Below are 72,089 nucleotides of genomic sequence, written 5' to 3'. Positions count from 1 at the left end.
AGGAGTTCCTCCTGACTGTAAAGGCATTGTGAGGAAAAGAAGTGAGTAGGACATGGAACACTGACTGAAAGAGAAAAGGGGTGTGGTTCTAAGTGTGAGATTGATGGTGACACTTCTGTGAACACCAGTTCCTGCCCAGCTTGACCCAGGTGTTCCTTGAGGGGAGGGAAAAAAATGCAAACTATTCACACTTGGAGTGCTGGGATCTAACTGTGACAACTGAAAGTCTTGTTCTGTATCTACAAAAGGTGAGTTGCAGAGGAGGTGAGGGCTCTCCCAGCCTCCTCTCATGGACTCTGCTTTCAGAGGAGGTGAGGGCTCTCTGGGCCTCCTCTCATGGACTCTGCTTTCACTTGAGCTCTCAAGTTGCTGCTGGAAGTGGCAATAGACCAGTTCACAAACAAAGAGACACCACAGTCTGGTAATGTTGCAACAGTTTGCACTTGAGGTTGATACTGCTATAACCCCAAACTCAACATATGGATTAGAAAACAATCAGAACCTTAAAAAATGTTATTTTAATCTATATATTTTTTCACATTGATGTCAGAGTTTTTAATCAACAGTCTAACATGCTACCAGAACATATCACTTTCTCCTAGGATTAAATTTGGACTTGTGAAACCTGATAGTACACACATAAAGTACATATTACAAATGGATGTTTTTAACAAAGAAAGCTGAAATACTCCTACTATGTTAAATATTAACAGAGGGAGTTAAAATACTCTATGAAGGATGTAGGTACCTTGCATACAGCAAGCATGAGAAAGAAGCATGCCGGTATCCATTATGAAGTAAAGGGGCTAGAAATTGAGAACATAGCCATTTGAATCCTTAGGAGCTTTAGGTTTTCGGATTTGGTGTGCAAACATTTTGGGAGGAGTCTCACCACTTTCTGGAGCTGGATGTTTGTATAGACTTTACATATAAGGATTTTTAGCGTGCCTTGAACATAAGGACACAAGGGAAACAAAGATTGCTTTGCTCCTTGGCGACTGTTAGTTTTGCTGACACTCCACTATAGCATAGATATTTTTTTTAGCAGTCTTATTAGAACCAATTCAACTTTAGTTTGAGTTTAGGGGTGTAGTCACATTCATTATAGGTGACTAGAGGAAAAACATCATTTTCAATAATGGTATTAAGACATCAGTGCATACCATGGGCTATAACAATAACTGCTGGATGCCTGAGTGACACCTGCTCAGCTCTGCTTTAAGAACCTCTCAGGAGTTAGTTCATATAACCCATTCCACAAGTCATGATAACAGGTATGATTATTATTTCTCTACATAAAGGAATTCAGAGACAGAGAAATGGAGTAACCTGCCCAGAGCTATACAATTAAGAAGTAGCCAAACTTCAAAGAGGTTAATTTTTATGTGTACCAGCATGCATTAAAATTAATCAAAATATTCCTTCAAAAGTAGTTGGGACCTTGTTCGATTTGATTTCCCCGGGAAACAACATATGAAATTATTTTATTCATTATTGCAGATAATTAACATGGTGTTCTATTAAAGAAAACTGGTGGTGGATGGTTTTTCAAAAAGTTCATCCCCAGAGCTGAGGTGTAGCTTGTTGCTAGAGCACTCATTGAGTATACACCAGTCCCTGAGTTCAATCCCAGCACAACTTAAATCAGATATGATAGCACCTGCCTGTCATCTCACAAGGCAGAGGCACGTACCAGGAGCTCAAGGTCGTCCTCCAACTACATAACAAGTTAGAGCTACATGAAACCTTGAAGAAAGAAAGGAAGGAAGGAAGCAAGGGAGGGAGGGAGGGAGGAGGGGAGAAATATTCACTCTCAATGGAAATCAGTGATTTCTAAACATTTTGGGAAATGACCATCAATAGATTGACATGACATCTCAATACTTCCTTATATGTGTGATTAAAATGCATAGAATTTGTTCACTGCAAACAAATCGTCCTTCCCTTCACCTCATTGGGTCTGCCTTAGTGCCGCTGGCTGCCATGGAGGCATGGGTAAATATTTCCTTTGCCAGCCTGCCCTTTCTTTCTCTCTGGATATTGTGTCTGAACTTACATTTTATCATGGCTGTTTTCTCAGCAAAGAGATGCTTTTCCTGGAGTTCTCAAATGTCCTGAGTTTTTTCCCCCTTTTTCATTGAATATCATCTAAGGATAAATAGCAACATCTAGGGATAAAAAGAGTTGTGAACATGATATTTATTATTGGGAAAGAAAGTGTGCCGTTGGAATCTCCCAAACCTGCCTCAAGTATGAGATGATAGAAGGAAGGTTTTAATAGGGGACATTTAATAAAAGAAATATTAATTAGAAATGGGAGGAGTGTAGGAAATTTGGTTAATGTCTTCGTCCTCATTTAAAACACACCAAGTCCAAAGATTGCTCCTGTGACTATTGTTCAAGAATGAAAAAAAAAAAATGAAGGAGGTAGTTTTAACAATTGCTATTGTCGGTAGATAGAATTTTAAAAATATTTTTGCCTCAATAATAACCTAAGAAGTGAAGTAGGGGACTGCATTAGCTATACTGACTTATGTCAATATATAGGGGGGCAATTATGCCCTTGACATCTTTTTTTAGTGGCTACATATCTACACCCTAGAAATTCATATCCTTGACCATTTTGATAATGACCATCCCATTGGATCTAGAATGCCAAAATAAACTCTGGGGAGGGCTGTTAGATGTCTTACACTGCCAAGATGACCTTTCAGGCTTCCAGAATCTCTAAAAGACAAACGTAAAACCACAAGGCACAATAGGAATAATTTTGGTACTGGTCACAGCATACATTTCAAACTTGGTTTTTGCATCCTTACAAAGATATTGCCAGCCACGATACCAGTAATACAAGAAGAAATATGTGTCCCATTTTTATCACAGTAAAAACAATTGTATAAAAGCACACAAGTTAAAATATGTGCTCTTGCTGATGCAAACAAAAAAAAATTCCCAGTAAGCTTCCTTCCTCTTAGAAATCACTTAAGAGAAAATTATTTTTTTGTTCTATACTAGGTATTAGTAACTTCAGGTTACATTTTTGCTAGGATGAACCCAGACAGCTGGGAGAGTTTTCTTTTTAAAAGCACACAAATATTTTGAATGTTTCTTAGGTACACTGAAGAGTTTGTCTCCTAGAGGGGGAAAAAAAGGAGTCTTTTCTCCCTCTTGGAGTTAAATAATGGTAGTAATTCCAGCAAAAGACCTTATGAACTACATTCCAAAGCCACACAGAGGAGCATCTGTGGGAAAAAGAACCATTCTTTTCTGTCTATGCCTTCTCCACCCCAAGCCTGCTATTGCAAGAGAAAGAGAAGAAAAAAAGAAGTCGATGCTATGTATCCTTGTCCCCACCACTTCACCCCCCCCCCCCAGTTCAAAAAATGCTGATCCAGCTACAGACTCGAAATGAATTCTCTGCTAGCACTTCGAGGATACAGGGTAAATAACTGTTGAATGCCCTGTGGTTGTTAATTCTACAAACTGAAGCCTCTGGAGAGGTATTTAAAATATTTGGCGGTTGCAGGTAGAGAAAGGTTTGTTGCCAGTAGTTGTTCATTGAAATCTCTTACAGGATTTTTTTTTTCTTTTAGCCTAGTCTGTGATGCAGAACCCGCTGTGCTAAATTATGAACCAAAGGCTTTGGGGTGGGAACAGTCAATCAGAATACCTGGGGTAGTGTGTAATGTGCACGCTCTTGTCAGCATGAGCAGGCTGCCCCTGAACACAGTCCCCCAGCAGGTTAAATAAATATGATACTATAGACAAACCGACAGGATCACGCGGGCATCAATCAGCTGTTGATAAAATACAATCTTCTTTAATACACGCTGGGAAAGTTATTTAACGGTTACAAAACCTATATCCATTTCTTGTCCTTTTTTTTCTAAGCCTTCGAAAGTGTAACTCTTTTATAGGGGCAAGGCGAAAAACGGCGAGGGTGGGGGTGCATTTAATGGCCCCCAAGACACACTGAGGCTTAGCTCGATTGAGTAGGAGGAATGGACGGGCCGTAGGATCGTGACCTGCAAACCACACCTGAAGCAGTGGCCCCGTCCTGGATACAGGGTTAGCTTGTTGAAGCAATCCCTGCCTGGAAACCCCTGGTGCGAATTCCATTTTTATTTCCCTTCCTTTGGTCCCCGAAGGTTTGGGTACCTGGAGACTAAATGAGGGAACGGTAGCAGCGCTACTCTGGATTGATTCCCAGGGTGAAGAAAAACTGGGTAGGAAACGATTTAAAGCGGGAGAGGATAGCTGGAATAGAAGTGTCCCCAGCCGAGCCGGTGGTAAGAGGGAGGTGGCGGTGGTGACTAACTCGGCAGTCAGTGGCGGTGAAATGGGAGGGCTCGCGATCCAAGGGCGAGCATGCTGCGCTTGTGAGCTGAGCTTCTTGTCTTTAAAAAAAAAAAAAAAAAAAAATCTTTACAACGAGAAAGCGCCCCTCTTTCGCCCCTTGCAAAGAGGCAAAGATGAAAGGGGAAGACTACGCTCCGATCCTGAGCTCCCTCAACCTTCCTCTCCAGCCAGGCATCTCCAGCACCGCGCGGCAGCGCCAGCCGTGCCCCGGGTGTTGCACCGCACCCTGCACGGTCCAGGTAGCGCAGGCGGTGGAGCTCGGGACACCATCGGCCCTCAGAAGCGGGAAGGCCCTTGTTCAATGCTGACAGCCGAGCTCCTAACAAGTGAAGATTAATGTCCCATCTAAAAACTAAGGTCTCCTAAGTGCTGTCCGTACAACATAAATACAGGGAGCAGGCAGACGCGTCGCCTGCCACTCAAATCTGGATCGTTCCCAGCCTGGAGAAATAACTCGCAGCACAAGGTGTTGATGGCCACGTTTGCCTGCGTGTGGACCTCCCTGGCGGCGACCCTGGCTCCCCAAAAGACCGGGTCTGCTCCTCCACGCCCCGTAAGAAGTGCTGCGACTCCCTCAGTCTACACGCACCACCCTCCCTAGTGGTTTCTGGAATATTCCAGACTGGAAAAAAGGCTGAGCTGGTGGCTCCGAGGCCTAAACTCTGATAGCTCACCCAGCGGATGGTACAGGCTGGGAGCGGAGGGGATGGGAGCCCTTGGGTCAGTTTACGACCCAAGTACTGCTCCGGGACTCTGGAGGTGATGGCAGCTGTCACCCTAAAGAGCTTAGGGCGGGTTCTGAGACGGGTCCCGCAGGCTAGGAATGGGGCTGGGCTGGGGCTTGGGGGAGGGGTCCATGGATCTAGTTAAGAGTGAGAGCTTGGCTTTCCCAGTACCTCTTCCAACCTCAGAAAGCCGCTTGGGGTTCGTTAACACGCGCGTTTGGAGTTCTCCCCTCCCCCAGGTCCAGGGAGCGTTGACTTGAGGCGGCACCGGAACCACTGCCACCTTTTTGGAAACCTGGCGCTCTCCAGAGCTCCGTGCCCGAAACTGACACCGCAAGCACTCTCCGGGGGCCTGTTGGGCAGATGGAGTGGCAGGGCCAGGCGGGGCCTGTTGGCGAGACACCGGGACATTTGTCATGGGTGACCCTGCGCCTCCGCTTCTGAGCCCACTCCGGCGTAGGGAGACCAGCACTAATGTAATAAAGCGAGAGCGACAAGAGGAAAGGCCTCTCTCGCCCCGGGGCCGCCACATGCTCACTCCGTTTTACTGTCAGGGCTGGTGGAGGCTGTGGCTTCATTTCATATTCCATTAATATTTACAGCAGCTATTGAATTTCCCATTACAAAGTTCACCATACACAGTGCTAATATGAAATTTTAATAGTATTGTGCACATTATGAAAAGTCCCACCATTAAAAGGGGAGGGGGAGGATCGCAGGGAGAAGTTACCCTGAGAAGTTACTTGCCACTGAACGCTTGAAATGCTCCCAAGGAAGGCAGGGGGGGATGGGGGTGGGGGGGTCGTACTCATTTGCAACTATTATCATAAAGATGCGAAGCAGTGGGTTTGTTATCAATATTGAAATCAAAAGAGAGGGAGGAAGTGGAATGTAAAAAAGTAGGCTGGCTAAATTGAGTTTTCCAAGTTGTGTGTGCTGGGCTTTGCCCTCACTTCGAGGAAATGATTCTGTTCTTCTGCTGTGTAGGAAGTTACGTGAGGAACAAGCCAGAAGCTTTCCAGGTTGGCTCGGGTTCTAACTGCCACAGTCCTTGGTAGTCCCTGGGGGCTGTGCAAGGGCAGGTGTGTGGCTACTGAGAAAGCCCTGCCTTCCTCAAATCATGTCCCCGTCCTGCCAGCCCCCAAGGTCCTCAAGATTCCAAAACTGCCATCTTATCTTGTCTGTGACTCCAAGGGAACCACCTTCCCGAAAAATCGTGGATATAACCTATTTTTCTGTGGGGTGTTCAACTTTTCCGGGTTGATACCCTGGGGGAGAGGGGTATCTTAGGAGCTGCATTGGGCTGGTGAATGGCTTCCTATGCTCCAACCTAGGGGAAGGCCAATAGTAAACTTAGCGGGAAACGGAGTGGAGACACACTGGAAATGAGGCCGCCCAAGAAGGAAAGTGAGGCAGAAAGTGGGGAACCCAGAGCCTGCAGCCAGGTTAGGATTCGCTCTTCCGCCTTTCAAGGGCTGCTCCATGGAGCCCAAGTGTCAGCTCCAATCTATAGCTCACCTTCTGGCACCCAGGACCAGGTGGCAGAGTATACCCCTCTGCTGGAGAGCTCTGAACAAAGGCAAATAGATAAACCCCTAAAGGCAACCCCCCCACGTCCCTCCCTTTGTGAAGAAGACCAAGACCCTCCTACCCCTGGTACCCAGTGTTGTCAACTCATTGGGATGTATCCTGTCAGCCTTCCCTGTGAACTCTAAGAATATTCAACTTCCTACAACACTCATTCCCCCAACTTTCTTTCTTTTAAAACCATCCTACAGAGTGGGCAAATTGAATGGAAGGAAAGTTTTTTTTCTCTTCTTCTTTTTCTTTTTTGGTTGGGGGTGGGGGTGGGGTAAACTGTGATTGCTCTAGTATGCACCAAGCTTCCTCATTCTATCCACCCACCCTCACACCATCCCTTCTCACACTCCTCCGGGTGTGAATTAACGGCAGCACTTTGAACACCACTGCAGTGTCTTAATAGGCTTCTATTTCTGCAAAGAGAGGGCGATTTCTGAATCTTCAGGTTACCGTACAGCTAAAGGAAAATGACGGTGACAGAAGGTAGGGGTGGGTGACAATTCCTCAGGATGATCTGCTATAGACACCACCACCACCACCACCACCGCCCCGTTTTTAAAAATATTACTGTTATTACTATCCCTCATATCCTTGTGAGTTGTGCGTGTGTGTTAAAGCCCCTAAATGTGTCGCACTTTGTCACATCCTCTGTGTGTGTTTTTAGAGAACATTTGAATGAAAGGCTCGATGCCAGGTATTGGTGACACAGGGGGTGGAATTTTCAGCCGTTCCACAAAGAGTTGGCCGCCTCTATTTGCATAAGGTCAGAGTGGGGCTTGTGATAGAACTTCACCAGCATCTCTGTCTCTTAGCAACACTCTTGCACTCTTGGTCCCTGCATTAAATTGACTGGTCCCTTCCTTTTCTTCCTTTCATTGGGAAGCTTACAATAAAATGTCACCCTTCCAACCTGTGCCTGTCACCCAGTAGGTCATCTGTATCTCCCCCACACACACATTTCCCTCCCTCCCCTTCCCCTCTCCTCCTCCTCCCCTTTCTCCAAAGCTCCAATTAGAGACCGAGAGGATTCACTGGGTGAAATCCCAAAACTGTTCCATTTTATGGTGTTAATTAATATTAATACCACTTCTCCCTTTGTTATTAATTTTAAAAATCCCTCATAAACAGGCAAGATAAGGAGTAAATTGCCAGCACCTGCCGAACAATGGGTCTGGAGAGGGGCAATAAGGCAGATGGAGATGGAGGGAACAGGGTTTAGGTTAGTCTCTTCACCTATTCGGTTGATGAGGGGTTCAGTACAGCATAAAAACCCTGGAAGTGCTTGGATTGTGCCAGGCAGTCCTCTTGGCTCTAGGATGGGGACCAGTGACAGGATCCAGATGCTGATAGGTAGTGTTAATGGAGGGTCACGTCTGGACAATAGTATCCATCACTTGCCTCCTGGCTCTTCTGTCAGATGGAGTCATTTCTGACTACTCCATCACTCAGATTTAGGGTAGATTCAATTATTACCTTCGCCTTGGCAACAGGATATACAAATTGGTACCCAAAGGACTAAACAGTAATGGTGATAGTTGTTATTAGTAGTTCTTATTATTAGCTTACAGTACATCCCTTTCTTGTTAATTTTGAAAGAACATCTTAGATATTTGATGAATCCTTTCCTATTTGGTTCCATCAGCAGCTGCCCAGAAACACAACCCCACAGGATAATGGTTGCTCAATTAGTATACAGCACACACACACACACACACACACACACACACACACACACACACACACAAACTTTTGCCTGAAAGCCTGAATGATTTCTGCTGATTTTTATCATTTTATCAGTTGTGCAAATTAAATACTTTCTGAATTCTCCAGTTTGGCAAACTTCTGAGTTAGGAAATGTCTATGGATCATGCTTTATAGTACACAAACAATGTTTCTCACCATTTGAGAAGCACCTGTAACTGAATGAAAGTAGAATGATCTACTTTATGAAATACTTTGTATCTGAAATGGAAAAAAAAGGTACGAAGAGCCCTTGATATGGTTTTTGTTTATAAAGTTAAGATTTGTTTAAGTAAACAGAGTTTTAAAATACTAAGAAACTCTGTCTGAAGACACTGGGAGTCACAGTGAAGAGGCTGAACTTTCTTTGAATTCATCTCTTTCCCTTAAACATAGAAATTGACACACACCCTCTTCTTAAAGGAACAGTTAGTTTTCTGAAACATATTACTCTTCTATTTGAGTGTCGGAAAATGGAAGATATACACCCTTCTTTCCCTGGAATTTTTACAGCCTCTTCCCTCTGTTTTCTCCTCTCCTCTTTGTGGCTTCCATACCCTGTAATTCTTATAACTCATTCCCAGATAAATGCACAGGTAATGGGGTCTGAGCAATGCACCCAGGGTTAAAAGTCAACCAGCTCCTTTTTAATAATTCACATGCCATGTTTCTTCCACGATGTCGTTTGCTAAGGAAGATAGACAGCAGTGAGGGTAGCCACTTGAGAGAAGGCAGGAAAACTGCAACAACAAATGGCCCCCAACTCTTTTACCAAGGGAAGTGAAACAGCCTAAAGCTTTCCTAGAGCAACTAGTGTTCCTTTGCTGGCCATTTTTTCAGGACTTCAGCAAGGTGCTTGAAAAGTTTGCAAAGGGGGATCCTGGGACTTTTCCCATTCTCATTGATTTAAATTCACAAATTTACCCCCACTTTCTTGCTTCCATCGTACATTTCCCAATGGCTATTTCTGCTCATCTTCTTCCCACAGTAAGACCATCTCAGTCAGCGCCATTTCACTTACAATGTTGGGTCCTACTTTGACTTTCTGAAAGTTCCTTTCTTCATGGTGGTACTGCTTGTTTCAGAGGCACAGCTGTCAACAGTTTCCACTGACTTTGACTCCCCCACACACACAACCCCACCACCTATTCCTTTTCTTTCTAGAAGGATCTGGGGGAAATCTTAAGATGTATGCTTCTTTCTTTAAACAGTTTGCCCTTTCCAGGAAGAGAGAGGACATAGTGCATCCATCGTACAAGGACAGAGTGAAGAAAATGAAAAATCAAAGAACTTTAAAGTACACTCGAGTTTTATTCTGGAGTATAAATTGAAATAAGGTTCCATGTTGAAATAGAGAAGAAGAAATATGAAGATTGAGCTGCACCTTTACTTTTCCCAGACATACACAAGGTCGGTCGGTCGGGGAGTACAATCCCCAACCTGGCTCGCATTGCTCTGTGGCCCCTATTATCCTCAAAGATATTTAAGGGTACACATTTACACAGACCATGCCAAGGAGGGTCATTTCGTTTACAATGACCCTCTCCCAGCCATTTCAAAACCAAAATGTTGAAGAAATTATTTTGGACAGGGTTTTTAAATTATTTCATATGCTACTTAATCAATGAGAAGAAACACACCCTTTTACAAAGCCTTGCCCATCAGTAGTAAGCAGATAGCCTTTTGAAGAACAAGCATTCTACATTTGTTTAGTTCTGAAGGATTTCTAACTAAATAAAACAAGGGAAGAGAAATGGAGTTTTCTCTTCATGGTCCAGTTATTGCTGGTTGTATATCATGACAGAAGAAGAAACAGCACCCATTACATTCATCTTACAACTTCCTTGTTAGGAAAAGTTCTCTTCTGTGGTGTGTTTTCCCCAGCCCTCTTTGTTTTTTGTGGCAATTTAATTTTAATATCCATTTTTGCAGCTGTGATTCGGCACACAATGGATACCCAGGGCATTGTTTCGGGCTCAGTTCTAACCACGTGAACTTTCTTCGACTTTTGTCAGACACTGGAGATGGAAATCTGTTTGTACTCTGATACAAGTGGTTAGAGAAATGTAACAGAGTTCCAGGGAGAGAACGGATAATTAGTATTTACCAAAATCAGAAACACTTTGACAGAAAGAAAAAACAGGAAGTTCTGAGAAGAAGAAAAAAAATCATAAAAGTTGGGTGGAGTTGAGAAAACAAAGTTAAAAGGCACTGTTTTGTTGCTCAGGGGAGGTGACCTGGCAAAATGTGTCCGAGATCTGATCTCTTTGAAACCATAAACTTTTAAAACCTTGGATTCTTACAATTTCTCCAATTAAACAAGAACCCAGAAGCCTCAGTTATGTTTTGTTTTGTTATCAAGCAGGACACAGGAAGCGGGGAAACATTTGAGCCATAAGCTATGAATTTGCAACATATCTCTCTCTCTGCCTTGATTTTGGAATTAGACAAGATTGCTCACGTTTTACTTGCATAAACTTTTTTTTTAAGGAAGGGGAAGGAGGACTGCAGTTTCTTTTTAATGGTTCGCACAGTGCCCTGAGTATTAGTGTCAAAAATCTTTCTAATTTGGGGGTTGGGTAGAGCTGAACCCTTCAAGCAAATGAGTTGGAGGTGGGAAGGGCACTGCCAGCTTTGACAACTACCAACTCTGCCTTTCTTGGCAGGGATTCTGAAAATGAAGTTGGGATAAACATATATCACTCTTTGTATTACAAGGTTCCTCAGAAGTCCCTTGAGCCTTCTCCAGCGCTCTCCAACTGAGCTGGCATCCTCAAGCCAACCTGAATCCTACAAGGTCCACATCCAGTTGGGGTGCTTATGTTGGGGCGAGGGGGGGGCTCACTCCACAGTGCACTTTAGGGCAGAGCAAGTTCTACAGGTCTGGACAGTTTCTACGCCCGCTAGCTCTGTCTTTTCATGGGAGATAGGTTATTAAAAGCTCCTACAGAACTGCTGGGAAGGGGGAGAAGGACAGGCTCCCCGCTCTGAGACATCACTTCCCCGAAAGACCCTGGGCAGCTAAGACTGATGCCACTTTACTAAGCAGCAAACCCAGAAGAAAAAAGCAGAAAATGCCTCTTCCTTGGTGTCTTTTTCCCCCCTCTTGTGCTAACTTCGTGAGAAGAGGGGAACTCGGAGGAAGGAGGGGGGAAAATAACTCGAATGAAGTCTAGGAGAAGTTTGCAAAAGGCTGATTGTAGGAAGACGGCTTCTCACAGACGACCAGGAAGAAACCAGCTCCGGAGAGCGAAGCGTCCATTCCCGCCTGCGAATGAAAAACACACAAAGTTGCAAATTTGGGGAGAGGGGTAGGGCCACGTTTTTCTGGGGGAATCAGCTCCAGCCAGGGCTACTGAGAGGGTGCTGCGGCAGGCCATGGACTCTGAGCATTTGCTGCAGGGCCATCAAAGGTCCGGGATGCGTTCTGTTCCCCGGCAGCGGGTAGTGTCGCCTTGCGGCTCCCACCCCGCCCAGCCCGCAGCCGCGACCTCGAGTTCTGCTCACACCTATCATTTGGAGCCATCTTCGCTCAGTCTTCCAAACATTCCGAGGGTTTTTGATTCCTCTCGCCGCTCCTTCTTATTGAGTTCTCCGCGGTCTCCCTGCAACTTGTCATAGCCTGTAATAAAATGCCCTTTCTGTCGGGAGTTAAAGTCCAGAGGGCAGCGGTTCTATTTGCGGCTGACAGCCGCCGCGGCCTCGCTTTTGTCTGTCTGGGGGTTTAACTCCTGCGGGGCTGGCTACAGAGAAATAGCGGCTCCACAGCCCCAAGCACTCTAAGAGGCCTCAGGTAGGGGACTAGCATCCCTAGGAGCTCTGTTGTAAGAAAGTTCTGCACCTGTGAGGCTGCAGACTTCCTTCTGTTGAGAAGCAGTCCTCAGATAAAGGACCCTTTTCTCCTCTTTGGACGGAATGGGCTTGTGGAAGAGAAACAGTGTGGGGCAGGGAAGGAAGGAAAGCAAGATGTTAAGATGACTCCTAGGTCAAAAATCCCAGGAGCTTTCACCTGGGTTAGTTACCAAACTGGTTCATCTATTTCCTCAGCTAGCGAAACTGCCCTAAAATTATTTCCATATCCCTGGGAACAAAACAGCAAGACCCAGGCACTGGTTTTCTGGCTCATTGGGTGCCTGAAAAGAATGTGGTCAAGTGCTCTAAGTCTCACCTGCTTGGGAAGTGTCCAGCCTGAAAGCTTGCATGCCCAGCTGGCACATACAAGATACTTGGTGTGACCCTGGGGCTGTCTTCTGGATTCACAGTGGCCTGGCCACCACTAATCTGATGTATTTAGGAAACCAAGCCACTTCTTACCTGGCCAACCCCAAGTCACTCTAGACTACTCTAAGTAGGGGTGTTGGTGGATGCCAGTCTCTCAGACATGGTGTATGTGTCTTCAACACTTGCTGAGTTTAGGGAGTGGCGAGGTGGGATATCACCTGGTTGGGGGTGGGGGAGACCTGGAAGTTCAGGTCAGTGAGGGTAGCTCAGACTGGGAAAGGGGAGCGGAACTACAAAGAGTTTCTGAAACTACCTTATTATTTTATCTTTGGAGTAAAAGAGATACTAGCCATAATGGGAGAGAATGTCACAGGTCTCCCCACGTCTAGATCCTCACTTCAGTCCTAGAACTTTTTTTTCCAAGTTCCAAAAGGGAGGGGGTGACACAGTTCTCATCCAGGGAAACAGCCCACCTGGCTCTCTGGCTAGCCCTTACACCTTGTCACACACAGTGTACATAAGCACAACTCTTTTTTTTAATTTATTTATTAAATTTTTTTAAATTTATTTATTAAATTTAATTTTACATATCAGCCACAGATTCCCTTGTTCTCCCGTACGTAAGATGTGCATAAGTGCATCTCTCTTGGATGTCCCCAAGGAGATAAACACTGTCCCCCACATCCACATCTGATTCCCTGTACCTCTCTGACTTCATACACACCACCCACTACCTTCTTCTAACTCTGAGAAGTTACTAAGTTAAAATCAATATTGTCAAAATCCAGGAAACCTGAGAAATTGACCAGCTGACCTCTGCAGATGATTTCCTTCTAGAAGACGGGGAAACTCTGTGTCCTAAACTGATAAGACAGAGAAGCCAAAAGGAGTCTGTTGAGAGTAAGAGTTCTACAATATTTCTCCACAGAGAGTCCATTGTGCTCAATTTGAAAAAAAAAAAAAAGACATTTGAGCATTCAACATCAGAAATCACAATGGGGAGCTACAGCAGGGGAAAGCGTGCTATCTAGGAAAACTTAAGCATGAGAGGCTTTTTAATCCCCCAAAGAAGAAAAAGAAAATAGCAATGTGAGGAAAGCCCTTACAGCACTCAGTTCTGTGTTTACATCTCAAGTTTGATCTATGGGTCTCTAGCAACGCTCTTGATGCAGACCAAAAGTGGTAGTTTGACATTCTTTGGCCAGCACTCCAGCTTTGTGAAGGTGACCACTTCTGTCCCTTTCCATCCTTAGGAAAAGCCAGAATTCTCTCCCCTGCCCCAGGAGGCCAACTTTTACAGAAACCACGGTTCATTTAAAGCACTGGTCGGGGTACTCAGGTCGTATCTGAAGATTTGGACAATGATAACTTCATTGTCCCAGTCGGCTGGTGGAGTCTATTCAAAAATGAAGCTATTTGGGGACACGTAAAAGCCAGTAAATTTCCTGATGCACAAAAGAAAAATGATGCTTTCTGCCTTCTGCCTATTTCCACTCAAAAGTGAATAATGCCCCAGTTACCACCAGGCCTGACTTGATTTATCTTGGTTAATAGGATTAACGTGTCAGCCCCTCTCAAGAACTTCCAAGTGCATACCCAGAGTGTCACTGACTGGCTGGTGTCCCCTCTCCTCTCTGATGGGCATAATGACACACCTACAAGCAGAGGGCCTTTGTCCAGTGGGAGCAAGCAGATTATCTGTCTCCAGTGAAATAAGGCGTATTGTAGCCTCCTTTGCCAAGACTCAAAGCCAGAAGCCAGTCACTATAAAATAATTGTGTCACTGCCTCCCCGGCATACCGTCTCTGCTTCATTTGTCTCTTGACTGTAATTGAATGGTTGAAGAGCAGAAACGTAGACAAATTCCAGCTGTATTGAGATCTGTTTCTTCCTCCACTACCTCGGCCCATCATTAGATACTTTCCCTCTCTGGGCAGGAGGTCAGAGTGTATAAATATAAATTGCATTTTGCATTACTTCTAGATGAGTGAAGCTGTCAAAGCAATAATATGAGCTTTCAGTTCCACATTCTACCACTTCTTTCCCATTTTTTGGCCAGGAGGTCATGTGCAAATTGAACGTGACAACCCAGAAGACATGTCCAACAGACTCGTATTGTTACCCGGCTCAGCTGCCTGGCTCATAACAACATTAAACCCACATTAGTCCCCAGCCTCTGCCAGGCAGGAGCTCCCAAAGGCAGAGCCCAGGCTGCTCTGAAAGTTCACTTGAGTGGTGACATGTCATCTGCAAGTCATTGGCAACAGTGACTAAAATATTTGCCACCTAAGATTCATGAGGAAGTCCCATTACAAAGACCAGGACAGTGCTCTGTAAGACAAAGAACATAGTGCAAGGTGAAGTACCAAAGAGACCTCACAATCCCAAATGTTCGAACACACACACACACACACACACACAGAGAGAGAGAGAGAGAGAGAGAGAGAGAGAGAGAGAGAGAGAGAGAGAGAGAGAGAGAGTAGAGATATCCTTGATCCTATGTGAAAGCATGCATATTTTCCAGAACCCAACTGTAATGTGGTTGGACATCATTTTTCTTGCTATCTCCACAAGGAGAACGTCATTTTCGAAAGCCACCTGAAAATACCCATTAGCTTTATCCTCTCATTAGCAAGGTTTGGTAATGTCGCTCCATTCTATAGCAAAGACGAAGTCTCAGCTGCTCACGACACAGTCCTAAAAGGGTGGCTCTCCCCAAACTGCAGTGTACCAAGGGGATATGAAAGTTTCAATTTCAAGGACATTGTGAGACTTGGAGGATCTGATCAGCAATTATCTGTCTGCGTGACCCATTCATGTCTTGTCCATATTGCAGTTAAGGGAGAGCTGTTGTTCGCAGACAGGGTGTTTGATGGTGTCTAGGAAATGAGTGGCTGTTTTCGTTCCTGTTCCAAATGGACAGGTGTCGACATTGGAATTGGCAACCTGGTTGGCAGACTCAGAGAGCAGCCAACGGACAAATTGTTTATGCAGAATAAACTTCCATCTCTCCCATGATGACAGTGCATATGTGAGTAGGTAGGGAGGAGATGTGGAGATGCTGGGCAGAAAGATTGATACAGGTCCATGAAGCATAAAGGGGCTGCAGCCCTTTGGTTCCAAGAGGCGCCATATGCAGTGGCACGTCCCCGGAAGCTCACTGTGCTCTAAGTGCACAGAGGAGAGTCACCGCATCTTCCACAGGATGCTCATATCAACCTCAACAAATAAAACTAATCGAGCCAAAGGTTCGTGCAGGCTTTGTTCAGTGAGCCAGCCACATTTCCACTCATCTTTTCTTTCTCAGAGGCAGTGTCCTTATTTTTAATCCCCTTGAGTGAACTGGATGTGTTTAAATATTGAGTGTGAGAACATGGCCACTGAGGACCACACCTGGGAATACTGGATTCAAGTAAGAAGATTCCCTTTGTCATCAGTGGCTATCATCTTACGTTATCACATACTAGTTAAGGGTGACTTCTGGACTTAGGGAAGTTTCCAAGTCCCCTATCATTTGTGCTCATAACTCTTGCAATCCAATTGCTTCTGGGGTTAACACACAGTATGGTGGTTGTGCATATGGAAAACAATACTGTCGTACCTCAGGATCCAGGATCTTGTCATCATTCATTTATGTTTTTGTTTTGTTTTGCTATGTTGCTTAGGATAGGGTCTCCCCTGGCTAGTTTCAAACTCACTGTAACAGCTGAATCTGGCCTTGAACTCCTGGTCTTCCTGCCTCCACCAGCTGAGTACCAAGATTAAAGGTATGTACCACCACATCCAGTTAATTTGATAGCCATATAAAAATATTTGCTTCATTGCCTGTGTGTAATGTGTATGTGGTACATGTGTACGGGTGCCCATAGAGGCCAAAAGAGGGCATCAGATCCCCTGGAACTAGAATACAGGTGGTTGTGAGCTGCCATATGGGTACAGGGAACCAAACTCAGGTCCTCTTCAAGAACAAACTGCCAAGCAATCTCTCCAGCCCCCCGGTATACTCTTATTATCACACTTCTCCTATCACATAAATTAAGGCTGTTTTAATCTGAAAAGTGTTGTTAACAATATTATAAACTGCTTTGATTGACTAAAGAACTGAAGTAACCCTGTGTTGACCCTGAAATATATGCACATAATTGTTGACACTTTTTTCTGGATGCCCACAGTATTTTTATTACATTTATTTATTTATGTGTGTGTGTGTGAGAGAGAGTGTGTGTGTGTGTGTGTGTACACACATGTACACAGTCACAATAAGCATGTGTAGGTCAGAGGACAATTTGTGGGTGTTGTTTCTCTCCTTACACCATGTAGGTTTCCAAGGATCAAACAACTTGTTAAGCTTAGTCACTGGCCTCTTAATCCACTGAACCATCTTGCCAGCACCTGTCTATAGTTGCTAAGAATGTTCGCTGGGCACTGTAGCACACACCTTTAATCCCAGCACTTGGGAGGAATAGGCAGGTGGATCTCTGTGAGTTCAAAGTCATCCTGGTCTAAACAGTGAGCTCAGGGCCAGAGCTACACAATGAGACCTTGTATCAAAAAAAAAAAGTATAGATGTTCAAAATTTAAAAACATTAGTCTTCCAGTCACCAATCAAATATAGGTCTTCTCCTTTATCCGAAGGCCTGATAAGGCTAACTCATATACTTCATAAGAACTTCTCTATAACCTTGAGTACACAATTAATTCTCTAGCATGAGAATGTTGGTAGCTTTGAATTTATAAATTTATTCAAAGATTCTTGAAGTCACATTTTCCAAAAGCAAAGCAAGTATAGTTATTGCTGCTGCTCATGACAGTTACAGTAAAAACAGTGGAGGTGGACCCTCCCTAGATGGCATTATCTTCCTCTGTGAAGTGGAAGTACTGAGTCCCAAAGCATTTGAAAAACAAAGAAGTTAGCTACAGTGAGGACACTGGCACTTGCTGGCCTAGCTCCAGGTTCAGTGAGAAACCCTAAGTCAAAAGGATAAGGAGGGGAGTAACAGAGCAGAACACCCAAGACCATCCTTTAGCCTCCTCATGACATGCACATGCTACACACATGTACCTTACACACATATACACACATTAGCCTCTGCACATACCACACACATGTACCATACACACATATACACACAAACTTCACATGCTATGCTGACCCAAAGATGTGTCTTAAAATCTGAGGGGGAATGCAGCGAGTTGGAATATATTATTTACTCTCTGATATCAGTGATTCACTTCTAGAAATGGGACCAAAACTTTCTAGGTGCGCTTTCAAAGACAGATGTCGGCATCATTCATAGACTCAAATGCTGAAGGAATGCTGAAGCTGGCCGCCTCCAGCCTCCAGTACCTGCAAATGTTTACATCGTCTGGAAAGAGCCCAGCACTGCTGGTTCTTTAAGAATGTCACATTGAACCAATAATTCAATTTTGTGGGGAACTGTCTGGGAAGTTCCATATATCCTAAACAAAAATTCACATTGATATTAGTACTCCAAATCTTAGTAAACGTCCTCATATATCAAAGTTCACAGTTGTACTCTGGCTATGGTTTGGATACATGCCTTTCAAATACTCTTGTGTTGAAGGTTTGGTGGCAGCTTATTATGAAGCTGAGAAGTGCTGGGGCCCAGGAGGAACTCAGGTCATGCTAACTCTGAAGTTCTGTATTTAAAACCAAATATCCATTAATTGATTAGGTGAAAACCAAAGTGTTCAAATAACTATCAATTGAATCAAATTTGTGTGTGTGTATGTGTGTGTGTGTGTGTGAATATTGCCCAATAATATTTAAAACTTCTGCTGTATTAGTTCAGCAAGAAAGCCAAATGGAATTGACTTTGCTCCATTCTTTCTGAGCATTAAGTGTTGCATTCTGTGAGAGTAAATTGCATTCAGAGAACATTAAAATGTACGCAAAGAGAAGTAACTCCTCTTTCCAGTCACCACTCACGACCCAAGCAGCCAAGTGTCTGGCATTTGCCTGTCAGCTGCTTTTCTGACCATAGGGAGCAGCCCAGATGACAGGAACGCAGATGGACACCCTGAATGATTAATGTGTCTACCAGACCTGGTAAGATGGGGAAGCAGAAAATGGTGGCTGATAGGAACTGGTCTCTTTGTGCAATGTTCCTTCCAAGGTTGACATGGAGAAGATCGGGCAAAATTCCAGCTCTGTCCTTTGCTGGAAAACCTGATGGCAACCTTTCTTTTTCAAGACCCGTTTACCAAGACCTGGCTTTTCACCGGAAGCTGGACAAGCTTCCCGCTTGATCCATCCCAATTGTTTTCATCGTCTCTCCCTCCTCTCTTCCTCTCTTCCTCTGCACTTTGCCCCTCTCCCCTGCTTTGTGTCCTGCCGGTCTGCTCCTCTTCTCAAGCACTGTCTCAACTCGGTGACCTCTGGATGCAAACTAGACATCCAGAGCTGGCACATCAGAGGGAGGAACAAAGGGAAACATGTGATGCTGTGTAGGGTAGGGAGAGACAGCATGGAGATGGAAATAAAACAACCTGACCTATTTGAGCAGGCCCTCCGCTTCCTAACCAAGCGGGCCATTCCTCAGCAAGGTGTTCCTAATGTAACAGGACCACCGGACACCAGGAGTTCACCATTAAAAATAGGTCCCACATGAGAGTACAGCCTCAGGGTCATCCCCCAAGTTGGGGGTTCTTCCTTTTGTAGTGGTTTGCTTTGTTTTGTTTGGGTTCTGTATATTGAACTCAGGACCTTACACATGCTGAACATGTATTCTACCACTGAACCACACCCCCAGCCACATGGCTTTAATATTTTTAGTGTACTATGAATATGTAATAGAGATACTTACTTTTCAAAACTAATTTGTTTTGAATAAGCAGTAGAAACACAGAAAAGTAAAAAAGGAAAAGAAAATATTCTGCTGGTCCTACCTCTTCACCCCTCCTCATCCCATGCTTACCAATGCTATATTTCAAAAAATTAATGAGAACTGAATGTGTATAGTTAGCATGTTTGAGACCTTAGGCCCGTAGGCTTCATCCCAGTGTGTGTTTGTGTGTGTGTGTGTGTGTGTGTGTGTGTGTGTGTGTGTGTGTGTGCATGTGTACAGTTTTAAGTAGGTAGAAAGCTTGAATGGGAAGTATAGAGAGGTCGCATATATCCCCTCCCAGCTTCTCTTAATATGTATATTTCTCTTTGGTATAATACATTTTTATAATGACAACATCATGACATATGTGTGTGTCACAAAATTTAAATATTATTTCAAACTAGTTATTGGAAAATATACATTATCATAATTCAGTGTAATCTTAATTCTTTTTTCATGTAAGTTCATTTTTCCATATGTAAGTAGTGTGTACTATACACACAACATTTACAAATTATCTAAATTCAAAGTCCTAAAGTGTTAGAAAGTATATTTCAAATATTTTCTGTGTGGCATTACATATTGTTGTTGAGAAAAAAAAATTTTCAAGACAGGTTTTCTCTGTGTAGCCCTGCCTGTCCCGGAACTCACTTTGTAAATCAGGCTGACTTCAAGCTCACAGAGATCTGCCTGCCTCTGCCTCCCAAGTGCTGAGATTAAAGGTGTGCACCACTACCCAAAGTGAGAAATTCCTATACTTACATTTGGGCTCACTGTTGGTGTGGTAGGATCTCTGGGTTTTTCACAAGGCTGCAATGACACATATGTGTCATTACTGCAACATACAGAGTTGTTCCATCCTTCCCAGTCCCCTGTGTTCTCTGCCTGTTTACCTGTCTTTCCCCCCAACCCGTGGAGATAACTGATGTTTTTCTCATCATGACAGTTGCTCTCTTTTTGTGTGGGAGTTGTACGCTGTGCAGCCTTTTCTGGTCGGCTTCTTTCACTTGGCACCGTGCCTTTAAATTTACTCTGTGTCTACCCATGGCTTGAAGGCTCATTTCTTTTTATTGATGAACATCCCTCTGTCTGGACTGACGCAGTCTGTCCGCTCACCTGCTTGAACCCACTTTGGTTGGGTCTGGGTTCCAGCAATTAAGGAGAACATCGTGGTGCAGTTACCTCTCTCGTCACTGTGGCAAATACGTGACAGAAACTCCTTGGAGACAAGATTTAGTCTGGTTCAGAGTTTCAGAGCCTTCAGTCCCTGTGGTGAGGGGGGGCCGCTGTGATGGTTCAGCCCAAGCTTTGAGATCTGGTGCTGGAGGGTATTCCCACTGCAGTGGGGCAGGAAGCAGGGGTGTGGGGGCTGAGGGTGGGTAAAACTTTCTAAGTCCACCCTTTAGTGACCTACTTCTACCAGTTAGACCCCACCTCTTAAAGGTCCCTTCCCCCCACCCCAGATTGTACCACTAGCTGGGTGATGAGCCTGTGGGAGACATTTCAGACTTAAACCATGATAGCTACTGTAAATCATTTGAGCACAAAGATTTCCTGGAAGTGTAAGTTTTCAACGTTGTCGTCGTAAAGGACGAGAGTGTGACTGCTGGATCATATGTTCATAGTGTGTTCACTTAGGCATTGGATTGTCAAACTGCCTTCTGATCTGGTGCCCTTTTGGATGGCTTAAAGAAACACAGTAACACAGCAGGCATTTCCAAAAGGTAAAGAACCAGATCCTGCCGATACAGCACACACACACACACACACACCTCTGCCCTGCAACACACTGAGACAAGAGCAGCCTGCATTTGGAGGAATACAGGATCACTTAAGAGAGTGACTTGATTGGCCACAGGGCTTCTCCTTCAGCTTTGAGACCTGCTTACTCTGTGACCTCTGGAGAACTACAAACCTTTCCACATTAGGTTTTCTCAGCTCTGATTAGGCTTGGTATTAGCACCCAAATACTAGGATCCCAAGCATTACCTAAGAAGTCCCATGAAGATCCTAGCAAAAGACTTGGTATAAGTAAGTGCTCAATAAACGTTAGTCATTTAGTATCTTATTACCTAATAACCTTCTCCCACCAAGTAGCCAGCACAACCCATAGGGATAAATTTGTACAGCAGTGCACTCGGAAACAGCAAATACAGGATAATTAAATGTTCTGATGAAGTCTGATGAGGAAAAATCAAAGTACAAGGCAGCTAAAAAAATAAATAAATAAAAGGAAACCCGAACTGGGAATGGAAGTCAAGCGAAATTGCTTCCTCCTTCGAGGTTTTGGTCCATGAAATAAACTTCCTTCTTATACTCTCAGCCCTGGTTCTTACTTGTAGCTTCTTGGCTCGGAATCCTCCAGGGCAGGGCCTGAGTTGTGAAATACCCTCTCTCTGGTGGCCTGCCAAAGCCTGCTCTGCTAGCACACAGGTTGACTGGCATTCCCTCATGTGAGCAGACTCCTCACCCTCAGGGCCTGAGTAACACTGCTGCCTTTTCTCTCCTCAGACATCTCTGCAGGAAGGCGGGAAGAGAGCCATAGTAAGCAATCCATGTGGTGATTTCCTTTTAAATTTCTTTGGGCAGTTATTACATGATGATATAACAAAAGATGCTAACAGTGAAAAATAAATACACAGTAACTATAGCTTCTCGGGATTAGATTTGTATTGGAAATTAGCAAAGAAAAGACAAATTCTCTCCTGTGCATTCCTAATTAATAATCCATGGCTCTCTCTGCAGTGTTAATGTGCCAGTGGGACTGAGCTGTTCCAGTGTGTACCAGCTGATGTGGCGTCATGATATCAAATAACCAGTCTTCTTGTTTTAGCTGCGTGAGCAGGGTTTAAGTGTCACGAGGTCAGAACATATGGAATTTTTTTTAACTAAGAGTAAACAATGAAACCCAATAGCTTAGGCGGGGTAAAGGCCGCAAGGCAGCAGTCACTGTCAGAATCCTCTCCCGATCACTAAAACACAAGACTAAGGCCCTATTTAGATCCGAATATTTTTGAGAAACTATAAGACTAAAATCTGCCAGTAGAGCTCAGAATTCTGACTCAGAATTATAGACAAACAGAACCTGACAGGAGACGTAACTCTACTAAAAGGACAGCAACAGCCAGGTTTCCAAACTGTCCAGCCCATGTCCTTCCTCTGTGAAGGAGAATAGAGGGAACTGGAATGAACCGGTTCTCTCTTGTTCATCCCCCTTGCCCCACTGGTGTCTCCATGATGTTTCCTGGTATATGGCTTGTAAAGTGTTGTGAGGCTGGGCAAGGTGACATAGGCCTGTAATCCCAACACTTAGGAGACTGAGATGGGAGGATTCCTGCAAGTTTGAGGTCAACCTGAGCAACATGGTGAGTTCCATGGAGTGAGACCAGAATCTACAAAAAAAAAAAAAAAAAAAAAGGAATGGGTGATTGGTAAAAAAGAAATGAAGATCAAAAGAAAGAATGGAAAGAAAGTAAGTCTCATACTCTAAATTTGCTTTGGATGCACAAGGGCTTAGGGAAACATCTCTGTTTTTCTAAAATAATTTTATACTGTCTGATCGAGCCTGATGAACTTGAACATGAAATCTAGAATCAGATCCTTTACTTAAGCTCTACCCTTCTGATCTCTGTTCCTCTGAGCCACAATTTCCTTATTTAAAATAGAGAGTCTAACAGGAATATGCCTCACGCCTGCTGCATTGGTTACTGAACAGTGCTTAGAGCAGGGGATCCTTCCCGCAGCCGCTGTCCCCTTGCCGACAGTGTCACTTGAGACAGGGCCTCTCCATGTAGGACGCCCTGTCTCCTCCCCAAAGCGTTGAAGTTGGAGGCCTGCGCCACAGTACCCAGCTCTACTGCCTATTTTGTTGTCCATATATTAATAATGGTGTGCATTTTACATTGTTTTTAAAACTCAACAGACTATTTTGCTACTTGTGAAAATTATAAAAAGAATGAGATTCAAGGGCTGGAGAGATGGCTCATCAGTTAAGAGTACTTGCTGCTCTTCCAGAGGACCCAGGTTGGGTTCCCAGGAACCACATCAGATGGCTCACAACTGCCTGTGACTCTAGCTAGAGTTTCTAAACTCTAGAGACTCTGGAGTTTCTCAAGTATAGTAAATGCTCAGTCTGGCTTGTTATTGAAGGTTCTTGCCTTTGTTACTATTCTAAGTTAACTAGTCCCATTATGGAATATTCCTCTATCTTAAAACAGGAAATAGGCAGAAAAGAGGTCCAGAGCATAGTCCAGGCACAGATGCTATAACTGGGTATTTCTACATCCTCTGATGTCCCCAACTACACTGGAGCATCCATTTAATTCTGTGTTGAGGAACTCTCCAGAGGAGACCCCGTGAGGAGTTCTGGAGAATGTGTCAGTATGTAGGTAAACAGGATGTCCCTGCCCAAAAATCACAAGACCTATACAAGGAAAGTCCCCAAACACAGCTGTCCAGTTAAATTTGCTGTCCTGTAGAATGTCCTTGTGAACAAAACAGCCCCTCAGCATAGAATATTATCTCCTTCCGTTTACATCTATCTGTTGGGAGGGGAGGACAGTGAGAGCTGGGGTACTCCTGTGGGGAGAGAGGACAACTTGATGGTGTGAATGGTCCTACCTTGCGAGTTCTGGGGTTCAAACTCAAGTCACCAAATATGGCACATGCCTTTACCCAATAAGCCACCTCACCAACCCAGATTAGCTTCTTAAAACATACATAAAAGAATGTTCATTTTATCCAGAGCCTGTGCTCATTAAAATATATAGTATTATAGTTTAGTAAAAAAAAAAAATAATATCGGTTTCAATAGAGCTGGCCCTGATGATGTATGCAGGACCTGGATCTGAAGACCTGAGAGCGGGGGAACTGTCCCTACTCCTTGCTGTAAGCTGCAAGAGAACTAGCCTAGCCAAAGCAGTGCTGGAGAGCTTGCTTTGGTAGTGACGGTGAGGGAAAGCTGGCGGGCTAACCAACCCAGGTACCACCCAGGCCCAGAACCAGGCCCATGAGTGGCTCAACATCCACTGAATCTATGAACGAACTGTTGGCACATGTAAAGGAGACGAGCCTACAGATCCAAAACAGCAGGATCTCTAGACACAAGATAACAACACGATATCCAAGAGGAGCCCCAGGGAGAGCCCATTATCAGTGGTGTAGCAGACACCAGAGGTCCTGAGCCAGACCAATGACTTGTGGCAATGAACCCTTGCAAGTCAATATGAACGGACTAAAGGGTACACTGTGTAACTCAACAGGCCACACTACAGCTTCCACAACAAGATTCCTTTTTTTTTCTTTTTTTCTAATTTTTTTGGGGGGAGGGGGGTGATTTTTGGTTTTACTTTTGATTGTGACTTGGGGGAAGGGTTACAAAGGCAAAGGGCAGATGTAAGGAAATGAGGAGAGAAGTAGGATTGGAATGCATGCAATGAAATCCGCAAAGAATCAGTGAAAGTTAAAAAAAATAATAATACAAGTTTAAAAGTTTTAAAATTCTTCTCTGAAAGCTTCTTTGAGATGTCTAAGCATGATATTCTCCCTTGAAGAAAACATTGCTCCAAAAGTTCAGGCCTAATATCTCCCTGAAGCATGAGGACACGGTGGAATATAGCACTTCTCATTCCGCATCCAGAGCATGTGTCTGTCACTACACTGTACGCATGTAGCTGAGCTATGACTACTTCGTAACTTGGCACAAGTCATCTGTTCCTTGAGCTTTGGATTGGATTCCTGAGCTATTAAAAAGATGTGGAATGGCTATAGACCATTAAAAACCAATAGGTTAAACTAAAAGAAAAGATTGGAAATTCTCTGTGAGAACCCTGGATCTTACACTGATTCCCCCTATCAAGTTTTAGAATAGATGCTTTTTTTTCTTTTTCATTCTTTCCATTTTTAAAAATGAATATGTGTGTTTTATGCAAATACTCATGTGGTGTGTGTTCACATGGATGGGAAGGCTGAGGGTCAATGGCAAATGTCATCTTCAACCCACATTTTTCTGAGACAGGGTCTTTTCACTGGACCTAGAGATGGCTAGGCTATCTGGCCAATGAGCTCCAGGGATCCACCTGTCTCTGCCCTCCCCCTCAAAAGGGTCCCACTACCTATTCCAGGCTGGCCTTGAATCTGCAGTCCTTACCTTCTGAGAGTTAGGATTATAGGCCAGTGCTATCATGCCGGGGTAGGAGAATATATTCACACATTTGAAAAAAGACAGTATGTATGTTTCAGTATCTCTCCTAACCATTCCTCTGTTAGGCCAAGCCAAAAATAAATAAATAAATAAATAAATAAATACACCGAAGTTCAACGAACATGGATAATCACATCAACAGATAAGCCTAGGAAAGTGTGAAGGTGAGGAGTTGAATTGATCCTGTAAGATTCAGAATGCTTTGGGAGGAGGGTGTGGCTCACACTGTGTTCTTTGTGGACAGTGAGTCAGACCTCAGCCTGACACATCTCAGCCTGACTGAGGAGGCATTTTCCAATAGACGTTTCCTACTAGAGACCCAGTTGCTGTGGACTTGTTTCAGCTCTGCTGTGTGTGTGTGTGTGTGTGTGTGTGTGTGTGTGTGTATGCAGATGTCAAATGTGTACACACACACACACACACACACACACACACACACACACACACACACGAGGAAGAAGTGTGGGGCTTTTACCTCCAGTACAATAGGAGTTTGAAGTTAATATTCTGAGCCAATTGGAAGACAAGCAGAAGAAATATGAGCTCAATCTTTAAATCCCTCTTATTGTCAAAAGAATGACTCTGTGGGGTGTGGAATCTCAAATTGCTTAGTATTTTATTTGTATGTTTTTTTTACTTACCCTACTACCACCACCAAAAAAAAAAATGAGAAAGAAAGAAAACAGAAAGGGAAGAAAGGATTTTCTTTTGAGAGCTGACATTAAAAGTGCTAAGTGTCTAAGCCAGGAACGGTGTCACATGCACATGATTACAGCCTTTGGGTGTGGGGGGCAGAGGGAGTGCCAGTTCAAGACCAGCCTGTGCTACAGTGTTAAGGCCAAGAACTAGAGATAGGATCTTTGTGGTAGAACTCTTGCCTAGCATGCACAAGGCACTGGGCTCAACTCCCAGTACTAAAAACAAAAGCATGGGGGTATCTGGAAAGTGTTTTCTGTGGGATCTCAAAGTGATGAGCGTTGAAGTTGAAGGGAAGGTGCCTCGATGAGCAAGTCCTGCATGCCTGTGGGGTCGGCTCGCATGCCAGTTCACTGCACAGCAGCCTCTACGGTCCGCAGCCCTGCTTTCATTGGCTGCCTTCTCACATTTTTAGGTCCTTGTTGAGGAAGGAGGAGACAGATGCAGAGAGTTCACATAATCCTTAATTAATTAATTAATTATTGAGACAGGGTCCACGTAGCCCGAACTTACCTCAAACTCATTAAGTAGCGAAAGATGGCCTTCAACTCCTCAGCTTCAGCGTCCACCTCCCAAGTGCTGACATTAGAGGTAATGTGCTCCCATGCCTGTCTCTCGCAGCCCTGGGGACAGAACTCAGGGTTCTGTGCAGACTACAGAAGAACTCTGGCAAATGAACCACATCTCCAGCTTAGTTCCTGAATTTTTTTTTTTTTTTTTTTTTTTTTGGTTTTTTTCGAGACAGGGTTTCTCTGTGTAGCTTTGCGCCTTTCCTGGAGCTCACTTGGTAGCCCAGGCTGGCCTCGAACTCACAGAGATCCGCCTGGCTCTGCCTCCCGAGTGCTGGGATTAAAGGCGTGCGCTACCACCGCCCGGCTCTAGTTCCTGAATTTTAAACATGCCCTTTGAGGTTCTATTCTAAAGCTATTTCAAAAAGGGTTTGTTTTTTTTGTTTTGTTTTGTTTTTAATGATTTCCACTCTAACTAATCATTATATTTAGGAACAAGCACACTCTCTTTGTCCTAGCCTCCCCATTTCCTGTGCTGAGGATCAACCCTCGAGCGAGGAGGGCAAAAACCCCACCACTATGGATGAGCAGCACTCTGCTCTTCATGGCTTCCCGGGGGCTGGCTTCATTCTTTTTCTTTCCTTGAAGCACAAACTGGTTCTCCTTGTTGGAGAACGCTCCACCTCCAACCCTGCCCTCCAGACCTCCTGGACTTCCTTCAGCTCCTCTGCATGGGTTCCTTTTGCTGTTTTTCTTCTCCTGGTGGCCATGACTCATTTCCACACATCCCTTACATTATTTCTCACAGGAAACCTTCTCTGTTCCTCCCGTTTTTCTAGGTCAACACCATGCACAGCTGGTTTTTGTTTGCCTGGTCCTACTCTTCAAGCACCCTTGCCCTGCCCACGTGTCCTGGTGTCTAGCCCAATATGTATGGGTAGATCTTCTCTGTCTTCTCTCTTGGAAGAAGAAAGGAAGGCAGACAGGATGGAGGAAAGAAGAAAAGGAAAGGAAATAAAGGAGGAAAGAGGAAGAGCTACTACAGAGCCATTTCCTAGCTGTCTTTCCCCTAAACATAGTGTCTTCCTTCTCTTTCTTTCCCATTTTCTCCACAGAAACTCCAAGATTAGTAAAACCACAAATCAACCCTGTCTTAGTGTACACCCTCAGGTTGACCCACGTTTCTGGTTTTATTTGTTGTATGTGAACATGTACATTGGTTGTTTTTCTACACCCTGACTCCACAAAGTCCCAGGTATTTCCAAGCCCGATTGTCTCAACAACAAATAAGAATCACTAGCGGAAACACATGAACTGTGGAGCAATAGCTGAGGATCCCCCATGGAACTGGACCAGGCCCTCTGGATAAGCGAGACAGTTGATGAGCTTGAACTGTTTAGGGGGTCCCCAGGCAGTGGGACCAGGACCTGTCCTTGGTGCATGAGCTGGCTTTGTGAAACCTAGGGCCTATGCTGAGACACTTTCCACAGCCTTGGTGCAGGGAGGAGGGGCTTGGACCTGCCTCAACTGAATCTACCAGGCTGGGCTGACTCCCCAGGGGAGACTGTACCTTGGAGGAGGTGGGAATGGGGGGTAGATTGGGAGGGGGGAAGGCTGGGGGGTTGGAGGAGGGAGGACAGGGGAATCTGTGGCCGATATGTAAAACAACTAGAAAATCATGTGTGTGTGTATATATATATATATATATATATATATATATATATATATATATATAGAGAGAGAGAGAGAGAGAGAGAGAGAGAGAGAGAGCCAGGATTCTATCATATACATATCAAATAAATGGTGAAATAGATTTTGTCCAAACACGATTTTTATTTAAGGTTTAAAATATTACAAAAGTTTTCTCTAGTAAATAATGAGTCCATCTTGGTACTGATGTAAAATAATGGAAGAAAGGCAGTAGAAATTATATCATTTGAGGGTGAAGAGAGAAAAGACTTATTTGGGGGAAATCCTGTAGAAAAAAAATGCAGTCTTTGGATGACTACAAGTTTTATTTGTGTGTTTCTTCATTAGTAGCAATGCCTGAGGCATCTATTTCATAAGAAAGAAAAACATTCTATTTAATTAAAAAGAAGGTTTATTACTCTCCTCACGGAATACAGAAATTAAAACCAAGATAATCCCAAGATCCCTGGGCATATTTCCCACACACATTTCCTGAAAGATGCTGAAAATCCAGATCAGCATTAGAGCACTTGCTTGACATGGCCCAGCCCTTGGCTTCTGTGTTCACAACACCACACACATGGAAATTCTAAGACATGTAATGCTATAACAGACCTCGTCACACTGCACATGAGGATGAAGGCAATTTAGTTTTGGTTTTGTTTTGGTTTTTTGAGACAAGGTTTCTCCATGTAGTTCTGGCTGTCCTGGAAATTATTCTGTAGATCAGGGTGTCCTCCAATTCAGGGATCTACCTGCCTCGGTCTCAGTAGTGCAGGATTTAGGGGGTGTACCACCATACCTGGCTGAGGATGAAGTGAATTTAAAAAAAAAAAAAAACTTTCAAAGAAATTTTCCTTTGCATTCAATGCATTTCCTCATTTTTGTAAAGAGATATTTTCCTTTGTTTTCAATGAAAAGAATAAAGACAAGAAAAAGCATAACACAACAACATTCTGAGGGAAAAATGGTGCTTGTTTATTTGGACTGTTGTCTTCCCTCTCACATTCTCCCCTGGAGAACCTCGCTGTTTGGGATGGGCCATGAAATAGTGGAGCAGGTAAAGGGCTTGCTCTGTAAACAAAATGCCCTGAATTCAATCACCAGAACCCCAGTAAATATAGACAGAGAGAACTGACTCCATAAGGTTGTCCCCCAACCCAAACATACAGATCATGCACACACATCCATGATGATAACAATATATACAACTTAAAAATTAAAAAAAAAAAAAAAAAAGGAATAGAGTGCATGGATGACTGGTTTCAGAATGGCTGGTCTCAGAACAGCGTCAGGACATGAATGGCACAGAGATAAGACCATGACAGAAGTTTTCAAAAGTTAGAATGACCAAGACCAGACGAGACAGTAGGGGAGATTTACTTAGCCATTGAAGAATCGTACTGGGCAATAAAACTGACAGATCCTTATTCTGTTGTCCCATAAGAGACCAGGCCACTCGGAGACACTAATGCTAAGAACATTTAAAGCAAGTTATAGGAAATACCTCTTCACCTGCTGGAATTCACGCTGAGGAATTTTCAGACACAGACAGCTGTAAAATCAATCACTGAGTTGGATTTTTTTCAGATGGGGCAGGATAATGTATGATCCACTCCTGTGGCTAATTGGAGAGGAGAGAGTCAATCAATTCGCTTGCCTCTAGGAGATCACAGTTGATTATAAGTAGGTCAGCAAAAGGATGTACCCCATAGTTGATCAGGATAATTAAAGACTGTTGATCCATGCTTACAAGTTCTAGAAGAACAGTGGACGTACCAAATGACTAGATCTGAGGTTCCAAATATTAATTGACAGGAACAAAAAATTAAACAATACCAAAAAAATCAACTCTAGGAATTAACTATCTTCCTAAAATCATTTTTGTAGCATAAACATCCCCTGGTAATATAGATAAGAGGTGATCTTTTGCTGTGTTTCATGTTTTGCTGTGCGGTGTTGAAGTTCAGGATTGAGCCTGGGGTCTTGTGCGTACAAGACAAGCCCTCTCCCGCTGAGCCACATCCCAAGCCCTGATTTGCATTTCTCAAATCTGATTCTCTGGCCAGCCTTCTTGAAGTGCACCTAACAAATGCGAAAACAGTTAATACAGAGTATGACATTTCTCTCCCAAGGGAGAGTAGAATCAGGCTGAAAAAGCTGCAAGTGCAATACAGATGTCATTAGGAAGACGATGTTAATTTTGAGGTTGTCATGTTGAATGTCAGTAAGAAAGCTCTCCGATAAAGTTATCAAGGTTTGGATACAGCCTTTTTTAAAAAAAGCTGTTATCTTCTCCCACCTGTTTATCTCTCTCTCTCTCTCTCTCTCTCTCTCTCTCTCTCTCTCTCTCTCTCTCTCTCTCTCTCTCTCTCTCTCTCCCCTTTCTTGAAAATGGGACTCATTCGCAGAGCTCCGCTGCCTACTATTACAGATGGGTGAGAGGCAACACTGTGTGTGCCTTAGGCATGCTCCCAATGAACTTCTGAGAGAGCAAAGGCATGTGAGACACAAGCAACACCTGCATTTCCATTTGGGGTAAAACACTGTGCACAGTATACAGAGAAGAGAGACTTTGCTCTAAAAATTACAATACGGTAAAATAAAGTCCCGAAGAAGTCACAGTAAAATCTAGTCTTTGAGTAAGTTCTCAGAAGCATGATAGCTCTGAAAAGGCAAAGTTGTCAGCTCTTGAGAACCAGGAAATGTTGCCACCTCTAAGAGACAATGGCATGTCCAGTTTTATTATGGATGCTAAGGAGAAAGTCAAAGAGAAGACAGAAGATGTCTCAAAGCATCTTGGAGCAAACGATGTGGACTCGTAATAGTAAAATTTGGAGTTTAAGAACATTTTTTCTCTGGGCGTATGGCACATGTCTGGAATCTCATCAGTCAGAAGGATAAGGAAGAAGGATTGCCACAAGTTTGAAGCTACATTGTCAAGTAACCAGATGAGCCAGGGCTATAAAACAAGACTCTGTCTCAAAACCCAAAGAAATAAATTCTTATTCTGTAAGCCTTATTTAAACAATGTCTGGATCATCTCCACTAAAAAGAAGTTGATACTGATAGGTGTGTGTGTGGGGGGGGTATATGTGTATGTGGTATGTGTGTGTGGTGTGTGTATGTGGTGTGTGTGTGATATGTGTTTCTCTCTGTGTGTGTTTGTGTGGTGTGTGTGTGGTATATGTGTGTATGGTGTGTGTATGTGGTATATATGTGTGTGTTTGTGGTATGTGTGCATGGTGAATGTGTGTGTGTGGTGTGGTGTGTGTGTGCATGTGGTGTGTGTGTGGTGTGTGTGTGGTGTACTTTTGTGTGTTGATGAGCTTGTTCTGGAAGACATGTCTACAAGCCAGACATAAGTATTAGGCACCTTTTTTGATTAGTTCTCCACCTTATTTGGGTTCTGTCACTGACTTTGGAGGCCACCATTTCAGCCCAACTTGTTTGTGAGTGAACCCCTGAAATCCACTTGTCCCACCTCCCAGGCACTGGGTTTACAGACATGCACTACCACATCCAGCTTTTATGTGGGTGCTGAAGATCAAAACTAAAGTCTTCATGTTCACACAGCAAGAACTTTGCTCACTGAGCCTTCTCCCTGGCCCTAATATTGTCCGATGTCTTAATGCTACTGTGAGAGTTTTGATGTTTGACATGGCACTGTGTAGAAAGTTCTAGAGGCCGTTCCAGCACCAATAGGCTCCTGGCTGCAAAAGACCTTTATGGAGAGGGCAATCTGGAGCCAGAGCATTATGATCAAGCTCTTGCTCCAGCTCTCACTAGCTTGATTTTCCTGTAGAGACGGAGGACATCAGTCAGTTTACTCACCCAGCATCCATCCATTCATCGTTAACATGAACAGAGCCATGTCTCCTACATCATAGAATCATTGTAAGTTTAAATAACTACAAGGCATCTGCCACCAGGCCTGACACATAATAAGTCCTCATTATTGTGATTTGTACTCAGTCTCCAGAAAGCCTGGCTATTCGAGAGAGACAAGGACAGTAAAGGGACACTAGCTCTTATTGATTTGAGCATAGGAGTCAGATGTCTTCATTGTATATTTGCCTCATAATCCAACTCCAACCACTTCTTAGATCTCCTGTCTGACTGGTTTGCCATGGAAGACTCCATTCCATGACCTAGATAACGTCATTCCCTGCATTTGTTCTAGAATCCTCTTTAGACCTAAGGTTAATTGCCTCTTTCCTTTCCCCACTAACCCTGAACTGGATAGAGTCATCCTCTGCTTAACTATCAACATCTTAAAGGCTAGCTCCCCAAATCTGGGATAGGCACTTCCCCTGCATTCACTAACAGCCACCCAACTTTCACCTGCCATCTTCCGTTGTCTTTTTTGCATCTGCAGGAGACTTTAAGCTGCCCATGTCCGGAGGGTGGCCTTGCTCTTGCATTGAGCTCTACTTCTGTACTGTTCAGTGGTCCTGCATGAATGAAAGAAACAACCAAGATCACCAGAACAGGCTTTACTACCTTGGGGCGTGTTTTTCCTGTTTGCCTGCTTTTATTCTACAAGACCTCCTACTGATCAGAGTCTGGCCACATGAAGCTGAGGTCTTGACCATTATGTTAAAAGCCATCATTACAAAAGCACCAATATTGGAGCTATATGGGAATAAAGAGTCTCCGTCTTTTGGGAAATTAAAACTGTACACAGCAGTAATTTGAGGTGCAATGATTAAGGAACCCATCCAAGGCTGCATAGCCAACAATCAACAGTACCTGGTTCTAAACCCCGCCTTGGTCGTTTGACGGCAAAGTCTTTTTGTTATCTTCTGCTCACCCATACTGCCCTCTGCCAAAGTCAGACACTGAGGAGATTTGAGGAAAAATTGAGATCTGGACCTAGAGACCAACTTTAGTTATTGCTCATACCAGTTTGAGGAAGTCACCTCATCTCTCCAAATCTCTATTCTGTCTTCTATCATATGAGAAAATAGTATTATCTGCCCTTCCAAAGTCTCCAAGATACTCAAGGGAGATAGCTCACATACTAGAAGTAAGGAAATAGGAATGTGCTATACAAACAACAGCTGATAAGATTTATTTAGAAGAACAGCCTCTTGGTGGAATTATATGAATTTAGTTGTTATTTACAGAACACTTTTGTGTAACAATCAAAGATTAGTTCCAAACCAGTATGATTAAGAGATATAAATGGTGGACTTTGTCCACAGAGAAAAATGGGCCTGTTGTGGAGGATGTGGTTGTCTGTCCCATATCCATACATTCTGGTCATTAGCAACAACATAAAAATTTGACACATGCTAAAGTTTCCTTCCCAAACCTAGTTGTAGTTATAATAATATCTGCTTGCAGATTAGGCAGAAAGGAGTGTCAGGAATTTCCTGGATATTAAAAATTATTTCAGATATCATAGCAGATACCTATAATCCTAGCACTTAAGAGGCAGAGGCTGGAGCATCTACAGTTCAATGTCACCCTCAGCTACTTGACAAGTTCAAAATCAAATAAATAAATAAATAAATAAATAAATAAATAAATAAATAGGCAAACAAGAAAACAGGCAAAGAATGTTTTCATCTAAAGAATGGGCCAGCAGTTGAATGTTTGCTTGTTTTAAAAAACTGATTATGATTGGTGATGGTGGCACATGCCTTTAATCCCAGCACTCGGGAGGCAGAAGCAGGCAGATCTCTGTGAGTTTGAGGCCAGCGTGGTATACAGAGTGAGTTCTAGGACAGCCAGAACTATCACACAGAAAAACCCTGTCTTGAAAAACCTAGAAAAAAAAAGACTGATCATTTACAATATTACAAAATTATGCTTTATGGACTATAGACTATACATCTATTTTTCTATTTAAAATTGAAGCACAAAAAGATTTTACCTATTTCTATTACAGGTTCAAAGCTATAAGAAAAATGTAGTGTCATAAGGTAACTTGAAGAAATGTCAGTTATCAGATTTTTCTACATGTCTATAGCATCTGAACTCTCACTGCTTTTGATGACGTAAAGGAGTGCTCTCGACTACAAGAATTTTGTAGCCAAGCACATTGTTGAGTACTAGAACACAAATCTGTAATCTTTCCCTATCCAGCACCCACCCCCCCATGTTCCTAATACTATCACCTTGATTTTCCCTTAAGCCTTTCCCCCTCTTTCCCTATTCTCAATCCTAAAGACTTAAAAGGAGTTGATTCTACTGTCTCTAGCTGTTGGCAGGTGACCTAAACCAAACCAGTCAAAATGATAGTTGTTGTTTTCCAAGTCTGGGCATGTGATGCAATCAAGATCCATAGATGCAAACAGTAGACTGTCTGAAGCAGCTATTGAGGAAGATATTAAACAAGGAAGTGTAGCCGGAAGGTTTATCTGGTCCTGCCCAGGCCCCTGGTCCCACCCAGCCCCATGATCCTGCAGCTGTTTATAAAATAATCACTCAGAGGCTTATATTAATTTTGAACTGGATGGCCTATGGTAGGCCTCTTGCAAGTTAGTTCTTATAGTTTAACTCAACCCATAACTATTAATCTATGTATCATCACATGTCAGTTATCAGATTTATATATATATATATCTGCATCCCATTATATATATATAAAACAAGGCGAGATGGTCCTTCAGGTTCCTGCTTCATAGAGGAGATGCCAGCCACTGCTAAAGGAGAAGCAAGATGCCAACAGACCGGTAACCCCACGGCCATATGGCAAAACATAAATTAATAGAAATGGGCTAATTTAAGATGAAAGAGCTAGCTAACTTTTGTAAATAATATTAACCCTCTAAATAATTACTTTATAAGTGGCTACAGGACCTCAGGGCTGGGCAGGACCAGAGAAACCTTCCAGCTTCAAGGAAGGCAGATTGTGTGGGATACTGGTAGACATCTTCACTGAGAGCTGAAGAGAATCTATTTGGCAGTACATAAGCAAAGCAGAGACAGGTGACCAAGAAGGGAATTTCCTAGTTGCTGTGGGATGGTCTGTATGTCAGATCTGCTGCTCTGATTGGTCAATAAATAAAACACTGATTGGCCAGTGGCCAGGCAGGAAGTATAGGCGGGACTAACAGAGAGGAGAAAAGAAAGAACAGGAAGGCAAAAGGGAGACCCTGCCAGCCGCCACCATGACAAGCAGCATGTGAAGACGCCGGTAAGCCACGAGCCATGTGTCAAGGTATAGATTTATGGAAATGGATTAATTTAAGCTATAAGAACAGTTAGCAAGAAGCCTGCCACGACCATACAGTTTGTAAGCAATATAAGGTCTCTGTGTTTACTTGGTTGGGTCTGAGTGGCTGTGGGACTGGCAGGTGACAGAGATTTGTCCTGACCGTGGGCAAGGCAGGAAAATTCTAGCTACGAATGGGGCCCAACATGTTGGCAAGAGTTTCCACCTAAAACCTAAGAAAAAAGATTCTAAAATGGAGCTAAAAACGGTTCCTAGTTGTTTCTCTCAAGTTAGTGGCAGCCTGCGTGTTTGAGCTACTATGGTGGATTCCTGGCATGCATACTTGACCTACAGTATGGAAGGAATGAGGCCTCTGCAAGTGGCACATTAAGCTGCGTGTTGCATTTAGCCTTTGCTAGTACAAAACAAAAAGAGAGGTTTCTGGGCTACACGCTGCTTTGATAGAAGCATAGACTCACTATTTCTGAGAATTGATGGCCCCCAGAGCTGGCCGAAAACGTACCACCGCCAAGTTGGGAAGCTGAAGTGGGCGGAGCCAGCAGCCTCAGCGCCTTTTCAAGCTAAAAAGGCTGCAGTTTAAAGCAATAGGCTCAAGGTAATATAAAAAATAAGCCACATAAAGATGGCTACCACACAGGGATTCTGGATTATGTTCTCTTTGATATTCATAACTGAAAAACATTTGATTGCAAAAGCTGTTGAGTTATGCCAAAATGCATATTTTAAAGGTACCTTGACTTCAAAATTTGGATGTAAGGATATGTTGCTTTGGAAAAGAGGCTCTGCTTTTGTTTCTACAGAAAGCCAGAGGCTATGGATTTGTTCCAGATTAAGATACATCAGGTTTGACCAGCCAAGATCACCTGAAAGGTCTCTGATGACACCATGACCCAGATGATCCAACATCTAGAATCGTTTCAAGGCAACTGGTTCAGACAATACAGCCTCACAGACTACTCCATGATCCTTAAATTTTCTTTGTGTCCCCATAAGATACAGCACCCCCCTCCAGCAGGAAGTAGTAAGAGAAGCTACGCCCAAATTCCCAAATATACCAAGCTGGCTTTGGAGATGTGTAAAAGTTAAAACCTTTCTTTTTGAAAAAAAATATAGGGGAAGTGCTGTGGGATGGTCTGTATGTCAAATTACTCTGATTGGTCAATAAATAAAACATTGATTGGCCAGTGGCCAGGCAGGAAGTATAGGCGGGACTAACAGAGAGGAAAAAAGAAAGAACAGGAAGGCACAAGGGAGACACTGCCAGCCGCCACCATGACAAGCAGCATGTGAAGACACCGGTAAGCCACAAGCCACATGGCAAGGTATAGATTTATGGAAATGGATTAATTTAAGCTATAAGAACAGTTAGCAAGATGCCTGCCACAGCCATACAGTTTGTAAGCAATATAAATCTCTGTGTTTACTTGGTTGGGTCTGAGTGGCTGTGGGACTGGCAGGTGACAGAGATTTGTCCTGACTGTGGGCCAGGCAGGAAAACTCTAGCTACATCTAGTGGCATCAATTGCCCAGACAGCCCTTCCCCTGGTTCTTTGTATCACATAGCTAACAGATTCTCTCTCTCTCTCTCTCTCTCTCTCTCTCTCTCTCTCTCTCTCTCTCTCTCTCTCTCTCTCTCTTATTGTACCAGTCCCTATGGAGGCTCCATTTCCTCCAACTGAAATTAGTCTTGCTAATCTAAAAAGGTTTTCCAGTTGTGGAAATGCTGCATGTATCATCTGCATCATCTGTTGGCACCCCAGTGGCTTCCTGTGAGTGGGAAGTAGAAATAACAAATTCTTAAGAGTTGTTCCCTATTCCACCTCTACTTGGTCATTTGATAATTAGTGATAGATGGCACTATAGAGCACACAGGGTATGACAGGAACTCTTCTAATGACTAGTTTTGAGTATTATTGTTAGCTACATCTCATCAACAAAGGAAATCAAAATGTTTACTATGTTTCCAAGAGAATCCAAACACTGGAGAGATTAGTTGAGCCTCAATTCACACCTTCCATATATTCACATGGATTATATTCTTTTAACATAAGAATATAGAAAGGCTGGGAATACAGTAGGGTGCCTGCTGCACGAGCATGAAGACCTCTGTTTCGATTGCCACCCATGTAAAAACTGAGCTTGGTATCAAGCTGTGGGGCAGAGACAGGGAGGGAGATGCTGAGAGCTTGCTGGCCAGTCAGTCTCGGCCAAATGGGGAGTGAGCTCTGGGTTCAGTGAGAGACCTTGCCTCAAAAATAAGATGGAGAATGATAAAGACAGATATTGGACATGGACCTCTGGCTTCTGCACACACCAGTCCAGGCAAACACACTTGTACACACTAAGAAGTAAAATAACAACAACAAAAAAATAACATTTTTTGAGAATGTAAAAACATCAACAAAAAAACAACAACAAAAAGTATCACCCCAGATTGACACTCAGAAGATAGGCATGATAATGCACTCTGATAATGTACTTGGGAGGCATGAGGGTGACCACAGCTTATATCGTGAGTTCCAGGACAGCTGATACTACATAGTGAGACTCCTCCCAACTCAAATGAACAATAGAACTAATACTTTATAGCAGAAGACCCAGATTCTACCTCAGGTTTACTTCATACACTGCTTTCCAGTTTATTTTAGGCCTCAGTTTTCTTACCTGCCCAATGTTGATTACATGACACAATGTGGAGCACAGTGGCCATCTCTGATGCTCATAGACATGCAGCTCTCCTACCTCTCTGCGTGCACAGTTAGACTCTTTTTCACAGGCCATTTAAGTTTATGATTGACCAGGCAGCAGTCTGAATCAACAGGACATGCTCATGTGTCATTGCCTAAGAGAGACCCTCCAGTGCGGTTTTTCCCTTGCTAGGACCACAAAGAACATTGGTGACATGAAATGGTCCAGTGACTGAAGGCTGAACCTCCTTCACCTCAGTCTCTGAGCTGGAATGTGGATCAGAATCACCCTGCATACCCAAAGTTTAATATGTTCTGTGCATGAGAACAATCTTGTGCTGTGATAAGCCATGGATATTTTTAGTGTTTCATTCCTAGGACTATGTTGGGCATGTCAGCTCTAAAAGTAACATTCTCTCCACGTTCCTTGGTCAGCTATCTTTACTGAATGCAACATCTGGGTTTTAACCTCTATAGTCTGAGAGGCTTAAGTGAGAGACTCATAAATATCCCTTCACAAAAGCACGGCAGATGCTCAATTAGGCTCACAAGTATTTCATAGCTGAGGAGACTGATTCATTGACAAATAGAGGCAACAATAAATATGTGTCAACTGACTTAACTTTTCATAATTAAAGACATCCTGCCCCCAGAAAACTCTTTCGTGAATCTACTTTAAAAGCAGCTATCAAAACAGAGAACTTTATGGAAGGATGTAAATCAAACTTTGCACTGATGCATCTTAATTCATACATTCAAGCAATGTTTCGTAAGTGCCGTTTGTAATCAGTACCAGGCACCATATTGGTTCCTTCCTAAGGGTTTACTAGTTACCCGTTCCTGCTACAAATTAACCAAAGACATAGGAAGTTCAAACAGCAGACATTTTATTCCCTCATCATTTCTAAAGGTCAAAAATGTAAAGTCAATTTCCCTGAGTGGTTTCTATTTAAAAATCTCTCAGGAGGCTGTCACCAAGCTGGCATGATTTTGAGACTTAACTAAAGTGTAGGATGGGCTTCAAAGTTCATTCTCACAGTCAGCGGGCCCTTGTTACTCACTAGCCACAGAAGGCACTCGAGTTGCTCTCCACTTCGATCTTCCTTAAAGGCATTCCCCACCTCAGTGATGAAAGAGAGAGAGAGAGAGAGAGAGAGAGAGACAGAGACAGAGACAGAGACAGAGACAGAGACAGAGACAGAGACACGAAGAGAGAATCCTAGCTAGAGGCCACGACTGAGCTTTAACCACCCAGTCTTCAGAGTAGGGCAATGTCTCTCTCAGAAGCTAGATGTCATCACCTACGGGGTGGGCTATCAGAGAACCAATGGAAACAACTTTAAAACCATAAAGGAGGTTGAATAAAAAGACGAAATGTTAACATTTTCTTCATTCATATTCCACATTTTTACAAATTATAGTCAGCGTGTGTTGTTTTCAAACTTGACTTTCTGTCAATAGACAATATATATTGTTATGTGTTTGGCATAGGATGAGAAATAGTTAGACTTGGGCCAACGGCAAATCTGACCTCTCTTAGTCCTTCTAGAAGAGAGTGGGAAGCATCAGTCCTTCTTGAAGATGCTCGTAATCTTTCCCGTGAGATGATATTTTCTATTCATATGTCGGCATGCTGCACACATGCCAAATTCTAGTAGGTATGAGTACTTCAGTGGCTCAAAGACGACAGGGAAAATTAAGATGACATAGAACTTTAGACAGTGTGTGTATGCCACAGCACCTATGAAAGTCAGAAGACAATTAATGGAAGTTGGTTCTGTTCTTCCACTATGTGGGTCCCAGAGATTGAACTCAGCTTGACAAGCAAATTCCTTACCCACTGAGCCATCTCACCAGCCCACAGAAACTTAAGATCATTGGGGAACCTAGGAACTTCCATAAAAAATATACTTCCCAATGAATTTTAATTCTCCAATTTATTTTTTAGTGGTCTGACTATATTTTGATCTGCTGACTTGTCTAGTATATTCAAATTCTTCACCATTGTCTTTAGCCTTCTATAATGAATTCTGAAGCAGAAATTCCATCTGTCACTTGAGAGGATACAGCGTCTCATCTCCGAATTGAAATCAAGTTCAGCGGCCGAAGTACCACTTCATCATCAGCAACGTGGAAAGCCGCAAATCAGTTAAACTCCCCTTGCATGCAGAAGAACCTGGGACTTGCACCTACAATGGTTTTACAGAAAGGGGTGCTGGTTTGTGGTTCTCAGCAAGGGCATAGGGGTCAGGTAACAGTTCACTGGGAGCCGGTGACACCGTCTGTTTTTGTGTCTCTGTGACTCGGGCCTGCTTTTCATCTGTCTCCCCTCACTGCCACTGCCAGACCAACACTTCGATATTCCTTGTTACCCTATTTAGACCTAAGAAGAAAACCCCATGCAGGTTTCTGAAGAGCTGCATGTGGCTAAGGAAGCCTCGGGTTGGAATGTGGCCCTGTAATCCCCTCACAGGGTGGAGAGGAAGCAAATCCAGAGAGGGCTCCAAATGCCACCAATGCCCCTTCCAGCTAGATTTTGCATTTTGTTCTCTTGCTTTAAAAAATCTCTACTGGCTACACATCTGAGAAGGCTTAAGAACATAATTTATTCCATATAAGGTTCTCAGTAATTTATGCTCACTAAATTGGCAACATCGGAGGAATTTTTTTTCATTGACTACCACGGACGATTATTAAAGGCAGTCTTGCGCAAGTCAAGACTGCTTGAACAGCCAAACTATTCACATAAGGAAATCGCCTTGCATCTTAGATTTTTTTTTAAATGAAAATCATTTTTAACTTTAGAATTTATAAATTGATAATGTCATTTATTTTTAACAATTGTCCCTTCCTCCACAACCCTTCTCTACATACACTAGCTCAGAGATGTACTTTATCTTCCCCAGACAGAGTAAATACAAGAAAATCTTCTCTCTATAACTCACTCTATTTCTGTTTTTTTTTTTTTTCCAATTTCAGATTTATACCAAGATAATAGCTCGGTGCCCTGCAATGCTTGCTTTCTGACAGGTAAATATTAACTATTTGTTCTCAGCTTTGCCTTTCTCAGCAAGAGATAGAATTAGTTCCAGCTACTTCGTTGTTTTGTCTTTGGATGAAGAACAGATTGGATCTATATGTGCAAGGTCAAATCTATGCTTGTGAAGTAGGAACTGGACTCCATTATTTAAACAGGAAATCCCAAACACTTAGGTATTTACAGTTTATACTCAATGATTAATGCATTTTTAAAATTTCCTTCCTGATTTTTTTTGCATCCAGTAAATATAATCAAAGATTGAAGAATAATATTTGTAATTATTCAGTAACCAAGTTACAGGTCTTCCTTCCCTGATGTTTATGAGGGCTCCTTGCATTGAGAATACCAAACAGACAAATTTATGGGGAAAAAATTATTTGGATTCCTAGTAGTAGGCATTTGTGTGAGAGCAGATTTCTCCAAGCTGGTAGGAAAAAAATTGTACCAGCTACTGTGCTTACCAGCTTTGTGTGACTATAAAAAAAAATACCTGAGATAATCAACTTATAAACAGAAAAGGCTAATTGGGTTCACAATTTTGAAGGTTCTGGTCTATCAGTGGAAGGCAGTACACCAGAGTGGAAGCGTATTGGCAGAACATATCCCAAGACTGGGAAGGAAGATACCTGGGAGAAGGATTTAGGCCAGCATTCCCCTTGGGAGCAGTCTGCTAAATCTCATCTCTTAAAGGTTCTGCTATTGCAACAGGATGCATCATATTGAGGGACTTTGGGGGACAGTTAAGATACAACAACAGGAAGTTCATATCAGAATCATAAAAGTAAAGCCAGCTTCTGTTGTATAGCCTGGGCAGAGCAGCCAGAAAACAAGAGAGTTGAAACATGATTTGCTGAGTGGGTATCTGTGTCATCTACTTCCACCTGAATCTCTTGGGACAGGCTGTGTAGACCCAGAGTGTAATGTTGACAGCCAAAGTTTGATTCTGTTGTAGGAGAGCTTGTAAGTCTCACACTTTTGCCTGTTGAGTCATGTGATAGTGGCTAGGTATTTGTATATTTTCTCAATTGTCCAAATACCCAGATACAGGCAAGAGAGATGATTATTAGGGCTAACACAGCCTTTTCGACTCAAAGCAAACAAAAGCCAGAAACTTCTTTATTAAAAATTTCAACTGTTCCCTAGAGCTGTGAACACCAGAAGGCATACTATCCAAAAATGTGTTCTTCACTCACGAAGCTCTTTGCGATTTTAATTCTGAAAAGATAATGCATATGAGATACGGGGTGGTGTAAGGAATTTTTAAAGGAGGAATGTGTCTAGAGAAGAATAAAAAGATGACTTGCCACTAAGCCAGTGGGAATTTGAAATTACTCCAAGCCAGCCAGCCAGTAGAGGAGCTAAAACATAAGGTAGAATTCAGAGGGAGCTGATCATGTTTTGCTTTAATTGAATGCTTTTCTCCATGCTTGTTTCTGAGCTCTAATTGATGCCTATGTTGGAAAAATGTTAACACAGTACACTGTTATAAAAGAAAGGCATTAAAGCCTCCTAGGTGCATGAATCTTCTCCTGTATGGATCTTGCCCTCTGCCCAAGATACTGGCCGTTAAGATATTAGCTCTTAAGAGTCCAGGTTACTGCCATTTTCTAGGTCATTCAAAGTTATATGGAAGCTATCTGGCAAAAAGAAAAAAGATGTCATCTTCACTCACTCTTTAGATCAATTAAGAAAGTACCTTCAGAGTTGCCAGTACTATACATGAAGTGATAGATATGCACGCAAAGGTCAGGTTTTAGTTCTGTGAGATGTTTACGATGGCTCCGGAGTTATAGAAAGACCAGTGTGAGGAACATGGCTGGGCACTAACATCAAACAACAAATAAGAAAGCATTGATTGGAAGCCTCTTGAACAGTGTTTTTTACACTTGAGTTTCTTGAAAGTGAGTATCTAAGGTCAAGGTTGAGTGCACAGTTCAAGATCTACACCCATACTCTTCCATTCCACCATGCTGGCCCTACCATAAATAATAAACCATTTGACAATGACTGTTTTAGGCAATCCTAATTAGACATCCCAAATGACAAGCATAAAAAGATATTCAGATGCTCCCACCATCATTTACGTAAATTAAAAATCTATCTTCTTCAACATGCATCATTCATTCATTCAGAATATACTGAGCTTTAATTATGAGCCTGGCCCAGTGCCAAGGAGCTGGGAACATAAGTGAAATCAGCCAGACTCCCAGCCTCCAAGGAGCTTCCAGCCCCAAGGGAGAGACTCATTGAGAACTAACCAAAACAGTGTGGTTTTTTTTTTTTTTTTTTTTTTTTTTTTTTTTTTTTTTTTTTTTTTTTTTTTTTTTTTTTTCTGTTCTGGTGGAGGCCCAGGCTCTGAAGAGGAAGCCAAAGGTACCAACACAGTTGGCACCTGTACGGTTTGCAGTACGTTCTGGCAATGTTGTTTTTGGATACTGCTCCTCCTGTGCTAACCTCCTCAGCTGCTTCTCCAACTGCATCTAGTTTGGTGTGTTCTTCTCCCTGCCTTAATCCCGCCTATCGACGTCCAGGACACAAAGAGTTGAACTGATCCTGCCTAAATTTGACTCAACTAGAAACTTCAGCTTCTAGGCTACCATGTTAATTCTCTCCCCCCCACCCCCTGCACGTAAATGACAGAGAGAAGAGAAGACACACCGTGATTTAGAACTGGGTGGGAAGTTGTCGTTTCTTTACACACATTCCAGGGATCTAAGGAACAATGATTTTGACCATCCCCCAGAGGAAACAGAAGATGGCTGGCTCCTGCCTTTGCTCTGTGCCTCCCAGCAGCGGGACTCTCTCTGGCATCCTTGTCTTTGGTCTGTCCCTTCCGCTCACAACTTCTGAGTCTCGACTCAAAACCACCTCTACCATGTAGCTTTCTTCCTACAGACAGTTGTCCCTGGCAAAAGGAACTTCTCTTCCAAGTTTCTGAAGTTCTTGACATTTGTTATCAGAGTGCATGCTTTCTTGCCTCTCTTTCTTGCGTCACGATGGACATCTCTTACCTATTCAATAAATACATGAATGTATAAGTGAGCGTGTTCTCGTGAAAAGCAGTAAGATAACCACTCTTTCTCTGCTACTAGACTCTCATCCTCTCAACCTCAGTCACATTTTGCATCCCTTCCCAGTGTCCAAATTCAGGGTAGACTTGAAGTACTAGTAGACTTGGCTTTAATATTTTCCTGAGATATCCTGACTTTGACTCACTGTTCAGTGAATGAGTAATACATACAGGGATGGCTCTTTCCTACAACTTGAAGCTTTGAATGTTATCTTGTTTTGTATAATAACTAGATACACTGAGTTTTCTTTCACAATAGCTTTATAAACAGAATCTTAAGATGGATGGTATACTGGTATTGTTCAGGAACCAAATTTGATTCTGAATCACTCACCTTCTTTGTCTAGGTTATCCCTCATGTATGGTTGAACATGTCCGTTCAGTTTGCTTCCAGTGCCGTCATTGATCAGCCAAGCAGGTCAATTAGAGGAGGCTGGAGCTGTTCCAAATTGGTGAACCAAGGTTTAAAATTTTGGTTGGTACCTCAGAATGTAGAACCAGCTCGGGGATGACTCTCCAGTGGACAAGGTATTGACTGCCTAGCATTTTTTTTTGCATCCATGTACATCCTGTTCCCCAAGAATCCTTTCTCATGCAAAGACTATCTCTGCAATAGCATCCTACCCATGAAGAACAAGCAAAGATTCTTATTGCAGAGGGAAAAAATGATCCCAATTAGATCATAATATAAAAAGAAATAAAACCCAAAACCTCCTAAATGTTTATGAAGACCTGTGCAAGTGGGATTATACCTAAGGTGAAAAAGATATTTTCATTTCTTAAAAACGTCAAGAAACTATGAAGATGGAATTATAGAACAAAAATGAAAACAAAAAAAATGTTGCAAGTAGACATTCACTAGACTTAATAAAAATGGCAAATTTTTGTAGTACTTATTTTACCAACAGAAACTTCATAGTCACATGACTTTGGTATAACCCTTGCCTCTCCCATTGACTTTGAGAATGTCACTTTACCCTTTGGAACGTCTCTTTCTATATATACTATATGGAAATATCGTAATTCATTGTGTAACATGCTTCTGAAAAAGATAAATTAAAAAGAGCACTGAATGAAATTACAACATATTTTTTTCCTCATACAGCCAAAAGGTTCTTCAGAGAAAAGCCAACAAATGATGCTCATGGCTTTGATCATAAAGACTATGAGAGATAGCTAAAATCAACCTCAGACTGTCTACTTGCTTGCAATTTTGGTCCTCCTAAAACTACTATGGGCAGATAATAGAGGTAGATTAAGAGCAAGATGTGGGAAGAAGCACTCTACTACTTGTTCCTCCATCAGCAGACAGGAACTGGTAACATAAATGGACGGTTCCGTGGCCCACTCTAAGAGCACACATGTGGTCCCATGCAGGATATGACAGTTAGGACAATTATTATTCTCTTCGTATTTCCTACAGCATCATGTCCATCATCACTGGGCACAGGGTATGATATACCACATGTTCTGGTGTTGTGGATCACATTGCTTTCCTGTCTTCCAGTCTGTATTAATTGGCCATGAGTAATGCACTGCATAGTTGCCCATATCACAGTTGTTCTCTTTTCTTCCCCCACTCTCTTATAAATGTTAAAGTTCATCTAATGTGCTTTCACAAAGGAACTGTTATCCTAGACTTCTTGCAAAACATTACAACCCCTAGTTCATCTCTAAAATATGAAAAAGAATGGGGTCATAGTGGTCCAGCCCTGGGAACAATAGGCTGTGCCACAGAAGGGTCTCCCTTGCCCATCTGTCTACTACTTTACAGTTGAGCAGTCAAGATACCAAAGACCTTGCTAGGCTCCCTGCAGCACAGCATATATCTCTAGATATGGGTACGACTCTGTCCCCAGAGAGACACATCCCACAGCATCTAAGAGAACCAAATTCTCTCTTGAACCAGCCTGAGACTAAAGTTGACTGCTGGCAGGGCCAACATGGCTGTACCTGGGATAAGCTTCATCCTAGCTGGTTTAGCTTGATAAAGGATTGCTTACCTTCCTGTGGTCGTTTTCCTAACAAAAATGATAATAGAGATAGGGAGAAAGAGAAAGAAGAGAGAGAGGCAACTTAGGACTTGTGGTTGTTGTGGGGCTTTGATGCATTTGGGCTGGAGATGCAACTTAATGGTAGAGTGCTTGACTTGCATGCGTGAAGACGTGAGTTCAATTCCTAGTACTGAGGGTTGGAGAAAAATCATTTGGGGTTGTGGTGACAGCTCAGGTGACAGAGTGCTTGCCTAGCAATTGCAAAGTCTTGGGTTTGAGTCCCCTCTAAGCCAGCGCACCATGTAGAATCAGGCTTAGTGGTGCATGCATGTTATCCCAGGCCTCACGAGGTAGAGGCAAAGGAGGTCAGAAATTCAAGGTTATTATCAGTTACCTAGTGAGTTTGAAGTCGGCCTGGGCTACTTTCGACCCTATTTCACACAAAACGAAAAGGGGCAAGGGGAGAGAAAAAGAAGGCAGGACAAGGAGAAGAGGAAGGAGCAGACAGAGGGAAGGTGCTTAGTGGCACAGGACTCAGAACTCTGTGCAGATCTCCTCCTTTCTGTTTTCTTGTATGCCTTCCCAATGGACTCTTTGCAGTTTGGGGCAATGGCTTTTATCATGAAGGTTGCACTGTGAATAATGCTGTGAAAGCTCCTGCAGCCAAGTCTGGAGACGTGAATGTCAAAATTGCAAGGATGTGGGTTCTATCAGGATGGGTGGCAGGGGCAGACACAGACCAGTGCAGTGAAACCACAGCAGGGGCAAAACCTCCCTAGCTTGGCTGCTGTTCCTTCAGCGGGTTTCTTGGAGCTGCCTGACTTATTTAGCCCTGCCCAGAGTGTTTTGCCTGGGTCCTTGAGGTGCTCTGGAGCCTGTTCTCCCTTGAGTGCCTCCCTACCCTTGCAAGGAAACCCAGAACGGGCATTTGCAGACCTGCTGGGTCTTGAGGATGCTGAGGGAGTGCAAATCAAACATTCTTGGCCTCCCTGCAGAAGGGAGGACCTGTGTTGTTTCCCCGTGGTTGAGAAATTCACCCTTAACCACAGCTCCTCCCAGGTGAGCTCAACACCAGAGCCCCCAGCAGCCCAGTCTTGCAGGCCTTCCAGACATTTTCAACACCATCTTACCCAGTTCTTCTCCTCTGGAGTCTGGAGTGGTGGTGACAACCAGCTCACTCCACCTCCAGAACACACAGGAAGATACAAAGGTAGATACAAAGAAAGCTTGCCCCCCTGCGTGGGCAGGAGGAGACATGGGGGTGGGGGGTTTGCACAGCACATGATGCTCTCTAAGAGGTACACTCTCACTCTGTGGGATGCCTTCAAGAGCAATGGGCCTGCAGTTTCTGGAGAAAACAACTGAAGGGCTCCCAGCAAAGAGAGGTCGAATGGAGATCCACACACTGGCCTGTGGAAGGGGGCCCCAATCTGCCATGGCTCTCATACTTCTCCCCTGTAGCAGTTCCAATCTTGCCCCCTGAATACTTCTGAGGCAGAGGCCCTTCCCCCACACCTAATCAGGTGCTTGAAGTCCAGCACCTGGGCTGGAAAGTTTGTGTAGGGGTAAGAATGGAGATGATTAAGCTGCTTTGCACCCTACCAGCTCCTTAGATTGGCCCAATCGCACCGTGAACACTCTCCCAGGAAGTGTTTCCAGGGCCCACTTGTTTCCTTTTCCTTGGAGCCTACTAAAATTGGCCCCGAGAACCCTGCTGAGGCAATAAGGTGGACAGATGTACCTTCAGCTCTGAGGCCAGTGAACCAAAGGCTACCCCAAGGCTGGAGGAGGACTCTGATTGTAGGCCAAGAGCGCGCGGGGAGTGGGGGGGTGGGGAGGGGGGATTTAAGATGTGTTTTGTACCCAGAAAACTCTACAATGCAGAGGGTGGGGGAGTCATGAAGAGTGAGGGGTGACCCAGAAAAGGATTGGTCCTTCCCATCAGAGAAGACAAGTGTGAGGAAGAGTGTGAAAGGCAGCAAGAAAGGACCGGGGGAGGGGGGCGGGAGGAGGGGCACGCTGAGGTTGAGAATCAAGGTGGTCGGTCAGTCACTGGCAAGTGGAGTCTGGGAGATGGATCCAGAAGGGGAAACAGTGGAGGGCACTGAATGAAGCAAATAATTCAACTCTCAGGGGTGGTGAAGAGGGGTGTCTCTGGCCCCTAACCATGTGGCAGCCAACATTATTTCTTGGGGCCACCAGACGACAGAAAGGGCAGGACAGTGTGGCGCTCTGAAGCAGATAGCTACGGAGTTCAAATTAAACGGAGAAGTGAAGGCAAAAGCCTAGGCGATGTGGAACTCCTGCCAAAATAATAATTTATCTCTCTGTCTGTCGTTCCACATCTCGCGTCTGCCACTTCTGTAGTTCTGCTTTGGACCCTAGTTCAAGAGGAACTGCCACCCTCCTGAGAGTTCCTGGTGTATCAGCAAGAGCAGGGATACTCTTTGCTCAGCATGATTTCTCTTGGGACCAGCTTCTGGGTTTTCCATACTGGGTCTGCCGAGAGGTGCCCCAGCCCTGTGGGGCAGCTCTCCTGGAGTGTGGCCTGCGACTCAGGCAGGTGCACAGGCAGCCTCAGGCCTCAAACACAACTTTTTTTTTTTTTTTTGAAAGGCATTGCTGTCCCCTGAAAGGTGTTATAACAGCAATTCAATTACAGTAAATGGCGCGCATCGTCCGCACAGCTGGGAAGTCGGTAACTAACTGCGACTGAATCCAGCTAGACAGCCACCCACCCACCCCCAAACCCTTCTCCTGATTCCCCCGGTTCTGTCCTTTTTTTCCCACTCGATTGCAAACGCAGCTAGGCCATAGTTTAACTAACCCCAAAGCGCTTAGTCTATCTGAACAAAAGTGCGCTGAGAAATTAGCACGAAGTCCTCAAAACTGGATGTGGAATCAGAAGGATCTCCAAAAGTTTCCCCCCGTTTTCTTCCTTGCCTACGAGGGGCAAAAGAACATTTAGTCTCCTCTGTGGCAAAGGTGCCCTGGGCAAAGCTACTCTGAACCCACTCACCTGATGATTTGTGTGAACTTAAAGGAAATGTTGTCCTCGACCCAACCAGCATGGTCTGCAGGCGGCTAAGGAAGGGCCCAGTTGGCTCCTGCTGTGTTTCCAAATCTAGATTCACTGCGGATCACAGACACCCTGGACACCTGCAAGAGTCAAGGCTCTCTGGTGCTAAATTTTAAGCAATTTCCATGAACCGAGTATCAACAAAAAAAACGAAGCAGGATGGGGGGAGGCTACTGAGGAGGGGGGAGGGCAGGAGGAGGAAGAGACCCGCTCCTGTCAGGCACAGTAAGCTTTTGAATAAAAGGTAAAATCAGCATTGTTTCCTTTGAAGTTGAAATGAAGATAGCTTGGAAGAAGATTTTCTTTAGTAGGCGCCATACCCACCCACCAAAAAAAATAGTAAATGAGTGAATAAATAAATAAATAAATAAATAATGAACAAGAAGAAAGGCGTTGCCTGGAGTTTTTGGCTTATCTTTATACTTTTTTTGTTTTAAAACAACATTTTAGGAATGCCACGATGATCACTCGGGGGGGGGGGGGTCCTAGCATGTTGTCCCCCATTCAGCGGGACAATCCACTGCCTGCGGTGGCAGAAGCTTTCCTGAGCGAGGCGTGATGGAGCTTCAAGTGGTTTGGAGATACTCTCTTTTCAACCAACAGCCCGCCAAGGATTTCAGTGTTTGCCTTTTGGGAGGGCACGGGTTTGGGTGAGGCCAGGCCGAGGCTGTCTGGCGAGCCTCAGCCTCGGCGCCCTTCACTTAGTTCTCCACTCGAGCAGTCTCGCGTCCTGCTGTGGGCTGTGCCTTTCTCTGGCAGCCAGCTTCCGGAGAGGGTGAGCAGGGCGTGCTTAGGGTCTCATGATTCGGAACCACAGGCCAGAGCAACGCCAAGGCCAAGCCTGAGAGTTTGAGTCCCCGATGGTCTTGAAGTGCGGAGCTTTGCTCCGCCTTCGTTCTACCCACAAGGCAACCAGGGAGCCCAGGTCTGCGCACCAGGAGAGGCGCTTGGGTTACTTTCGGCTTTGTTTGCTTTAAAATCTAGCTACAGTTTTGTTTCATCCTAAGCTCAGAGAAGCCTCTGACCTACACTGTGTACGATCCTTCTCTAAGTTCCTGTTTGTTGTTTGTCTATTCAATATTTTTTAAAAGAGAGACTGAAACCGTGGGGACAGGGTTACCCTGAGCTGGTGGTGGTTTAAAAAAAAAAAAAAAAAAAAAAAAAAAAAAAAAAGGTTTGTTAACCATCATGAGAGGTCACTGGCTGCCTGTGATCCAGGGTTGCTGCCTTCGAGGGTCTTTGCCCCGGGAGAGCTTGGTTATGAAGTTGCCGAAGGGACATCCTGCGCCAGTCCTTGACAAGATCCAAGTTGCATGGGTCTCATTCCTAGCCGTGGTGAGAGCAGTCCTGTTTCGTGAACAAAGTGGGAAGCCTACCAGATCTCTGCGTTAAGATATTTTGTTGTTATTAAGCAGAGTTTTGGTTTTTAAGGAGAGTCAGGCCAGCTCTAAACACTGCAGAAGTTGCCTCCGATACCTCCTCATTCCTCATAGAATCTCTCCTGCCTGTTTCAGAAGAGCGCTGAGCCGGCTTGCGGCTGCAGAACCCTATGCAAATTTCCTCTGGAACTCGGTGTCTTCCTAGCTAGGAGGTGACACAGTCCAGGAGCGGTCAGAAAGCTCCCTTTTCTGCTCTCCGCATTTCTTCATTCTGCTTGCTCATTTTCTCTCTCAAGCACTCACTCGGGACTCCAGAAAGTCCCTTCAAATTCAGGGCGCAAAATCTTTTTTTCAAAGCCTAGTTGGATGCCTCCATCCTTCCCAGCGGGGGGCGAAGGGGGCTAGTAGCCTCATAGGTGGCCCTCCTCAGCACTACACACCTCCCCGATTTCTTAGCGTCTCTGTTGAAGTGTTTTACTGAAGTTCGCGAGCCTCTCTCAATCCCTCTCCTGAGGATTTGATGACCTGAGTACCGGTAGCAGTAACTCCCACAGATATCCGACCTCTACCTTCAAATTTTGCAGAACAGGAAGTTCCGTGGCTCTAATGGGCAACTTGAGTGCCCTTGGTGGGCACTGGATGTGGACTGCGGGCTAGGAACCGAGTTCCCTTCTGCTTAGCACACACGGCCTGATCAGCTTGTCAGTTACCCGGAATAGTTTAGCCTCTGTACCCCAACCCTAGAGTGTCTGCCTTGGCCCGGACAAGATTCAAATCTTAAAAGTGAATCTAGGAACCCGATCGATCGAGCAATCCTCCACTTTTCCTTTTTTGCCCACCTATGAAACATTTACATTATTAATGGCTTGAGTCTGTAGTTTAAAAAGCAAGAGACCTTTATTATCCGGGTATTCCCTTACATACTTCTCAAGAATTAATATATGCACTGTAGGGGCAAACTCAGAAATCTCACTTCTTATAGTCTTGATTTGAAGGTTGAGAAGATAATTCTAATTCAAACCATTTCCAAAAAATACCCGGTTGTTCCCCCCGCCCCCCAGAGAGCCAGACAAAGTTCAAACAGTCAAAGCAATGTTGAATCAGTTCCTTTTTCTGCCCCTAAAGTTTGTCCAATCATATATGATTCTTTTTTCCCTCTGGTTCTCATTTTTTGCTTCTTTGCTTTTGTTTTGGTTCCCAAGGCAATGTCTCTCTGCTCCCTAGACTGTCTAAGTTTCAGAGTTTCTTACATTATTCTGTTTTCACATAAGTCATCTCATCAGATTCTTTTATAGTTTTCCCTCTGGTGGACCAATCACAGGGACAATTGATTTATCTGAACCAGGAAGAGCTGATAGCTTGGGGAGAGGTGGTAAAATTCAAGTGAGCATTTACTCCCTGAAGAAAAAAAAAAAAAAATGAGACAGCCAGACCCATCTTTTAGGGATTGAAGGTGTGTGTGTGTGTGTGTGTGTGTGTGTGTGTGTGTGTGTGTGTGTGTGTACCTGTGTTTAAGTGGAGAAATCATCCCAGTATGGGGAAAGGAGAAGCATGCCTGAGCATTTAGGAGCTAGTCATTAATTATGAAAACCAAAGTTCCTGTGAGCTTCCTTTGCTTGCTAGAAATGAACCATCAGTTCTCTCTCTCTCTCTCTCTCTCTCTCTCTCTCTCTCTCTCTCTCTCTCTCTCTCTCTCTCGTTGGAAATAAGAACCTAAATTCTTTTTACTAAAAGGAAGTTCTGAGACCAGGATGCAGTTTTGTCTTTCTTTTCTGACAACTCTGTCATCCACAGGATCACAGTCATGTCAGGATATCTATCTGTCTAGAAAAAAAAAAAAGAGAGAGAGAGAGAGAGAGTGGGGGAGAGGGGGGAAGGGAGGGGGAGAACTCTAGTGAGAGAAACCCTACAGCCATGGCCATCTTTGCATCAAAATTTTCCAGACCTCTATTTTTGATTGTGATCCCACTGATCTGAGTTTGAAATGCGAGCGCAGCGAAGCCCCTAAGCCTCCAATCCTGTGAAATTTTCAAAAGATCTCTAGAAGCAATCTCAGGCTGCCTGACCCCTGACAGGCACGGATCTCTTTATTCCTCCGGCTGCCAGCACTTCATTTGTTGGAATATCTTTCAGATTTGCACCTCCAGATGACAAACCTGAGTGTTTATTATGTGAACATGAATCGGAAATCTCCAAGCCCGCACAAAAGCACCATCTTAAACATAATATTTAATTTCTCAGCCTAAGTGCCAGCCTCTTTATTTGCTTTTCATTAGCTTAAATATTTTTCCAGGTCTCCCCATGTGTCACTTTGATATTTAGATGATTCTCTTTTTTTAATCATCATTTTCCCCTTAAAAAAAAAATTCTTCTGTCTCCAGTGCCTGCCTTACTCATACCACATCATAGTGCTGCGGTCAGCCAGGACACACAGCCTGACTTCTAGCCCTGGGAAGGGAGCTACATCTCCAAACACGGTGGGGGCCACCTCCACATCAGGAAAAAAAAAAAAAAAAGCAAGCTTGTTTTTTAACCAACAGTCAGTGCTGGCTGTGGACCTCCATTTCATTCCACTTTATTTTCTTCGTGGCCTTTTTAGATTCCTTTTATTATTATTTAAAATAAAACCTCAGGTGGCTTGAGAAGTGCTGGGAAAAATCTTCCTCGTTCCAAGCATGCCCAGCTTGGTGCCAATGCCTCCCTGAGTGTGTTGAGTTTAAAATTTCTGTCCAAATCCGTGACTCCTGCCCTGGGCATTCATTCCTGCCCTGCTATTCTTTGGGGCTAGAGGGCACTGGAGGAGAAAGAAGATGGGCATATTTCCTGAGATAGAACGGCTGTATTTAAATGCCCTCTGTCAAATAAATATTCCACCCACAAGGCATTGAGGTAGAGACACTGGCCACCTTTGTCCTAGTCTCAGCCTCTGACAGGAGTTTTAGAGACCAACAGGTCACCGTGGTGAATGAGTGGAGAGGCGGTGATGGAGGTGAAACCGCACTGGTACAGATGCTAGGGATGAATCGCCAATGTGAAGCTGCCCCAGGTCCAGAGAAGGTGGGCTCACACCCCTTCTACGTGTTTGGATGCTGTGTTGCTATGATTAACTTATTAAACCCCCTCGTAATTATTTTAATTTGACTGGAAAAAAATACTTTGGGCAGAGACAGGACGTGTTTGTATTTATCTCCCCCCACACCACACACACCCATAAAACCTGTGTTAAAACAAATGTTACTTTCCTCTCTCTGTACATAGGCCCTCCCTTTTTGAAATAGACCAGAGGAACTGCCATTAGATCGAATGGCAAGTCTTTATGGAAAGTGTTTTGCATAATTACATACCAAAGCCAGAACAGTCACCTCCACATTTTATGGGTCACAAACCATCAACAATTGCCACATTATTGTCCACGAAACCTTAGTCCCTTCATTGATGGAGCGGACGCCACTGCCTAATCTAGAACGGGAGAGGATGGGGATTTCTTCTAATAAGAACCCAAGAAGATTGTGTCCTCAGTGACGCCGTGTTTACATATAGTTATAAAGTTCAGAGAAGTGATGGGGGAGGAAAGGAAATCAAACTAGGCCTGATTGAGTACGTGCATCCGTCTAATATAGATAGTGCATCCCAAGAAGAGGCTGACTACCTCTTCCCTTTCAGCTTCGACCCTTTTTCTACCTTTGTGATGCTGTAATTAAGATATTCTTATTTAGACAGACGGCTTCTCTGGTAACTGAATAATATTAGCCCCTTTGATGTCAAACTTTTGACAGTTATCACACCAGCACTGGGCAATTTAGCACAAATGCCCTCCTTAAAAAAAGAAAGAAAAGAAAAGAAAAAGATAGAAACCCCCACCTCTTTGAAGAAATCTAATAAGTGTGATCCTTATCACCAAATTATTTAAATCGCCACCGACAGGCCGCCCAGCTATGAATTACATTCGGTTATATATAATAAAGCTGAATTTGGGTTTTAGTTCATTTATGGGGTACTGGGGTGGAAGACTCCTAACTACATCTCCCCTCATCTGAATCCCTAAGTAGTTGCTCAGAGCAGGAGAAAGCTCCCAAGATTCACCGAGTCAGAGTAGAGAAGCGGCTGGGATCTAAGCTAGCGGGGGCAGAGCCCAGAGCCCTTGCCCCAGCTCTGGGGAGTGGGGCAGGACCAGGCACCCAGTCTCGTGATGAAATGTCGTTGTTGCTTTCCTAGCTTGGTCGCCAAATTTGAGATTTGCCAGATGGCGGGATTATCTTCGCGTCTGTTATAGTGTGTGTGTGTGTGTGTGTGTGTGTGTGTGTGTGTGTGTGTGTGTACGTGTACGTACACGGGTGCGGGGTAGAGACTAGAGAGTGAAGACAGTGAAGTCCAGAGACTGCTCTGGCTCCTTTAAAATGCTCGCTTGTTCTCACTTAACCGGCTCTGGGCCCTGACACTGGCTGGACCCTCAACCAAGCCTTTGGCAGCTCCGAGCGGCCTCGGCCTCGCCTCAGGCACAAACACCACCAACGCCACCCGGATCCCTCGGACTCCCTGCGCGAGTCTCGGGACCTGAAGCCCAGTGCCCAGATGCAAAGAGCAACGCATTAGGGGGTGGGGTATGAACGAGCCTCCTGGAAAGAAGAGTGGATGGGTAGCGGAGCTGTTAGGATGGGTAGCAAAGAGGGCGGGTTGGGAGGGGTGGGACTGGGACGTTTGACACCTGGAAGGCATTGTCCTTGCCAGAGACACCTGTCAATCTCCGCTCAGGGGTCCTGGGGCCGGGGGCGGGGAGGCTGCCTTTCTCCCTGGTGATGTCATCTCGGAGTCTCTTCCCCGAGGAGGGTGGGAATGGCTCCGAGGGGCGCAGAGCCCAGAGGTCTGAGCGAAGCGCAGGGGAGGAAAAGAGAAAATAAACAGAAGTAGCTCTCGCGGCTGGCAATTTACATGGAAATCAATAATCCAACTTTAATGTTATTTTTAATCTTGCCTGACCGTCTCGCCTTTTCACTGGGGGAGGAGGGATAGGGTTACAGCAGCCCATCCTTCAACCCACACAGTCGCTGGGGAAGTCTTGTTATCTGGAATCCCGACGTAAACGACCCTTCCCCCAGATCCAGCCCCCCTCTTTTTCTGCCGGTTGTTCCAAACGCAGCCTTCAGGCTTGAGAAGGAAACACTTGGGGATGAGTTTTGAAAGTCTTCCGATACTGCACAGGGTGAAGGGGGAGTTAATTAACGCCAGGCTTGCTCAGCGAGTGGGAGAGGGGGCCTCGGCGTGGGTGGGCGGGCCAGGTCGAACCCAGAGGTGCGCGCCGCGCGGGAGGCGCGGGATCTGGAGGCCCGGGCTAGCAGGCCTTTGCTAGCAGGAGGTGATCGGAGATGGCTCGGGCAGAGGACGCTGAGATGCCCCCAAGGAGTCTCCCGGTTAATCCTGGGGAATTCTGATCTCCCACCTACTGAGCCCCCACTCCCAACCCACCGTGTGCTACAGAACTCTCATTCTTTTCGGCCGGAGCTAATTAGCAGCCTGCCAGCGGCCTGATTTATGGAAACGCTCGGGCGGGCGGAGACGCACCGCTAGCGGAGCTCTGGCTGCCTCCGGGCGGAGCGGAGGAGGAGTCTCCACCGACCTCCTCCGACGAATTTCCCTCCTCCCTGCCGGGGGAAAAAAATGGAAGTTGCAGTTTCGCTGCTTCTACCTGCCTGGTCCGGGATCCTCCCCTCGCACTGGCTACCTTAGCTTAGGGCACAGGGATGGCTAGGCTCCTGGGAGGAAGACGCGGACTGTGGCCCAGCAACAGCCCCTTGTAAGCGTTAGGGTCGCTAGGTTCCAGCTCCAACTGCCCAGAAGGGTGGGCTAAAAGCAGATAGAGCCGGAGCCCTCCGAGCCTGGATTGAGCCTCCGTCCGATATCCCCAGTGAGGGGACATCAGATCTGAAGGCTCCGGAGTCGCTTGCAGGAAGATCAAATCAGATCTCCAGGCAGGAAAGGGATATTGGTGCCCAAAAGCTCGAGTGTCTGTCTGGATCCTCTGAAAGGTGTGATACTTTCCACTTTCTAGCTGTTTAAGTGTCGTCCTCCAATGAGATCCTCTCTTCGGTCCAAGCGAGTGTCCAGAGAAAGGCCATTACTAGAACCACTTAGGCAGACGTTTACCCGAAGGTACAGCTCAGTCTTCCAGGGATGTTGCGGGCGACCCAGGAGAAAGGGGGCACGTAGTTCTCCCCCTTCTCCGTGGACCCCAGTAATGAGGGTAGAAAGGAAAGTGATGGCGAAGGACAGAGAGGAATGTAAGCATAGACCTGTTGCTGGCACTCAGGCAGCCCTTCTGCTCTTTCTCCAAGATGAACCGGAGGGACAAGACCGAGAGAATGTGTGTGCCCCCGAAGCGTTTGGAGGGGAAAAAGACAAGCAGACCCTGAGGCCAGAAGCTGGGGCAGCCTCTCTGGCTCGGGGCGGAACTAGAAACCGGGGCAGCACAGGTGGGAAGCACGGATAGAGGATAGGGTAGAAGTCCGTGGCGGGAAGACTGCCTCTGTCCCTTTCCTTTCTCTCTCAACCCAGCACCCCAGGCCTTGCTGTGGCTGATATGGAAGTTGTGGGGGACTGATGTCTCTAAGAGCTCACGTAAACTTTAAGTTGAAACACCACATCATTTTGGCTTTTTCAGAAATCATAATCGGTAACTTTCACCGATCCCCTCAAACCTGCAGACACCTGTCATCTCCTACCTGTATGCCCTTACCGCCCCCTTTTTCTTGTGAAGATCAGTCAGTGTCAAAGAGAACACTATGTCCCTCCTGAGGTCGAAAAAATTGAGTTTTACACACACACACACACACACACACACTTACAGAGAGATAGAGATAATAAATGATAGATAGATAGATAGATAGATAGGAAAGAGATATAGAGAGAGCAGAAAAACAAAACAAAACAAAAAAACAAATAAAAAGAAAAACAAACAAAAACCCACAACCACCATTTCTCAAGGCAGTCTTCCAAACCATGACAGACAGTGGAGCTGGATGGGAGTTCTCCGTTATAATGTGACATTCTGTCCCTTGAGTGTTGGCCTCTCTGAATTACCCACTGTCCTAAGGCCTGTCATCTGCCAGGCCTGGATACATTACAGCCCAAATAGACCACTGGTATGCACGTACAAGTGGGGACACAAGCTGACCAACACGTCCCCCTTTGGATCTTTGTGGTGCTTGGACACACACACACACACACACACACACACACACACACACACACACTCCATTGCCATTCTCCAGACGAAAGCCTCACTGATCCGGGTTGCTGACAGGCCAATTTGCGGCACAGCAAATGCTGGGGGTTAGGTACCCAAATAACATTCCCCATTTGTCTTTTTCAAAGTTGATTTATAGCAATCGACAGGTTAAAGGCTCATCTGACTTCATTATTTTTAAAAGCTGTCCATTTCACAACTGTCACCTTTCATCACTTAGCACAAATAAATACTTGAAGAAATGAATTGGAAGAGACTTTCAGATCATGTTTATAATTCTTGGTCGTCCGTTAACATTCCTAATGACGTGACCCTCTGAGTTTCTGTAGACTTCTAAACTCGGTTTAAAAATCCCACCATTCCTACTTTAAAACTTCAAGGAAATTGGGTGAGATGGGGGCTAGAAGAAGCTTGCAACCGGGTAAGGAGAAAGTTTCCTGGCAGCCCTGAAGGCTACCTACAGTATGGAAGGGCAAGGAAGAAGGGGTGCCTCATGAGTCAGGGGGCCCAGTAGAACCAGAGCTGAAAAGAGGGCCTCAGACCAAGAGGACAGATTCTGCATGCGTTTTGGTCCTCCAAGCCCTGCAGCAAAACCACGGTGACACTCCTTTAATATAGAAATGCTGCTCCAAGAGAATACCGCCATTATTATTTCTGTCATAGTTTCCAAGGGGGTCTAGGTGAGTAAGGAACATTTCCTCTCCCTTTAACTTGGAGCTTATGAGCCTGAGCCCCGGGAAATGCAAGAGCGACGTGGAAACAAAAAGGCGTGGATTGAAATCCATGCAATAAATCGAAATCGTTTCTTCAATTTTGCTGCCATGTATTTGGTGTTCAGACCCTCCGTCTCTCTCTCTCTCTCTCTCTCTCTCTCTCTCTCTCTCTCTCTCTCTCTCTCGTCACCAACAATGAGGGTGCAAAAAAAGTAACGAAAGAAGGGAGGGAAAGAAAATGTACAAAAACAAAAACAAAACGAGAGAGAAAGAGAGAGAGAGAGAGAGAGAGAGAGAGAGAGAGAGAGAGAGGAAGAAAATGGCAATAAATAGAAAAAGGAAAACCGGAGGGGGGCGAGCTAGTTTGGGAGACAAAATGGGGTACATCAGATGCCCCCTTTCTTCTTCATATTCCTCTCCTCCTCTACCTTCCTCTTTCTTCTTCTTTTGATGGATGGGGTATGGTGGGTCGGGAATGGGAGTGTGAGACTGAGGCCAAAGAAGTAGCTAAAGCAGGGTGGAAAGGAGTGAGTTTTAGGCGACCAGCAGCAATTGGGGAGGATGACTCTGCACGTCGGTCCGAGGTCCCTCTGCAGCATTCCGGATCTGCCCGACTCCCACCAAGAGTTGGAACTTTGCAGATTCCAGGAAAGACAACACAGAGCATGCCCCGGCCTTGGCTATGTTACCCACCCTGTTGCCACCACCTTGCCCCGAGTAGTGACCTCGGGTCTTCTCTTATCCTTGTAGGCCACTAGGCCTAGGAGGGTCTGAGCACCCTTGGACTCTGCATCAAAGGTTTAGGAACTCTGCGTTTACTTCGCTCGGGACTGCGGGCTTTCCAGAGTGAACGCTCGGCTGCGGAAACCCGGGCGCTGTGCAGTGCCCTGGAGCGCCACCTCGCTTCGGAAACTGGAATCACGCGGCCAAGCCTTCCACTCTCCCGCAGCCTAACTTGATTTTCACCCGTTCTTTTTTTTTTCCTTTATTAACATCTCTAAAGCAGCCGCAACGCTTAGGCCTCCTTCCCCACTGCCGCCCCCCACCCCAATCATCTGTGACCCACATAGCTCAAAGTAACTGCACAATGGAAGAAAAACACAGAAGCATAATTTCACTAAACAAGGGTAGTCACCTAAGCTGTAAAGCTGCTTTCAGAGAAAAGATAAAATGAATGAGACATGTTGTCAGGAGGCCACCAGTTCGGGCTGCGGTGTGTTTAGAGTCGTTCAGCTGTGGCCAATGCAAATGTCTCCCATGAAGCGGGTGCCTATGAAGTTATAAACTCCCAATTATGATTTCCCCAGAAATCCATTCATTTTGACCCGTGGGGTATCAGAGAGGCTTTGCCAGGCCAGTGACTGCCCCATTGGAGCCTGGTTCCTCTCCATTTTCCGCCTTACAAAAAAAAAAAAAAAAAAAAAAAAAAAAAAAAAAAAAGTCACCAAATGCAGTCCTCAGCATCCCCACCTTTCAACCAACGAAGTAGCAACTGCCAGAAATTATGAATCACACAACATTCTTTTCTTCCAACGTGCAACTGGCTGTTTGTCTCCTTTTCAACCAACTGGTCATTTGGGGTGTTTATCCACCCTTAAATCTATCCACTGGACTAGACTATAAAATCTATAGAAAATCAACTCACTGATATGCTATGGTGAGTCTTTGTTTCGTTTTCTTTTCATCCCAGAGCCAAATGTGATAAGAAACAATGTACTTTTCCACTTTGAACATAGTTTTGAATGTGGAGCATCTTACTTATAACCCAGCGAAGAGCTGTGTGGTTCATTTGTTTTGAAAAGGACATGGAACTTCCACCTAACATAGTTTTTACTTATTGGTTCAACCCCTCTCTAAGTTTCTCTCTCTCTCTCTCTCTCTCTCTCTCTCTCTCTCTCTCTCTCTCTCTCTGAATGTGTGTGTGTGTGTTTAGAGTGTTCAACAGATTAGATGGGTAAAATAATGACTATTCTGGGAACAGTGGGTGGAGGAAGAGTATGAGGAAGGAGGAGGAGCTGACATCTAAGCCCCTGTATTTTTTTTTCTCTGCCTGAGCAAATCAAACTTAGAGAGCCTCTTATGAAACTTTGCACTTCCCGGAGTTGGTAGGGTGGTCCCTGGGCAGCCAGGCAGGAGATGGAGTGAGGGAGTGCTCTGCCTCCCTGCTCCACATGGCAGATTAGAAGGCTCTCAGGGCTCCTGCTCAGAAATTATAGGGCTGCGCCAGGAAAATAGCCAGTTTAGTTTTCTGGCCGGCTTGTCCCTTTTCCAAGAGGTTAAAACAGGTTCCTGAGAGACCATACTAGAGAGGGGTCTCAGATTCCTAGAAAGTCTTAAGGAGCATCCCTCAAGGGCAAGGGGCCAGCTGCAGAGGGGTGGCCACGTTCTTGGGAGTTCCAGGCTTTGAGAGGAGAATGCTAACTTGTGGAGAAGATGGCTGCTGACAGATTCTGGGAGCTATGTGGCAATTCCAGAGAGGGCCCTAGCATCCACTGAGGGGTGACAATGAGGAGCAAAGACAACCAGAAGGAAGTCACAGAGAAGAAGGCACTTCAAGCCACAGGCCTCCAATTTGGAAATTTGGAGGGGGTTCTAAATTGGAAACTTTCACTTTTCTCTCCTGTCCTCTCCATTTCTTTCTCTTCCATCCCCCCTTCATATTTTCTGAGACACCACACACACACACACACACACACACACACACACACACAGAGAGAGAGAGAGAGAGGGGGGGGGGCACATAAAGCCTGAGGATGAAAAAATTATTTTCTTGCTATTACCCTTCTTACCGCAAGATGCGGTACAAGAGTTAGTGTTACAACTAGGCCACAATGTCTCACCAACGACGCAAAACATGCAGCCAGAGGGTGTTGCTAATGACTCCTGGATTAGAGTGAGCCTGCGACTGAGAGGAGGTGAGGGGCGGGGGGGGGGGGGAGAGAACTACACAGGAAAGGGACATTTTTCATTAAAGAACTGGGTTGGGGCGAATCAGGTCTAATAATCTCATCAGTATTGCAGATTTCAAGGTTCTCTCTGTTTAAACGTGTGAGCTAGAGAGAATACAGTATCCTTTTAAGCACCACTTTTTTGCCATATTAATAACAGTTATGTTTACAGTTACGTGAAGAGCTATCCTTTGGGAAGGATCAAACATTAGAAATCGCTTAATACTAGATTCAACGCTACTCCAATACTCGGGCCTTTTGAAGGCTGTGGGGGCCTGGTCATCGTTAACCCAGGGATCTATGCAACGCAGGGCGGCCAAGGAAACTCAAGGCTCGCTCCCCTACCAGGGCACACAAATGGACAAACGGTTGTGATGAAGTGGTGGGAACCAGGATGACCCATCCAGGCTATGGAGCAGCCCGCAGGTGCAGCAGCCAGCGGTTGCCTGCTTAGCCTGCGCTAGATCTTGGCGAAATGTCCCACCGGCCTCAGAAATCCCCTATGCCCTCCCTTGGGGCCAGCTATTTAGGGGTGCATGAGATTTCGAGGTTCCTACCGTGGCCCAGGCTGGTCCCACCGCCCTGCAGTCTGCTTCTGCACCCCGGGACACACGAGGAGGGCATCCCCTGGGCTGCGGCCCTTTGAACCAGGGAGCCCTTGGCTCCCGGACGGACGCACGGATCTCGCCGGAGGCCGGGCAGCGGAGCGGAGTGTGGGTGGCGGGTGGGGTTGAAGGGGAGTGGGGGAGGCGGGAGGGGACAGAGGGGCGGAGGCAGGAGCGGGGCGTTAAGCCTGGAAGCTTGGCTGTTTACCCAAATGATTTTCTTTTCAGGCCGGAGACGCCAATGAGACAAGATCAAACTGCCCTCCAAGCAGTGCGTGTGGGGCGGTGGGAGTGTGTGTGTGTCCCCTTTGCAAGAGGGGCTTTGTGAATGGGGGCTCCAGCACTCTGGCTTGGAGGAATGAGAGGCGACCCGGCCACCAGCGCCTCCTCCCGGGAGCTGGGAAAAGCCTGGTGTGTAGCGTGCCTCATTGCAGGGAAGGGCAGCCTAGGCGCGCGGTAGGTAGTCCAAAGAGACTGAGCAAAGAGAACTACAGCCGGGGCACGCTCTAGAGAGCTAAGGCCTAAGGCCGAAGTCCTTAAAGATCTGTACAGGAGACTCGTGGTCATGTGAGAGTATAGGGCATAATACAAATCCCATCCTTCTTCCAACCCGTTGATTTTCGATCCATCTAAAGCCTACACCCAGCTCCGTGGGCCATTGGTTTCTTCCGGACTGTCTGTCTCCAGATCTATTGCCTGAAAATTAGGGCAAGGTTTTAGCGATTAAGTTACAACGCAGGCCGTGCCGTGCATGAACAGCCCTAAGCCTGGGTTCTTTGCACCACAAAATGGTTAAAGATCAACAGGACAAAGATTGGCTGTATCAACCAAATTTGTGATTTTTAAAAGAACCTAGACCCAAGAATACCCATTAACTGGGCAAAAAGTAAGAAAGAGGGAAGAGGGGAGGAGCGTGTGAACCGGGTTAAGCTTGAGCCATAGCTCAGATGGTGACTGTCCTCCTGGATGTGGCTCCTGCAGCTGCCCCAGGAGCCACATGGGCTGAAATGTCCCTTGAAATAATAATGGCCTTATATACGTGACAATAAAAAGAATGGTAAGATAGAGTTGTATTTGTTGAGGTCGAACTATAATTAAAATCTGGTAACGTAGACACTGTGCCTATGTGTTTCCTGTTTCCCATAGTTCATTCTCCAGTAGGGCCCACTGCTGGCTTACCTAAGGGACAGGCAAGAAAGCAAGTTCGTTCCAATGTTTCTAAGGTCTCAGGCTCTATTACTCCCTGATGACCATCCTCCTCTCTCACGGTCTTTGCTACTGGTCCTTTGGATGATGGAGGCTAGGTGACTGGAAGCTAGGTTCTGGTTCTTCTTACGCAGGAACTCTACAAGAGTAGCATTTCCACCACCACCACACTCTTTTTTGAACAGACATCCCACTGCCCCATTCCCAAAAGTTCTTATTTAACTAGAACGCTCCTTCCCTGGGGCTGTCCCAAGGAGGGCATGCTGGGGACCTGCTGAGCCTTGCTTCAGGTTCCTGGGCTCTCCACTGTGGTGGCCCAAGTCTGCACCCACATCCTGGGAAAGAGTCTAAATGCCTCCACCTTCCTTCCAGAATGTCTCAGTTGGAGTTTGTGTGTCTAGGACTGAAGGACCGGGGGCAGCTGATGCCTCCTCTTCCCCCAAGACAGATTAAAGACAGGCCTGAAGACCTCCCTGAATGGTGGTCAGTCTGTAATGAATGCATGTGAGTGGAGGTTGCTTACAAAGGAATGTAGATGTGCTTAATTTGGGAATGAAGGGCAGCTACCTTTATTGAGAGAGTATGCAGCCATCACTGCCCTTATCCAGGGTAGTTTCTAGATGTGACAACAAATGGTCCTGGCAAAAAAAAAAAAAAAAAAAAAAAAAAAAAAAAAAGCCTTGAAGCAAGGCAGTCAGATAGGATACATGACGGGGGGGGGGGGGGGGGGGGGGGGGGGGGGGGGGGGGGAGTGTCAAGGTTCCTATGCCTGGCATACTGCCCAACACAGGGTAGCAGGGTGCTGTGAGGCTTCGAAGAAGATCCAGACCCAAGGGATGTCCATCTGTAATCCCAATTCCTTGCTGACAATTGTGGCTCCTGTGGTTCCAGGCCTCTGGCCTGGAAGTCGGAAAGGCAGAGGTGTATCCTTGTTTCTTCTTCGTGCTGGAATCCTGAGAGGGAAGACTGGTGAGGGCTGCACGGTGTCCATGTGTGGGCAGGTGGCAACTGCTAGTCACCCAAAGGCCAGGTCCACATTCTGGGCTGCCCCAAGCTAGGTGAGCTTACCTTGAGTGTTCAGGGGACCCTTGACTGAGCACCAGGGAGAGCATGAGCCTCCAGAGAGGGGCCTCCAGTGTTCACCTCTTGGTCCGTGCCCAAGCAAGGGCCCAGAGACAAGGGGCTAGGACAAGACACAAGGCACTGTCCAGGCTGCCCCTTGCCACACACAGGTCTTTACAGGCCCCACCCCGTTGGGCTTCTCTAGCCTCCAGCTACAGAAGCACACAAGAGAGAGTTTTATGCTACTCTCCCATCCCCCTAAAGCTGAGGGCCAGAGACTAGCTGGTAACCCGGGGCTGGTGGCATGCCCCCTGAGTGTGAGGGTGGAAAACACCAGGCGCTGAGCTGTCTGGAGACAAAAGACCTGAGCTGGCTGGCTCCAGCAGGCCCAGACACTGCGTCTTTCGCACCCGCCTCCACCTTTGCGGAGGCAGTAGGAGCAGGTGGAAGCAGGGGCGCTAAGGAGCACAGAACTTTTATTGATTCCCTAAATTGAACACCTCCGAGTCCGCGGGCAAAGGCAGGGCCAGGCATCTGTTTCAGAAAAATAAAATCTGCCCCCGGCACCCAGCCACCCGTCCTCCTATAAAGGGCTGCTGGTTTTCTCCCTACATATCTCATAGCAAATCACCTGGCAGCTAGGAAATGTTCGCCCCCGATATCGACCTGCAGGCGTTACTTCTTTCCCTAAAAACGGTTCTTGTCTTCTCTTCCTCTACTAGCCCCCAGGGAGAATTCACTGGCTTTAGCATTAAGGAGTAGGGGAAAAATCTTTACATTCTCTCTAGGTGTAAGATGCTGTAAGAATTGGGCAAGGCTGCTGGCTTTCCACACCTCTCTCTCTCCCTGCTGCACCTGGAAAGCCAGCTCTGAGAAGAAGAAATAGTCTTTTCCTGCAGTCTGTCATTCTGCTACCACAAATAACCCGGTGTGAGAAATACCCTAGGCTTGAGAATATTGATAGATGATAGTAGCGATATTCGCAATCGATCCTTTAATAGGCAGACGTCATAAATCATGTTCAATGCCCCGACAGAACGCTACTTCACTTAATAATATAATTAAGATTAAAACTCCAGAGGTATTGAAGCAGCAGCTATTGATGTCTGAAAAAAAAATGTATTCTGGATATTACAGCGGGATGCAATAGGATTTGGGGGAAATATAGCCTCTTTCCAAAAGATGGAGTCTTACCAGTGTTCCATCCGTGAGCTCCTGTGGCCTTGATTACCAACCCCCACCCCCAATCTCTCTTTCTTCACCAGCCATACCGACTAAGGGTAGGTCTGAAAGAGTCAGTTCACTTTCTAGCCTTCAATATGGAATTTAAAGAATTCTCATGAGATCTGAAATAACTTTTTTTTGTTTCTTTCAATACACTTAAATCCCTCAATAAAGTTTTCCAAATTACACATAGAGGACAGCGTATGTGTGTACACCAGGCAGCTCCAGCCTTGCACCCTAGCCTGTGCCCTTTGCAGACTGCTCCACAGTCAAAACCATGGGCCTCAGGATAGATATAGCAAGGTCCTGAAAAGTATCATGAAGTGGCAGGCTCCTGTCCCAGGGTGAGAGTCTGCCATCTGCACCATGGGTACAGCTGATTGATAAGTGCAGCTTGAAATGATTCTAAAGAGTGGAATATTAATCAGATCCATCAGAGCTGACAAATGAGAAATATCTGATAGTTAGTAGCAATTTACAACTTTGTTATTAGTTAAGAATCACCTGCCTTGTAAGAGTAATTAATAACACAGAGATGAGCCATTTGGAAATCCCCCTGCTATTCTTCTCATTTCCCTCTGTCTCTTAAGGAAGGAAAAAGAAAGGGAACAAAATGAGTGATCAGCAAAAACAGGAAAAAACGCTGCCTTTGTGGGCAGAACGAAACTGGAAAATATAAAAGAAAGGGGGGGGGAGGAGATTAACCCCATGGGAAGCTATCAGGAAATAAAGAAAATACCTAGGGAGGGCTAATAAATGGGAAAATAAATTCTGTAACCATACACTATGAGCTGGCTAAAGGCTGAGTTTCCAATGGCCCAGAAATACCATCGAAATGGACAGTACTGCTTCAGTATAACTCCACAGCCCAATTCAGCCCCGAATTCCAGGCAGAGCTCAGTGCATTGTCTGTGTTGTTGTCGTCCTTAACAATGTATTTCTTTACAGCCCAGGAGCAGACATGTGCAGGCTCTTTCCCAAATTCCATCCCTGGAGACCCAAACAGGCTTTTCATGTGTCTAGTATCAGCTCTTTTTAGGTCCTAGACAATCCTCCCGACCTCAACACACACACTCATTTTACATTGATTATTGGATGGTTTCAGCCCCACCAAAACCACATTCCAAAATAAAGACTTGTTGAAAAACTATAAATCTTTTCAGCACTGTAGTTTGGGAAACCATTTCAATCAACAGACTGGCTGAAAAAAAAAAAAACAAAAAAAAAAAAAAAAAAAAAAAAAAAAACCTCAAGAAATCCCCAGCTTTCTGCACACAGAAGGAGGAACTATTACTTTGTTGAATATTTTTTTATTTGTTAGATGGGATAATTTTTCAAATCCAGGTTCTTTGTTTTGTTTTGTTTGTTTGTTTGTTTGTTTAGAGGAGAGGAAAGAAAAATAAGTTCAACTTTGGAAAACTTTGTCCTGTCATGATTATAAGCTCTGGTTTTGCCTCACTAAGTCCAGGCTGGGTCAACAAAAGGGAGTTAGAAATTGAGATTTATTGGCCTCTAAATGAAAAGATTCATTTGATATAAGAGGTTAACTCTGAGTTCCTTCGCTGTGACTGGCTTCAGCAAATGGCTCAGTGGAGTCAGCTTCAAAGCAGTTCAGAGATGCTTTCTAAAGACACACACACACACACAGAGAGAGAGAGAGAGAGAGAGAGAGAGAGAGAGAGAGAGGAGAGGAGAGGAGACGCATAAGCACACTCATTCAGTTCGACCAGATTCATCTATCTCTTCCTTTGTCATTTCCACTTCCCTGTAAACCTCCAGCTTCTCTCCAGGTAGCTAGGATCATCTCCACCCCACTGCTTTGTATCTTTTGCTTTTCCTAGAAATTATTGAAAGAATAAGGGGAGGTGGGAAAAGTAGAAGAGGGGAAAATGAACTAATTCAGATAAACCGGAAGATGTTTGAAAATAATGTGCATGGAGAAGAAAGATGGGACCGTGAAGGGGAGGCTCCAGGATAAAAATAGGCAAATTGGTTGGTATCCGATGAAATGGGTTTTCAGGAAATGCAGTTGATTTGGGGGGGGGGGGAGAGAAGAAGAGAGAGAGCGAGAGAATATGAATATGAATCTATCAGTAATACTAAGCTTAGAGAAAACAGCAACACAGTAGCCTGAATCCGAGCAGACTATGGAGATGCTAATGAGAGGAAATTAACCTTCGGGTTGGGTCCCTGACATGGGCCCTCCACTGAATGTCTGACCCAGGAGCTGCCAGCAGCTTCTCTCTGCACCAGGGAAATGAGATAATCACTCTGAAACCCACCAGCCTTGGTACAAACTAGCTCCGAGCTACTGATATGGACAGCAGAGAGCAACTAGCAGCTCCTTGCAAAGAAAAGGGAAACTGCTACCAGTTCCGCAGTCAGGAGCAGAGAGCAAACCGGGCTATGTTCTGGCTCCAGAGCCTCTCTAGGATGGAAGGGACTGAAAAGCCAAGGTAATGAGAGATCACTTGGTCCTTTTTGCTCTAGTTTACCACCAAAGAACCCAGAGACCTGGGCCTCAGTGAGGACATATAAAAGACAAGTGGATTTTATGTCTAGGGAAACTGCCACTGGGCTAGAGAAATTTCTTTCTGGCCAGAAGGAATGTAATGGCTCCAGGGCCGTGTTGGTAAAGAGAGCCAATGAAGAAAAAAGACACAGAGCCAAACTGAAAATTAAAGAGAAATTCTTAAAAGTGGTTCCCCGTTTCTTACACACACACACACACACACACACACACACACACACACACACACACACACGGAGATGGGGTTATGAGACAAATAAGCCAACAACTAAGCACATTTCTACTTCTTTAATAGGCTAAGAGGGGTTGGAATCCTGGGCCTCTGCTATCTTCACCTCCCTGTTCATGCTCTCCCTCTCTCCCTCCCTCCATTTCTCCCTCCCCCTTTTTCTGCATCATCACCATAACCCAGAAGTTCCTGATGGAGGAGAGGTGGCAGGCTAAGCCAGGGACAACTCCTGATTGGAGGCAAGGAGGGTCGCGTTTCCAAGTAGAGACATCAGCAAACCGCGATCTTAGTGACAGTGACAGCGCAAAATTGTGTTTAATGTTGGAAGGGGGAAAGGGGAAATATAAAATTAGCACAGAGAAAATGTTTCCCAGACCTTCTAGCAATTAGGAAGTCTACTGGAGGGGGGAGCTGTGGCCTGCCAGGCTAATGCCCTAGGTCTAAGCAAAGGCCCCACCTTCCATGGAATCTTCCCCCCCAAGGAAGAAAAGGAACACTTCGGAAGGCCATTAAGGACACTCTACGCTGCCCAGTCACTTCACTTGGTTTTGAACCTTTTCGGAGAGGAAGGGATGTTCTAGACATCTCATCCTGGAGGAGGTAACAGTTCAGTCATTGGCTGGCTTGTCTTGAAGCCAAGGGGCTTTTTAATTAGTGGCGAGCTGGTGAAGGGGGCAGGGGTGTTTGAGCCTCGGGGAGCAATAGGGGAGAAGATGCTAAGAGGAAGGCAATTTAATACATACATATATATAAATATATATGTACACACACACACACACATATCAGCACCTTTCTTTTCAGAACTTGCTATCCGTCTGCCTCTGCAGCCACCTACGGGGCCATGGAAACCCCATAACCTCCCCTCTTTGTCCTTTGGGCTGGACAGGCATACCTCTATCCTCATGAACAGGGCCAAGGGCAAAGAGACTACCCACAGCCTAAGGGACTGCCCCCGAGGCAGCCGGGGAGACGGAAGCGGAGGCACTCTGACAGAAGCAGGAGTTTCTGCTCAGTGTAGGTGATTACTCATGAACTGTTTTGAGAAAAGAGAAAGGGAGAGAACAAGGAAGAACTAAGAGAGACCCTCCTTTTGCCTTGGTTGTCAAGAATAAATTCTGCCTTTGTCAGGAAACCAGTGTACTATGGTGGATCTTAACACAGTTTCCCTTCTTGGTGTCAGGCTAAGGGTTGGGGGGTGGGGGAGAAAGTAATAAATGGAAAAATTCATTTGCAAATAGTACAAATTAACAGGTGAATTTATTAAGAAAAACCTAAAACAGGCAGGTGAAATCAGTAGACAAGAACCTGCTGTGCAGACGGGCACACGGGGGTGGGGTGGGGTGGGGGGGGGTGGACTCCTGAGTGTTGCAGGAGAATTCAGAGGAAAAACTGGGGGGGGGGGCGGACAGAGCAACTGCCATTCCTTATCCAGTACCAGCTCCTTCTTTTATATATAAAGGAGGGGGGCAGCTAGCCCGGGAGGGAGGTTGTAGTTTTAGATTTGTATTTTAGCAACAAGTATCAAAAGATCTAAACTAATTGATTGCCGAGTTCCTTGGCCCTCCTCCAAACAGCAATATAGATTTAATTGTATGTTGCTTAAAACTCCATTTCTTGAACAGTGTAAAACATGTAATAAAAGCCACAAGCCGTATCGAAGATTTCCACCCCCCCTCCGCAAAAGCATAAATACTCAACTGACACTTGAAAAAAAAACTTAGCTAATTCTCCTAATGGGTTAAAAAGGGGGGGGGGATCCGAATGGGGTAACTACATAATAAAATTTAAACTGTTAATCCATTTTAACTCATTCAAAATAACCTGCGGTTGTGGGTGGTATTTCACTCCAGAGGGGTCATGGTGAGGAGACCCCACACCACACACCTGACTTGTTTAGATGCATTCCATCTAAACCGCATCGCACTTAAAGAAAGAAGTTCTGCCCTTTCGAACAGGGCAGGCACAGATCTCAAAGTTGCATCCTAACTACCGGGCCAAGAGCCGCCCGAAGCCACTCAGCCGGCCTCCCTCTCCTCCGGCCTCCGTCAGTCTCGGAGCAGCTACTGGGCTGCAGACGCGGCCGGCCCGGAGCTCCTAAACGGCGCGCCGCGCGGCGACATCCTTCATCTGCCCTCCCGGGCTGCCCCTGTCCACCCCATTGTCCTCTGTTATCCGCGACCTGGAGTGGCTGTTCCAGTCTAAAGTCAACCCAGGTGCCCCCTCGGGAAGCTACATCATGAAGAAGGGAAAAGCCCCGGCGCCACGCCTGCGATTTGGTCCAGGATCAAGCGCTGCAGCCAAGTTCCTGGCCGCCATCAAGCAGGAGGCTCCGCGCGTCGCGGCCGTGCCCTGACGCGGCCACGAGGGCCGGCTGCAGGCGGAGAGCTGTAAAAATCCACGTGAGCTGCCCCTCCTCCTGCTGCCCGCAGCGGCCCCTGACACTGCAGCATTGAAGCCGGTCCGGAGGTCCCCAAGGTCTCCGAGTGTGACAGTACTCAGCATAGCGGGTAGATGGCACAATTTTCTAACATTTAGAGAGAGGAACCCACGCTGGGAGCAATAAGTCCATTTAAAAGCCCTTTATTTAAGAGGAACAAAGATAACTGACAAGCGAAGTACAGAGACATCTCAATGAAATTTCCAAAGAAGAAAGAGAAAGCAGAGGCCAAAGCAAATGCGAACTGGGCTGGATGGAACAGCCCAGCACCTTCCTCCGCCTCAGAAAGCAAGTAAAAAGAGAAAAAGACGAGAGAGAGAGAGAGAGAGAGAGAGAGAGAGAGAGAGAGAGAGAGAGAGAGAGAGAGAGAGAGAGAGAGAGAGAGAGAGAGAGAGAGAGAGAGAAGCCCATGGGGCTATGGGTGTTAAGGATCACAACCCAAACCGAATTCTGAAAATTCATAGTCCAGAAAACTTTAAAATGACCAGGTGGGCAAGACAGGGCCAGGTGGGAGAGAAACAGGGTCATTTTGGGGGAAGAACGCTGGAAGTTTTGCCCCACTCTTGAAGGCCGCCACTGGCTGGTCTTGGCGGGATCAGGGGGTCCGAGGTGAGGTAAGTGTATGGGGCCTGAAGATCAGAATCATCTGAGACTGTGGCTCTATCGAGTGGCGCCCATAGTGTCCAGCCAGGATCCCAGGCCTTTAAAATCTGATCAAAGCCAGGACATCTAAGCTCCACAATTGCAGATTCAGGAACAATTGCGATGTCTACAAACCCAAAAAGGATGCTGGCCACCTATAGATGCCTCAGGGCAAAGCCAGGACACGTCATCCTGCCTGTGGAATCGCTCCCTCCCACTTCCCACCTGCGAATCTGTAAGCCAGGTAC

General features: G+C 45.1%; 2 long non-coding RNA genes across 3 annotated transcripts; both read right to left on the bottom strand.

The window, feature by feature from the left end:
- Positions 1-9,696: 9,696 nt before the first annotated feature.
- LOC119086589 lies at positions 9,697-27,065 on the bottom strand. Of its 2 annotated transcripts, none has more exons than XR_005089911.1 (2): positions 26,886-27,065; positions 9,697-11,673 (listed from the first exon to the last, which is right to left on the bottom strand). It is a non-coding gene; the product is annotated as an uncharacterized LOC119086589 (long non-coding RNA). The 2 variants fall into 2 exon arrangements; XR_005089910.1 differs by lacking the exon at positions 26,886-27,065 and adding an exon at positions 11,915-13,142.
- A 16,749-nt stretch (positions 27,066-43,814) lies between these two features.
- LOC119086588 lies at positions 43,815-62,629 on the bottom strand. The gene is made up of 3 exons (XR_005089909.1): positions 62,464-62,629; positions 44,888-44,992; positions 43,815-44,494 (listed from the first exon to the last, which is right to left on the bottom strand). It is a non-coding gene; the product is annotated as an uncharacterized LOC119086588 (long non-coding RNA).
- Between the last annotated feature and the right edge of the window lie 9,460 nt (positions 62,630-72,089).

This window comes from Peromyscus leucopus, chromosome 1 (genome assembly GCF_004664715.2).
Source record: "Peromyscus leucopus breed LL Stock chromosome 1, UCI_PerLeu_2.1, whole genome shotgun sequence".
NCBI lineage: Eukaryota > Metazoa > Chordata > Mammalia > Rodentia > Cricetidae > Peromyscus > Peromyscus leucopus.
The sequence above is the reverse complement of the archived record's forward strand: the minus strand, read 5'-3'. Positions and strand labels throughout refer to the sequence as shown.